The sequence below is a fragment of the Mesoplodon mirus genome (assembly GCF_964341445.2).
Source record: "Mesoplodon mirus genome assembly, chromosome: 3".
NCBI classification, from domain to species: Eukaryota; Metazoa; Chordata; class Mammalia; order Artiodactyla; family Ziphiidae; genus Mesoplodon; species Mesoplodon mirus.
Window position 1 is genome coordinate 115,940,007 of NC_138978.1, and position 60,948 is coordinate 116,000,954.

Here is a 60,948-nt window from a genome sequence, read left to right on the forward strand (position 1 = left end):
AACCAGTCTGCCTGGTAGGCTGATCTTTGCCACAATCAGAAAGCTGGGAGGCTATCAGGAGGTTACTGGAACTATCCAGTTCAAGAACACAATACTGGGAGTTCCTTGGTGGTCCAGTGGTTAGGACTTTGCACTTCCACTGCAGGGGGCACGGGTTCAATCCCTGGTTGGGAAACTAAGATCCCGCAAGCTGCACAGCATGGCCCCACAACCCCCCCCAAACACCATTTATTTAAAAAGAAAAAGAACACAATACTGCTCCATTGCAATTCAGTGGGGGAGAGGTTGGTCTTTTCAATAAGTGGTGAATATGCACTTGGGGGAAAAATGAACTTTGATCCTTACCTCACACCATATACAAACATTAATTCACAATACGTCACGCAGGGAGATCAACTCAATGCTTTGTGATGACCTAGGGGGTGGGAAAGGGAAGGTAGGAGGGAGGCTTAAGAGGGAGGGGATATGGGGATATATGTATACATATAACTGATTCACTTTGTTGTACACCAGAAACGAATACAACATTGCAAAGCAATTATACTCCAATAAAAACCAAAAATGTGATAACAAAAAATAAAACCCAAAAAACCAAAAAAGCAATAGGTCATAAACCTAAATGTGAAAAGTAAAACAAATAAGGCTTCTGGGGAAAAAAAAGTTTCTTGACCTTAACCAGGACATGAAAAACACTAACCTTAAGAGAAAGGTTGATAAATTGAGCTTTATTAAAATTAAAAATTTCTGGGAATTCCCTGGCAGTGGTTAGGACTCTGCGCTTTCACTGCAGCGGACGCGGGGTCCATCCCTGGTTGGGAAGCTAAGATCTCCCATGCCTGCCAGGCATGGCCCAAAATGACAACAATAACAAGAACAAAATTAAGAACTTCTTGGATGAACTTGGAAAACATTCTGCTAAGTGAAAGAAGCCAGACATAAAAGGTCATATATTGTAAGATTCCATTTGTATGAAATATCTAGATAGTTAAATCTATAGAAACAGAACAGAGGATGATGCTTGCCAAGGGCTGGGAGGCTGGGTAATGGGAACAACTGCTTAATGGGTATGGCGTGTCCTTCTGGGGTGATGAAAATGTTTTGGAACTAGATAGATGTGGTGGTTACACAACAATACGAATATGCTAAATGTTACTCAGTTGTTCACTTTAAAATGTTAGTTTTATATTATGTGAGTTTCACCACACCAAAAAAATTAAGAATTTATGTTCACCAAAAAACACCATTAAGAAAGCAGAAAGGCAAGCCACAGACTGGAAGAAAATATCTGGAATTAACATTCTTAACAAAGGACCTGTGTCAAGAATATATAAAAAACTACAAATCAATAAGCAAAACAAGATAAAACAAAAACAAACAAAAAAATGGACTTCCCTGGCTTTGTCTGGGGAAGTGGTTAAGACTCTGAGCTTCCACTGCAGGGGGGCACAGGGTCAATCTCTGGTTGGGGAACTAAGGTCTCGCATGCCTGCAAGGTGAGGCCAAACAACAACAACAAAGCAACAAAACAACAAAAAATCCTGGACAAAGCACTTTATAAAAGAGATGATACAAATGGCCAGTAAGAGTTATGAAAAGGTGCTTAACATCATTTTTCATCAGGGTAATACAAATGAAAACCACAATGAAATACCACAACATACACACCCAAATACCTAAAACTAAAAGGATTGACAATGCCAAGTGTTGGTGAAGATACTGTAGGACAACTGGAACACATAAATTGCTGGTGGGAGTATAAACTGGAATACTTAGGAAAGCTGGTACTACTTAGTCAAAGGAGACATACATATCTAGACTCACTATACTTGAGTATATACTCAGGAAAAATTAGTGCACCTGTCCATCAAAATAGAGATACAAAAATGTTCATAGTAGTTTTTACTTTTTGTTGTTGTTGGTTTTGACCACGCCACGCGGCTTGTGGGATCTTATTTTCCCGACCAGGGATAGAAGCTGCACTCCCTGCTGTGGAATCACAGAGCCTTAAGCACTGGACCACCGGGGAAGTCCCCATAGTAGTTTTATAGCCAAAAACTGGATACAATCAACAGTAGAATGGATAAATTGTGGTTTATTCATAAAATGAAATAATACGTAGCAATAAAAAGAGAAAAAAACTAATACTCTAACATGACTAGACCTCACAAACAAAATGTTGAAAGAAGCTAGATACACAAAAATTATATATTACAATTTCTTTTATAAGAAGTTCGAGAACAGGCAAAACAAGTCAATGGTGGTAGAAGCAGAATAGTAGTAACTATTGTGTGGGAAAAGCTAAGAAGGAAGCTTTGCGGAGCCAGGAATGCGCGCGCACACACGATTATACCACCCCCCTGCCACTCCTTGTTGCAGCCATCTACTGCCCTCACCCTACTCTGTCACTCTCTCCTACACAACTCCTGTTATAATTCTTGATTTCAATATCCTTGTAAATGAGGCTTCTAACCCCCTGGCTACTCGGTCTCCCAGTTCATTCCTCTCTCCTGAATGCCTATTTCCTACCTTCTCTCTCCTCAAATCTCTAGTTCCTTCATCATCCTCATGAGCTCTTAGGGGATGATCTTGTTTCTTTAGCTGTGACAATACCAGCTGTGACAATACTGAGAGACCTTCCACAGCTTCCTCACCATGTCCACTTACTCTGCCTTCTGTCCTTTATCAATGGGTGAACTATCCATGTTCCTCTATTTGTGAACTAGACCCCACCCTTCACCTTTTTAAGCACTTGGCTCCAGGAAATTTTCTGTCTCTTTACTGCAATGTCAGTTTTTCCTCTCTACAGGATATTTTCTACCAGTGTACTAACATACTGAGATTTCTTCATCTCAGTATGAAGTAGTCCTTTCCTGTCTTTTTCCTACAGTTACCACCCCATTTCTCACCTTCCCTCCTTTGAAAAAATTGTCTATAGTCATTGTCTCCTTTTTAAAAAAATTTTTTTGCAACCCCTACTCCATTCTTTTGAACCCACTACAGGCAAGTTTTTGTTGCCCTCAATCCACCTAATCTGTTCTTATCATGATCACCCATGACCTCCATTTGGCTTAATTCATTGGTCAGTTCTCAGGCTTCACCTTATTTGATCTTCTAGTGGCATCTGACAGGTCATTATTCTTTCCTCTTCCTTGAAACATTCTTTATTTGACTTCAAGGACACAACCCTCTCCTGGTTCCCTCCTTCCTCTTTGATCTTTCTCAGTCTTCTTTACTGATTCTGTTCACCTCCCTGACCTTTAAACTTTAGAGTTCCCCATGGCTCAGTCCTTGGACTTTTTCTCTACATTCCCTTGGTAATCTCATCCACTCTGACCCAGATTTTATTTTATTTTTTTATTAAAGTATGGTTGATTTACAATGTTGTGTTAGTTTCTGGTGTACAGCAAAGTGCTTCAGTTATATACATATATAGTATTTATATTATATATATATTCTTTTTCATATTCTTTTCCATTATGGTTTACTACAGGATACTGAATAAGTTTCCCTGTGCTATACAGTAAATTCTTGTTGTTTATCTACTTTGTATATAATAGTTTGTATCTTCTAATCCCAAACTCCAGATTTATCCCTCCCCCACTCCCTTTCCCCTTTGGTAACCATAACTTTGTTTTCTATGTCTGTGAGTCTGTTTCTGTTTTGTAAATAAGTTCATTTCTGTCATATTTTAGATTCCATATATAAGTGATATCATATGGTATTTGTCTTTCTCTTTTTGGCACTTCACTTAGTATGATAATCTCTAGGTCCATCCGTGTTGCTGCAAATGGCATTATTTCATTATATATATATATATATATATATATATATATATATACATATATACATATATATGTATATATATATATATACACACCACATCTTCGTTTTTTTAATATCACATCTTCTTTATCCATTTATCTCTCGATGGACATTTAGGTTGCTTCCATGTCTTGGCTATTTTAAATAGTGCTGCTATGAACCCTGGAGTGCATGTATCTTTTCAAATTATAGTTTTGTCTGGATATATGTATGGAAGTGAGATTGCTGGATCATATGGCAACTCTATTTTTAGATTTTTGAGGAACCTCCATACTGTTTTCCATAGTGGCTGCACCAATTTACATTCTGACCAACAGTGTAGGAGGGTTCCTTTTTTTTTGCACCCTCTCCATTTGTTATTTGTAAACATTTTTTAAATTTTTATTTATTTATTTTGGTTGTGCCAGGTCTTAGTCGTGAATCGCCAGCTCCTTAGTTGCAGCACATGGGCTCCTTCGTTGTGGCAGGCAGGCTCCTTAGTTGTGGCATGTGGGCTCCTTAGTTGTGGCATGCGAATTCTTAGTTGCGACATGCATGTGGGATCTAGTTCCCTGACCAGGGATCGAACCCGGGCCCGCTGCATTGGGAGCGTGGAATCTTATCTACTGTGCCACCAGGGAAGTCCCTGTAGACTTTTTAATGATAGCTATTCTGAGCAGTGTGAGGTGGTACCTCATTATAGCTTTGATTTGCATTTCTGTAATTAGCAATGCATCTTTTCAAGTGCCTGTTGGCCGTCTGTATGTTTTCTTTGGAGAAATGGCTATTTAGGTCTTCCGTCCATTTTTTGGATTGGGTTGTTTGTTTTTTTGTTATTGAGTTGTATGAGCTATTTGTATATTTTAGAAATTAAACCCTTGTCAGTTGCATCATTTGCAAATATTTACTCCCAGTCTGTAGGTTGTCTTTTCATTTTGTTTATGGTTTCCTTTGCTGTGCAAAAGCTTATAAATTTGATTAGGTCCCATTTGTTTATTTTTGCTTTTATTTCTACTGCCTTAGGAGACTGACCTAAGAAAACATTGGTAAGATTTATGACAGAGAATGTTTTGCCTCTGTTCTCTTCTAGGATTTTTATGGTGTCATGTCTTATATTTAAGTCTTTAAGCCATTTTGAGTTCATTTTTGTGTATGGTGTGAGGGTGTGTTCTAACTTCATTGATTTACATGCAGCTGTCCTGCTTTCCCAACACCACTTGTTGAAGAGAAGTTGTATACTCTTGCCTCCTTTGTGGAAGATTAATCGACCGTAGGTATGTGGGTTTATTGCTGGGCTCTCTATTCTGTTCCATTGATATATATGTCTGTTTTTGTGCCAATACCATGCTGTTTTGACTACTGTAACTTTGTAGTATTGTCTGAAATCTGGGAGGGTTATGCCTCCAGCTCTTTTCTTTTTCCTCAGGATTGCTTTGGCAATTCTGGATCTTTTATGTTTCCATATACATTTTAGGATTGTTTGCTCTAGTTCTGTGAAAAATGTTATGCTTAATTTGATAGGGATTGCATTAAATCTGTAGATTGCTTTGGGTAGTATGGCCATTTTAACAATATTAATTATTCCAATCAAGAGCATAGGATATCTTTCCATTTCTCTGAATCATCTTCAGTTTCCTTTATTAATGTTTTGTGGTTCTCAGCATATAAGTCTTTCACCTCCTTGGTCACGTTTATTCTTAAGTATTTTATTTTTTTGATGTGACTTTAAAAGGGATTTTTTTTTTTTACTTTCTGATATTTCATTGCTAGTGTAAAGACCCAGATTTTAAATACTTTCTAAAAGCTGATGACACTCAAATTTATATCTCTCAAGTATATATATATATACTTGAGATATATAAATATAAATATATAAATATATATAAATATATATATATATATAAATATATATATATATATATATCCCCCATATATATATATATATATATATATATATATATATATGTTGAGCTGCTGAACTTACCCCAGAACCTGCTTCTCCTGCAGTCTTCCCAGCTGAGGAAATGGTAACATCATTCTTCTACTTCCTCAGGCCCCAAATTTTTGAGTTTCTTTTTCTTGTACCCCACATCCTACCCTTTTAAAAGGTAAGTGAGGAGACTTCCCTGGTGGCGCAGTGGTTAAGAATCTGCCTGCCAATGAAGGGGACATGGGTTCCATCCCTGGTCCAGGAAGATCCCACATGCCACGGAGCAACTAAGCCCGTGTGACACAACTACTGAGCCTGCGCTCTGGAGCCCGCGAGCCGCAACTACTGAGCCTTCGTGCCACAACTGCTGAGCCCACATGCCTAGAGCCCTTGCTCTGCAACAGGAGAGGCCACTGCAATGAGAAGCCCGCGCACCGCACCGCAATGAAGTGTAGCCCCCGCTTGCCACAACTAGAGAGAGCCCGTGCAAAGCAACGAAGACCCAACACAGCCATAAATAAATAAATAAATAAATAAATTTATTTATTTATTAAAAATAAAAGGTCAGTCCACCATGTCATTTGTCACCTTCCCATCTTACTTTGAGAGAAAGCCAAAGTCCTTCCATTAACCCCCAAAGCATCCCATGATCTGATCCACTCCTCTTACCTCTCTGGAAAATGCTCCCACCTCAAAACCTTGTAGTTGTTCCCTCTTCCTGGTATGTTCTTGTCCCAGATACCCACATGGCTCATTCACAACTTTTCAGCCTTTACTTAAATGCCACCTTCTCAGAAAGGCCTTCACTGTCTACCCTATCTAAAATTGCACCCCTCCTCACATGTCTTGTCCTCCTTCCCTGCTTTGCTTTGACATTAAAAAAAAATTAATAGGCTTTATTTCTTAGAGCAGTTTTAGGTTATAGAAAAGTTGAGCAGAAATTACAGAGAGTTTCCATATGCTTCCTTTCCCCTAGTTTCTCCTGTTATTAACATCTTGTATTACTGGTACATTTGTTACAATTAATGAATCAATATTGGTACATTATTAACTAAAGTCCATATCTTACGCTAGGGCTTTTGACAAATGTATAATGTCATGTAACAACTATTACAGTGTCATAAAGAATAGGGTTTTTTTTAATTAATAATTTATTTTTGGCTGCCTTGGGTTTTTGCTGCTGCGCGCTTTTTCTAGTTATGAGTGGGGGCTACTCTTCATTGCGGTGCGCGGGCTTCTCATTGCAGTGGTTTCTCTTGTTGTGGACCATGGGCTCTAGGTGCACGGGCCCAGTAGTTGTGGCACATGGGCTTAGTTACTCCGTGGCATGTGGGATCTTCCTGGACCAGGGATGGAACCCGTGTACCCTGCATTGGCAGGTGGATTCTTAACCACTGCACCACCAGGGAAGTCCCAAGAATAGTTTTACTACACTAAAAATCCCCTATACTCCACCCATTCATCCCTCCCTCCATCCAAAACCTTAGCAACTACTGATCTGTTTATCGTTTCCATAGTTTTGCATTTTCCAGAATGTCACATAGTTGGAATCATACAGTATATAGCCCTTTCAGATTAGTTTCTTTCACTTAGCAATGTGCATTTAAAGTTCTTCCATGTGTTTTCATGGCTTGATAGCCCAGCTTTATTTTTCTCCTGGGCAATTTCTTACATGGTTCTGTATATTTTTCACTTATCATATTTATTGTCTTGTCCACAGGAATGTATGTATCACAAGGACAGGGATTCTTGTCTGTTCTGTTCACTGCTGTATCCCCAGTGCCCACAACAGTGTCTTATTGACGGTGCTCAAGAAGTATTAGTTGAACTAAAATATTTCTTAAATACAATTAGTGTATCTAATTGAAGAACAAACCTATCCAGAACCCTCCTGGCAAGGGAATATGTGAAAAAGTGTTTAGCTGTCTGCACTCTTAAGAATTTCAACTTCACTGCCTTCGACCTTGGGCAATTGACCTAACCGAACCTGTCTGTGCCAGTTTCCTGATCAGTAAAATGGAGCTAATAATAGCACTTCCCTCACAGGGTTTTGGTAACGATTAAATGAGTTACTATACATAAATTCTCATAATAGGTCCCACACATGGTGCGTGTATATGAGTAGTAATTATGGCTCCATACAGGAAGACTCAGAGAAGGAGATGAGAATGGAATGCCGGTTGGCTACATCCAGTATGCGATTCTAGTTAGTTGTTCAGAGGTGGACGAGGCGCCGTGAGCTGGGGCAATTGCAGGCAACCTTGAGAAAGACGGCGCCGGAATGGGGGGCACTAATCCCATTTGCCCATCGCTTTACAAAGCGCTTTTACATTCTAAACGCTTGAAATCCTCACAATCATGTCTGGTGGGCATTATGATCCCAATTTTATCCATGAAAAACCTGGTTCGGGGAGGTTGAACGACTTGCCCGATGGAACCATGTGATAAGTGGTGGCCCCAATATTCCCATCCAGAGGTTCTGATTCACACCTCAATACAGTCGCTATTACCCACGCAAACTCTCGGGGCGCGCCAGAGTGTCTGGGGCCCAGGGGTCCTGGACAGGGTAACAGAACCACCTTAATAACAACATCCAGGTTGTCAGCGGCTGTGGGCAAGGCAGGATGTGCAGGCTCGCCGGCCGGCTAGGGTGTGCGAGAGCTGGCACGCTGGACTTGCAGACGAATTCTGCAAGCGCTTGCGGATTAGAGAGTATCAAGGTAACTCAATTTCCTAGCATCTCCTCCCCTTCCCCGCCTCCAGGGGGCGTGGCAACAAAGCGCGGGAAAACCGGCCTCGACTCCACCCTCTACCCCCGTGCTGGGGGCGGGGAAAGGAGAACTCTTAAATGGGTAATGGACACGGGGGGGGGTTTCCCCCTCCCCCATCCCCGTGCTTAGGAAGCATTCCACAATGCCGCTTTAAGATCCCTTTGGAAATGGCCCAGGCCACGCCAGCACGCTAACGTCACCTCTCCCCTACTTCCGGTCTGCAAGCCCGTCCCAGGCTTCAGGTGCCGGTGCCTTCCACACTCCAAATCCCACCCCCGCTACAAGCCCTCCTGCAGAGGGAGGAGCAGTAGGTGACGCCATCGCCCAGGAGCTAACCCGTGCGAGGACCCCATCCATTCAGATTATATGACGATTTAGACAGTGGGAAAACTGCAAGGAAATGGTCAACCAGATGACGTGATGCTTTCGGTGACGTCCCATTCTGTGACTTCTGCACGGCACGACTGACATTGGGGTTTAGCTTGAGAAAACACCGCAAACGGATCACACATCCGGGCTCCACTCAGGGCCAACGCGGTTCTCTTTAACATGCCTTGCAACAAATAGAAGCAGAGAGTTCTCTAAATTTGCATAAGTGAACTGCAGGCTTCAGGGATCGCGGCCAATAGAGAGTGAGGGGGCGGAGACACACCTGGGATAGTCACCTCCTCCTGTAGGAAAGCAGGGAATCAGACTGGCTTCTTTTTAAACGACAGTGGCGGAGGCCAATCATTTTTGAGATGCCCAGATGGGGCAGTGGGCCCCGGCGCAACCAATGGGAAGAAGCATCTCCAGAAGGACTAGGCTTCTTGCCCAATGAGGCTGGGAAGCCTGTGCGGAGCTGTTTCCGAGCGGCGGTACTTAAGACCAACCCAGTACGGAGCTGGGCGGGGCGCAGTACTGAACGACGGGGGTCTTGACCAATGGCGAGTGCGAAAGCGGGCAGCCCAGACCTGGAACGCGAAGGGAGCTGAGGGAGGGGGAGGCTGAACGGGAGAGAAGCAGGAAGTAGCGGCGGTCGTGGGGAGGGCGGCGGCGGCGGCGGCAGCGACCGGAGCAGGGAAGAGACCGCCGGGTCTCGGCCCGCACTGGGAGCGGAACAAGTAAGCGTGCCTGGGGTAAATACCCGCCTTTGGCCCCGCCCCCTGGGGGGGCGGGTAAATACCCCCGCCCCTCCCCCACTTAGTCAACTACCCCCTCTCCGTGCCGCCCCCCGGGATGGCTTCTACCGGGGCCCCGACGTCGCCTCCATTCCTTGGGGCCCGTGGGCGAAACTCCTAGCCTGTTGAAAGCACAGCCCCTAGCAGGGTAAACGTGGAGGGGGGGTCGGGGTCTCCAACTCCTGGCGCCCCCAGCCCGAGAGGCGTCCGAAGCGCGGCCCGGGGACTGGAAGCTGCGGGATGTCGCGACCTAAAATGGTGTCCGTGTCCGGGGGTGGGGGCGGGGGAACTGGGCCAGGCCGGAGCGGAGCGTGCACCCCGACTGGGCACGGGTCAACGTCCGGGCCCGGACGGGACCCAGGCTCGTGCCCCAGGCCGCGGCGTGCCTTCCGATTCCTCCCCAGTCTCGAGAGAGCCTCGGGAGCCCTCGTGGGGAGGAGGCTGCGCTGCGCAGGGAGGGAGGGGAGGAGGTCGGAGTTGGGACGGACCCCGGCTGGAGAGCTGCGAGTCTGGCAAAAACTGTCCCCTCCCCACTACTCTCTTTCCACGCCTCCCCTGCTCCGGTGTAGTCTTGGGCCGGGAGGTGCTGCGCGGCAGCTCCCCGAGGGCCTGGCCTGGCCAAGGCCCGTCCTTCCCTTAGCACGCTGGTGAGAGCTAGAAAAGCGCGGCTCGCCTCAGTTTCCCCTCTGGCTTCTCCCATGTACACCCCGCCCCCTTTTCGTAACCCTGGACATGCTCCCCGCGCGGGCCCTCGGCAGATGGCAGGGGCTTAATTCCGGCCGCTGCCCAGCTTGGCGGCAGTCTAATCGCCCCCGGCCGCCGGCCCCTTGCCCTGCTCTGCACAGCAGGCCCCGGGCCAGGGAAAGGGACGCGGAGCCCCCACCCGACCCAGGCCAGTTCACCCTCTTCCTGTTCAGCCCTTTCCTTTGGCTTTTGGGGAAGAACAGAGGGAAGGAGGGGGGCTGGAGCCCAAGAGACAGGGCGCAGCAGCCGCAGAAAGGCCTGAGCCATGGGGCGGGGAAGCCTCTTCGGCCTTGAGCTCCGCTGCTTGATCTACTGTCTGCTCCTGGCTCTCCGATGACCTCTAAGTCACTTGGACGCCAAAGGGGGAGTTGCTTGTGGGAGGCAAGTTTGCAGATGTTTTCTCATAGTCCCCACTGATCTGTGCTCCACCAGCCCACTTTTCTGAGGGCCTGAGCGGAAGGTAGCTCTGGTCTCTTGGGGTCGGGAGGGAGCCGGCCAGGGGAGGGCCCTAGCGATCCAGCTGGGCAGAGGCAAGGGGCGGAGGGCTTTGTTTAAACCCAGATCCTGTAAATTAAGTAGACGGGGATGAGAGGAGCACTCCCATTTCGTTCTTCCTCTACTTGGTACCCTCTCCCTCCACCCCCATCTTGGTCCCAGCAATGCCAGCTGCCACCTGCTGGGACTATCTCCAGTTACAGTCTAAAGGCTGGAAAGAGGTGAGAGAATTGGCCCTGGGAAATGGCTTGCCTTGTGGGCAGGGAATGTGGAGGGAAAGAGACTTTTTCAGTTGCTCTTCCTAGGTATAGAAACACTTGTGGGGAGAAATGGGTAGGGAACACACCTGGGTCCCCCACAAGCTCTAGGCTGGCCTTCTTGTTGGTTTAGTGCCACATAAGTCTTGTGGGACCTTTTTTTTTTTTTTTTTTTTGTACTGGGACAGATGGGGGTTGGGTGAGACTTCCTGGGCCACTGTTGCCAAGGGAAAATGAAAAGGGTGAGGAGTGTGAGTTGGGGATAAACTGGGGTGAGGAGCTCAGAGCAGAAATGACAGGGGTGAGGGGCCTGGCTTTTCCCCGTTGAGGCAGCTGTGCTGGATAAGCTCATACCCTGGAGTTTTAGCCCTGAGAGAGCAAGATGGGGAAGGAGGGAAGGAGGGAAGGAGGAGGGGTTGGCTAGGAGAGGGCCAGGCACTCTTGGGAAGGTAGGTGAGCAAGCAGCAGGTGTTTGTGACAGGAGAGGCCTAGGCTGGGGCCCTTGTGACCAGACTGCTGTTATGGTTTTCCCGTTTCTTCTCTTTGTCTCTTTCTGTTCCTGTGTCTTATTCTTTCCATCTTGGTCTCTTGGGTAACTTCCCTGAGCCCACTTCTCCCTGTTAACCAAGCTAGATCTCCAGGTGCCAGTAATGACCCCAAGTGGCCCAGACTTGAGCTTACATGACCCCTGACTCTTGTCTCTGACCCCAGCCCTAGATTTCCAGTGCTTATTCCCTCCCAGCTCCTTTTCGGCCTGGCATATCCTTGTTGTCCTAGCTGTGATAATAAATCATACTCTGGGTTCTGGCTCTCATGTTTATGATTCATATCATGCTCAGAACAACCCTATGATATATAGATTACTTGTCCCCTCTTTCAGACAGCAAAAGTAAGGCGGTGGAGTAACTTGCTTATACAGCAGGCCATTGATAAGGCTGGAACTAGAATCAATTCTTACATCTTGTCTTAAGTCACATGCCCCTTTGTACACATGGCCTTTCAGATCTCTGTGGACCCCCAGAAGATCCATGAAGAATATGAATGGATCCCATGCTGCCATGAATGAGCCCTTAAACCTAGAGCATCATGTACATCCTCCTCCTTAATAGTAGTATTGATTAATTGATTCTGTGCTGGGCACAGGAGGGGTTGAAGTGGTTTCAGCTAAGATGCTCACTGAACTCCCTCCGTCTCTACTCCCTTATCTTATCTGTATTTTTTTTTTTAAGATTTACTTATTATTTATTTTATTTATTTTTGGCTGCGTCAGGTCTTAGTTGCGGCATGCGGAATCTTCGTTGAGGCATGTAGTATCTTTCGTTGCGGTGTGTGGGCTTCTCTCTAGTTGTGGCACGCAGGCTCCAGGGTGCATGGGCTCTGTAGTTGTGGTGCATGGGTTCCAGAAAACGTGGGCTCTGCAGTGCGGCCTGCAGGCTCTCTAGTTGAGGTGTACAAGCTCAGTATTTGTGGCGCGCGGGCTTAGTTGCCCCCACAGCATGTGAGATCTTAGTTCCCTGATCAGGGATCAAACCTGCGTCCCCTGCGTTGGAAGGTGGATTCTTTACCACTGGACCACCAGGGAAGTCCCTTTTATCTGTATTTCTGAGAAGTCTCTTTTCCTTTGCTTTCTCTGGATTTTGGTGTCCTCCCTGGAATGCGCATACTACATTCCTTTCAATTTTAGGGTTTGGCAAAACAGGTGCCTCCACCAGCTCTCTAGGATTTGCGCTATGGTGGAGGTGTACCCAGGTCAGAGTGTGCGTGGGTTCTGAGAGCGGATGAATTTGGAGATCTTGAGGGAGGAGGTCCAGTGCTCCTGCTTCCAGAGGTCTCAGTTTCTCTCTCTTCTTCCTGTTTTCCTCAGGTCTGGGACCTGTTGCCATGGGGGACATGAAGACCCCTGATTTTGATGACCTCCTTGCTGCCTTTGACATCCCCGACATTGATGCAAATGAAGCCATACACTCTGGGCCAGAAGAAAATGAGGGGCCAGGAGGCCCAGGGAAGCCAGAACCCAGTGTAGGAGGTGAATCTGGAGAAGCAACAGCAGCAGCTGCCGGGGATGGCCCTGGCTTGCCCGCCCAGGCCTCTGACCATGGCCTGCCACCGCCAGACGTCTCAGCAGTCAGCGTCATTGTCAAGAACACTGTGTGTCCTGAGCAGTCAGAGTCCCTGGGTGGGAGTTCAGGAGGGGAAGGGGCCCGGGCTGGGGGAGTGACTAAGGAAGGGTCTATGGGACCTCGTCTGATGCAAAATGGTTTTGGGGGCCCTGAGCCATCCCTTCCAGGAACCCCGCACTCTCCAGCTCCTCCCAGTGGGGGTACCTGGAAAGAAAAATCCATGGAAGGGAAAGCTCCCCTGGACCTCTTTGCTCATTTTGGGCCTGAGCCAGGGGAGCATCCCGATCCCCTTCCTCCCTCTGCGCCCTCCCCACCTCGGGAAGGGGCCATGACCCCACCTGCCTTCTCCTCTCCCTTTGAGCTGGCCCGGGAGAACGGCCCAGCCCTGCTGCCCCCTGGTTCTCCCCCACTGCTGGGGGCCTTGAAGCAGGAAAGCTGCAGCCCTCTTCATCCCCAGAGCCTACCAGGCTCAGGCTCAGGCTCTAGCCCTGAGGCCACGGGCGTCCCTGCCAGTGTCTCCCCTTCCCGGGTTGCAGGGGTGTCCTTCTTCAAGAAGTCTCCAGGGCACCAGAGCCCTCTTGCCTCCCCTAAAGTGCCCAGCTGTCAGCCCCTAAAGGAAGAAGAGGATGAGGGACCAGTGGACAAGTCTCCCCCAGGAAGTCCCCAGAGTCCCTCTAGTGGAGCCGAGGCTGCAGATGAGGACAGCAATGACTCCCCTGCCTCCTCCACCTCCTCTAGGCCCCTCAAGGTACGGATTAAGACCATTAAAACATCCTGCGGGAATATCACAAGGACTGTAACCCGGGTCCCCTCAGACCCTGATCCCCCTGCCCCCTTGCCTGAAGGGGGCTTCCTGGCAGAGGCTAGCCTCCTGAAGCTGTCCCCTGCAACCCCGACCCCTGAGGGTCCAAAGGTGGTGAGTGTCCAGCTGGGTGATGGCACGAGGCTAAAGGGCACCGTGCTGCCCGTGGCCACCATCCAGAACGCAAGCACTGCCATGCTGATGGCAGCCAGTGTGGCCCGCAAAGCCGTGGTTTTGCCTGGAGGCACTGCCCCCAGCCCTAAGACGATGGCTAAGAATGTGCTGGGTCTGGTGCCCCAAGCGCTGCCCAAGGCTGAGGGGAGGGCAGGGCTGGGGGGCGGGGGGCAGAAGGTGAACGGTGCCTCGGTGGTGATGGTGCAGCCCTCTAAGCCGGCCACCGGGCCGGGGGCAGGGGGTGGCACGGTGATCTCACGGACCCAGTCCAGCCTGGTGGAGGCCTTCAACAAGATCCTCAACAGCAAGAACCTGCTGCCTGCCTACCGGCCAAACCTGAGTCCACCAGCTGAGGCCGGGCTGGCCCTGCCTCCCACGGGCTACCGCTGCCTCGAGTGTGGGGACGCCTTCTCATTGGAGAAGAGCCTGGCGCGACACTATGACCGCCGGAGCATGCGCATCGAGGTCACCTGCAACCACTGCGCCCGCCGCCTAGTCTTCTTCAACAAGTGCAGCCTGCTGCTGCATGCCCGTGAGCACAAGGACAAGGGGCTCGTCATGCAGTGCTCGCACCTGGTCATGAGGCCGGTGGCCCTGGACCAGATGGTGGGGCAGCCGGACATCACTCCCCTGCTGGCTGTCCCACCTGCCCTCGGACCTCCAGCCTTGCCTGCCTTGGGCAAGGGTGACGGGGCCGTCACCTCCTCCGCCGTTACCGCAGTTGCCGCTGAGGCCCCTGTGCTGCCACTCTCAGCCGAGCCGCCTGCCGCCCCTGCCACCTCTGCTTACACCTGCTTCCGCTGCCTGGAGTGCAAGGAGCAGTGCCGGGACAAGGCCGGCATGGCTGCCCACTTCCAGCAGCTCGGGCCCCCCGCTCCAGGCGCCACCAGCAACGTGAGTTACTTTTCCCAGCCCCTCCCTGGGACAGGGACAGCCAGATGCCACGGGGACAGGATCTAGGAAGGTGTGGGGACTCGGTTAGGAGAAGGAATGGGGGACAGGCCACTCCTCACAGACTCACCTGGTTTCAACCCCCTTGACAGGTGTGCCCAACCTGCCCCATGATGCTCCCCAATCGCTGCAGCTTCAGCGCCCACCAGCGCATGCATAAGAACCGACCTCCCCACGTCTGCCCTGAGTGTGGGGGCAACTTTCTGCAAGCCAATTTTCAGACCCACCTCCGGGAGGCCTGTCTGCATTTCTCTCGCCGCGTGGGATACAGGTGCCTCCCACCTCTCCTCCCCATAGTCCCTCAACACTTTTCCTCCTGTACTTGGTGGTCTCGTGGCTCCTGGAACCAGCCTTTCAGATGGCCTCTCACGGAGGCGAGCCCCATCTCTCCTGTTGAATCACTCAGCCCCGGTGTGTTAGCAAATGCAGCCAGAGCGCTCTCTGCCTTCCCCGCGTTCCCCACGGAGAGGCAGCAGGCGGGGCCCCCTCCGGAGCATCAGCTCTGCCTCTCTGCCCCTCAGGCTTCCCTCGGGGAGCTGGGTGCTGCAGCTCCCTCCGTCCTCCACTTGCCCGTGTTCCCCCGCTGATGAACTCCTTAGAGTCCACCCAGTCCCCGAGAATGAGTGTGGGGTTGGAGGTGGCTGTGGAGATGCCCGCAGCTCACCACGGCGCCTCCTACTTACTCCCCAAGGTGCCCCAGCTGTGCAGTGGTGTTTGGGGGTGTGAACTCCATCAAGTCCCACATCCAGACGTCACACTGCGAGGTTTTCCACAAGTGCCCCATCTGCCCCATGGCCTTCAAGTCTGCACCCAGCGCCCACGCCCACCTCTACACCCAGCATCCTAGCTTCCACACGCAGCAGGCCAAGTGAGACCTGGGGAGGGAGCGTGAGGAGGGGCGGGTGTAGGGGGCTGGGCCTCGATGGGGCAGGATGTCTGCACTGTCTTCTCCACCCGCCCAGGATGATCTACAAGTGCGCCATGTGTGACACAGTCTTCACTCACAAACCCCTCCTCTCCTCGCACTTCGACCAGCACTTGCTGCCCCAGCGTGTCAGCGTCTTTAAGTGCCCATCTTGTCCTCTGCTTTTTGCCCAAAAAAGGACCATGCTGGAACATCTCAAGGTACAGGGGTCGAGGGATGGAGGCGGGGTGCTCAGCTGTGTTGACCGGGGACCCCTCCGGAAGTGGGAGCAGGGGAGGAGCCGGGACTCTGGCAAAGCCAGGCCCTCCCCCACACCAGCCATCCCCCCTTGTCTCCCTCTCACAGAACACCCATCAGTCTGGGCGCTCGGGGGAGGAGACTCCTGGGAAAGGGGCCGGGGGTGCCCTTCTGACCCCCAAGACTGAGCCTGAGGAGCTGGCTGTGTCTCGGGGAGGAGCAGCTGCCCCTACCGAGGAGTCTTCTTCATCCTCAGAAGAGGAAGAACTGCCCAGCTCCCCTGAGCCTCCTCGCCCAACCAAACGGCCCCGGCGAGAACTGGGGAGCAAAGGCGTCAAGGGCGGGGGTGGGGGCCCTGGAGGCTGGACCTGTGGCCTTTGTCACTCCTGGTTCCCTGAGCGTGATGAGTATGTGGGTCACATGAAGAAGGAGCATGGCAAGGTGAGTGGGGTGCCCCCGGGGAGCAAGATGAGCTAGAGGGGCAGCATTGGGATTGACCTGTGTGGCAGTGGAGATGGGGTGCTGCATGGAGCCTGGCTGAGACCCCCAACCCCTGCTCTCCTAGTCAGTGAAGAAGTTTCCCTGCCGCCTGTGTGAGCGTTCCTTCTGCTCCGCCCCCAGCCTGAGGCGCCACGTCAGGGTCAATCATGAGGGTATCAAGCGAGTTTACCCATGCAGGTAACCCTTACCCCCTGGCCCCCTTCCTCTTTTCTGTCCAGCAGGGTGCCCCCAACCCTGGTTCCCCAAAGTACCTTCCCACCTGCCTCTTAGGTCTGAGTGGACTGATGGTTGAGGCCTCCTTCTACTCAAGCCATGAACCTTGGTCTTTGGGCTGTGCCGCTGGAGCCCACCCCGCCCGCTCTCCCCTTTAGGTATTGCACAGAGGGAAAACGCACCTTCAGCAGCCGCCTGATCCTGGAGAAACACGTCCAGGTGCGGCACGGCTTGCCGCTCGGGGCCCAGTCCCCTGGCCGGGGGAGCGCCCTGGCTCGGGGCCCTGGTGCCAGAGCCCAGGTAGGCGGAGGCCCACCCTGCTGCATGAGGGCTGTGGGAGCGGGAGCCTGCACGGTTATAGCCCAGGCCTCAGGAAGCTGGGCAGGGGTGCCAGGGACGGTGGGGGTTGGTGACAGGGAGGCCCAGTTTCTTTACTCTCTTCTCCAGGGGCCGGGACGGAAACGCCGTCAGTCCTCTGACTCTTGCAGTGAGGAGCCTGACAGCACGACACCTCCAGCCAAGTCCCCCAGGGGTGGCCCCGGGGTGGGAGGCCACGGCCCCCTGCGCTACCGGAGCAGCAGCTCAGTGGAGCAGGGCCTCGTGGCGGGGCTGAGAGTGGAGGGCGGTACCCAGCAGTGCCTCGACTGCGGCCTGTGCTTCGCCTCCCCTGGCTCCCTGAGCCGGCACCGTTTCATCAGCCACAAGAAGAAACGGGGTGTGGGGAGTGCCAGTGCCCTGGGCCTGGGGGATGCGGAGGAAGAAGCGCCCCCTCCTTCCAGGTCTGACCCAGAGGGGGGAGATTCACCCTTGCCAGCTTCTGGAGGCCCACTGACATGTAAGGTCTGTGGCAAGAGCTGCGACAGCCCTCTCAACCTCAAGACCCATTTCCGCACACACGGCATGGCGTTCATCAGGGCTCGGCAAGGGGGCAGTGGGGACAACTAGGGCCCAGGCCTGGACTCACTAGCCCCCTCCCTCTTCCTTGGGAGCCTGGGTCACTGCTGCTGCCTGGTCCCTGGGCTGGGGAGTTCCATTAGAATTCATGTTTTGTTCAACTCCTCTCCCGCTAACCCCCAAGGACAAGCTTTTGAGAATGGTAGTTATTTGAGGTTCCTGCCTTGGGTTTGGCCCTGGGGTCCTAGTAGAGTGGGTCCTCCATTCCTTCTTTCTGAGCCCAACACTAATTATTTTCTTGCTGCAGCCCCCCATGTGGGACGGGGGGGTTGGAGGACGGGAAGGCCCAATGCTGGGGTGGTCAGGGGCACGCTCCTCAACCCCTGTGGGCACAGATGGCAGCCCTGGCCTTGCCCTAGTGCCCCCCTCAGACTCCCTGGCACTCAAGCCCTCCACCCCTGCAGTGCCTTTCACTTTTTTTTTTTCCCCCAGAAATCCGGGGTTGGGGGGGGGGTTGGTGGAGACGAGTCCTGTCAAGGGGGTCCCAGGGAGAGGAGGGGACAGGCTCTCAGGAATCCTTTATTCTTGTAGTAATAATAATACTAACAGTGGGGGAAATGGGAAGGAGAAAACCAGACCATTAAAACTGCTCGTGGTTTAATCCCCATTCAAGCTCCTCTTTTTGTGACTTAGACAATGTGGATGTGTCTGGGAGGGGGGTGAGTGACAAAGCTGGGAAGGCCCTTCTTCAGGGAAGAGGTGGTATTGGCCGAGACAGGCAGGGAAAAAGCAATCTTCCTCCACCTCGTTCTGTGTGGTGCCTTTTGTATCCTGGACACTGAGGCATCTGTTCACTCCCTACCCCTGAAAAAAAAATACAACTCAGAAATGACACAGATGGCTAACTAAGGACTTTATTTCAAACAAAAATTAAAAATAAAAAATTGAGAGCTATTTCCCTGGGTGTGGAGAAGGGATAAGGGCAAGGAATTCCCCACGGCTAGGCCAATACCCTCAGACCGGAGGGGCTGCGATCATTCCCTTCCTCACTCCTGGGATGGGGAACCTCAGCAAGTGCAGGACCCTATGCCAAAGCCCACCTACCAAGGGGAACTCGGGCTAGGGGGCAGTCCCTGGGAGGTGACAGAGTCGGGCAGCAGCATGGCCAAAGGCCAACCACAGGATCAAGCCCTTAGTACCAAGAACCTACTCTTTTCTCCTTCCTGGGACCCAGGACACATTAAGAGGATGGCCTGCGGAAAGAACCTCTCGAATCCTAGTGAGAAGAAAGGCCCCAGTGTCCCTCACATTTATCACTTCTGTTCTCTGGAGGGCAGTGAGCCCTGGAGTCTGCCAGGTGGTAATACTGACACAGCTGGTGGGGGGCGGTAGGGAAGCCCCAGCAAGTCTGGACCCCACAGCTGGTTCTCCCAACCCCCCTGGCAAGCTCTACAGTTACCACATGATCCTCTGTATTTCTTGCCTTCCATTTCCCTTGGTGGATGGCTGGGTGGGTGGGGCTTCCTGGTTTAGGGTTTCTCTGACAAGGGCCTTCCCAGGGAGGGTCCCCTGAATCCCCCACTGCTCCGGGGCCTGAGAAGGAGGATGTCACATGATGCCGTTGGTGAGGTACTGGAAGCCATCGTAGAGTTTGGTGGTGATCGACCGCATGCTGCCGTCCACCATCTGCTCCACCAGCAGCTGGAGCTGCTCCTCAGTCATGCTCATGTGGAACCTCTCCTTGAGGTTGCGGATGGTACTGGAGCCATGGAAGCAAGGAAGCTGAGAACCTGGGGGCAGCAGCAAGCAAACAGGGTCACGGATGGAAAGGAGGGAGCAGCAAGGTAACAGCCGCCACAGCCAGTGCAGAGCCGGGCTATCTAAGGTGCCCCTTCCCTCCCACCTCAGAGAGATCCCTGACACTGTGGATGCAGTTCTGCTTGGGCACAGAAGGGAGAATTGGCAGGAGGCCCTTCTTGAGCCCTTTATCCCACAATCCTAAGCCCCTCTAGGTGAGGGCACGAGGGCAGAGGGCCAACACATCTCCCCCAGTAAGGGTGGAGGGAGCAGCCTTAGGACCCAGAGGGAGGGCTGGGAAGCGTCTAGGGAATGGGCCCTGAACTGGGCACTCATCTGCTTGCAGGCCTCTGCCTATGCTACGTCTGACACTCACAGATGACCTGGGCCACCGTCATCACGGGGCCAGACGGGGATGCTCCTGAGCAACAGCGACAGCCTGTGGGGTGGGGGCAGGGATGGGGAGGAGGAGACTGGCAGCTCAGACCGGGTGGACACCACAGCCTTGAGGGAGGGGGGACGAGGGCCCAGGGATCCTGGACAAAAGACTGTAGATGGCAAGGCCGTGAGGAAACAGCAGTGAAAGAAGATAAAGATGAGAGAGGAACCCGTCTCGGCTCAGAGCAGAAGGGCTGAGTGTCAGGACAGGGAAGGGGTCTGAGGAGAGGGCAATCAGAGGTCAAAGGCCAATGACTGCAAACACCTGAGTTGGTGAAGAGCCGAGCGATGGAAGTTACACGAGGGGTGGGGAGATGAGAAGGGACCAGGAGGCTGGAGACGGGACTGTCCTTTCTCTGAATGCACCTGGGAGGTAGTTTTCTGCTGCCTTGCCCTCCCACCCCCAGGACTAGCTCTGTCAGGAATCGGGAGGAATGTGCGGAAGGAGAAACAGGGCACCGGACCAGAGCTGGAAACCCTCTGGGAGGCCCCACCCCCAGTCTTGAGGTGTAGTAATCAACTTTCTGGAGGTTCCATGCCCCAGGGCCCCAACGTAAGTGGGAATCCCAGGGCACTATGGGTACCGCCCTATCGCCAAATGCCTGGCTTCTCCCCAGCCCCACCTTGCTGCATGATCTCCACGATCTGCACCACTTTATCCATGTGTTTCCGAGCAGCAATCAGCCCCTGCAGCATCAGCATCTTGTAGTAGTTGAACATGTCGCCATCCAGGCCGCCCATCACCTGGGAGGAGAGGAGAGAGCTGTGTGCGCAAAGGGGCTCAGCGTCAGAACTTCCTCCCTTGGGCCAACGTGCCAAATTCCGTTACTTCCCCAACTCTTATCAGGCAGGAAGCCTCCCAGGACATCCAACCTCACCCTGACTTATTGCCATTTCTGTTCTGTTTGTCCCCATTTGGGGGGAGCCCGTCAGCTCCCCATCCCACGACAGAAAGAACACAGTGAGGCACCTCTCCTTCCTGACTCACGTCTACAAACTCTGTGGTCAGCTTAAAGGCTGATGTCTCAAAGCCCAGGTTTCGGGGTGAGCTGGACAGGATGAAGCCAAAGTCGATGTGGATGATGTGGCCTTCTGCGTCCAACAGGATGTTCCCATTGTGTCTGAGGAGGGGGCGGAGCAGAGGGAGAGGCAGCAGTAAGTCCCACTGAGGTGGGAGCTTCCAGCTGCAACACACTGGCCACAGGGCACCAGGCAAGGGCCCCGCCACGTTTCCCGCTGCCTGTAACTCTGGGTCCGACCTCCTAGAACCCAAAGCTAGCAGTGAGAAGAAAGGAAATCAGAAAAGGAAACTGCTAACAAAGCCTGTGGGGTCTCACTTGCTATCATTAACAGCTTAATAAAATAGGTTAAGATGATCCAAATTTCCCGGTAATTGTGATTCTAAGCACCCAAGCCAATCCCAATCTAGCAGAGAACTGGGAAGCTAGGAAAGAAGGCCTCGGCGCGCCAACCAGCTGTTACAGAGGCCAAGCACTTGGCTTAGGGGGAGGCCTCCAGTCACAACCTAATTACCTGTGTTCTGTTTGTAATTCCTATCGGCCCATTGCAGATCAGAAGCCCCACCCCACCGGAAGGGAGCAGAGATCCCAGGCTGAGTGGAGTTTAAATGTGAAATAGTCTGGGGCTTCGAGGAGTCAGTTTTAACTATCTGGTAAAACCACTTATGTAAAAAAATTCTCAGGAGGCAATTCCTACAGGCTAGCTGCTGGAAGAACAGTTAAAGGGAGATAAATCCTAGGTCTCTGTGATTCCCACATGAATGGCCAGTCGAAAGAGGAACAATTAACATGCAAAGCATGTGAGGCCTGGCCCATAATGGACCTCCTCAGTGTCAACAGAGGCTTTGTTAGGCTAAGTGCTCACGGTCTGAGGCCACCTTCTCTGGGGTTGGTCTGACTGGCCAAAAGACGGGACAGAGGGAGAACCCAGTCCCACCCGAGTCCTTCCCCCTCCGGGAAAGCATGACAAGTTTAGCAACACACACAATCTTGAAAGCCAGAAAGTTCTAGATGTCCTAGTCCAGCCTCTCATTTTACAGGTGAGAGGTGAGGAAACAGAGGCCATGAGAGGAAAACTGACTGACTTGTCCAAGGTCCCAGGCCAGTGAGAGGCAGTTTCGCTCTCTCCTTAAGTGCTGGAGTTGGCTCCAGCCGCAAAGCTACGGGGAACTCATTCTGAAGCAGTTAAGGAGACCTTCAACTGCTTCCCGCTTGGGGCCCCCTTCACCGCTGCCACTTCTCTCCAGTGGATGAGTCCATTCATGACTTGACTATATCTACTCTTTTTTGAGTTATGAAAGGTTAACCAGCTGCCTGCTCCCCTCTCCCCCTTTTAAAGGATGGACTCCCATCCATCTTCCAAATATATTAGTCTCCTAAGGAAAAGCCCAGAGGCCTGACTACCACCTGCTTCCCTGCCTCCACTTACTCAACCCAGGGGTTCAGGCTCCAGGCTCTCTGGGCCCTGGGTTCCAAATGCTGACTCTTTAGGGATAGTCTAAAGCTTGCAACCAGATTCCTTATAAATAATGACATTTCCCCTCAGTCCTCAAATGCAAAGCCTCTGCTGGCTTTACCTGTAAGGCTGGCAGGGTGGAAGGAGCACAGGTTCTGAAAGTTCCCTGACCCTTATTTCCCTCCTGAGGAAACACCTGTCTGACAGCATTTTCATCTGGTTTCAATATAAGAATGTCAGGCCAAACAGGCCTGTGAAAAGATGCTTAACATTGCTAATTATTAGAGAAATGCAAGTCAAAACCAAAATGAGGTAACACCTCATACCAGTCAGAATGGCCATCATCAAAAAGTCTACAAATAATAAATGCTGGAGAGGGTGTGGAGAAAAGGGAATGTAAATTGGTGGAGCCACTATGGAAAACAGTATGGAGGTTCCTTAAAAAACTAAAATTAGGACTTCCCTGGTGGCACAGTGGTTAAGAATCCGCCTGCCAAAGCAGGGGACACGGGTTCAATCCCTGGTCCAGGAAGATCCCACATGCCGTGGAGCAACTAAGCCCGTGTGCCACAACTACTGACCCTGCATGCCACAACTACTGAGCCTGTGTGCCACAACTACTGAAGTCCGCACACCCTAGAGCCCGTGTTCCACAACAAAGAGAAGCCACCGCAATGAGAAGCCCACGCACCGCAACGAAGAGTAGCCCCCACTCGCAGCAACTAGAGAAAGCCCACGCTCAGCAACGAAGGCCCAACGCAGCCAAAAATAAATAAATTAATTTAAAAAAAAGATACATGCACCTCAATGTTCACTGCAGCATTATTTACAATAGCCAAGGCAAGGAAGCAACCTAAATGTCCATCAACAGATCAATGGATAAATAAGATGTGGTGTGTATGTACACACACACACACACACACACACACACACACACACACACACACACACACACACACACACACTGGAATATTACTCAGCCACAAAAAAGAATGAAATAATGCCATCTGCAGCAACAGGGATGGACCTAGAGATCATCATACTAAATGAAGTAAGTCAGAAAGACAAATATTATGTGGTATCACTTCTATGTGGAATCTAAAAAACTAATACAAATGAACTTATTCACAGAACAGAAACAGACTCATAGACACAGAAAACAAACTTATGATTACCAAAGGGGAAGGGGGCAATAAATTAGGAGTATGAGATTAACAGATACACACTACCATACATAAAATAAACAAGGGCTTTCCTGGTGGTGCAGTGGTTAAGAATCCGCCTGCCAATGCAGGGGATACGTGTTCGAGCCCTGGTCTGGGAAGATCCCACATGCCACAGAAGCAACTAAGCCCATGCGCCACAACTACTGAGCCTGCGCTCTAGAGCCTGCCTGCCACAACTACTGAGCCCGGGTGCCAGAACTACTGAAGCCCATGCACCTAGAGCCCATGCTCTGCAACAAGAGAAGCCACCACAATGAGAAGCCCACACACCTAGAGCCCGTGCCCTGCAACAAGAGAAGCCACCACATTGAGAAGCCCACACACCGAAGTGAAGAGTAGCCCCTGCTCGCTGCAACTAAAAGAAAGCCTGCAGGCAGCAATGAGGACCCAATGCAGCCAAATAAAATAAATTAATTTAAAAAAATAAAATAAACAACAAGGATTTACTGTATAGCACAAGGAAGTGTAGTCAATATCTTGTATAAAACTATAATGGAAAAGAATCTGAAAAAGAATGTGTGTGTGTATGTGTGTGTGTGTATACCTGAATCACTTTGCTATACACCTGAAACTAACACAATATTGCAAATCAACTATACTTCAATTAAAAAAAAAAAAGAATGTTAGGCCATCATAGGCACTTAATAGATGCTAGATTTCTGATAAGTGGCTCTGTTTAGCTGATCTTAATGTGCTGCCGTAACACTGGAAGCACAGGCCACTGAATGAGTGCTTTCCCAGGACAGCTGCCCTATGCCCTCGGAGAGGCACAACTCACAGGAGCATTCTAGGTATTGACCCTGAGTCACTGTCTGGAGACAGTCTTAAAAAGCAGAGCCTCAAGGGTGTAATTATCTTTGTATGGTATGTTGTTCATCTACATGCGAAGTTGAGCTTCATAAAGGTCACATGATATCGAGAGAAATGACAGCTCTGGGCAAAACAACAGATACGTAAGAGTTTTGGAAATCATATGTTGGAACGAGGAGGAGCGTGTAGGGCTGGGAGTTTCAACTCTGTGTCCACCGTGTCTCACAACCATCTGCGCCTTTCTGCTGTCAGTCACCACCACTGCCCTCAGGCCAGGCCTCACTACCTCTAGCTTCATTGCAAAGGCCCACTTACATCCAACATCACCCACGGTGCCAAAGGGCGCATTCACTCAACACAGACTGGATCACGGCACTCCCTCTGCCTGCAGAATAAAACTCCTCAGCCTCATAATGAAGGCCCCACTAATCTGGCCTCAACTTATCTGACATCACTGCTACTACTGTGCCATGCAGTGTGGCCCAAGCTTTAATCACCTCGAGCAGTTTCCTCTGCCTGGGACATCCTTCCCCCACAGCTTTCTCTGTCCTCATTCTCATTCGTCCTTCAAGACCCTGCTTGCTCAAACCCTTGCTCCTCCCATGAATCCTTCACTTCTTTGGCCCTTACCCTGATACTTGTCAGTCTGCCTCCTAGCCTTAATGGCACATGAACGTGTCTGTCTCTGCTTAAAATATGTTGTTTCACCTTTACATTTTGGCAATGGAAGGTCGTGATGAATAAATGAAGGGCCAGAGGGAACCCTGAAGGAAAGGTTAGGACGAGGGACAGGAATTCACCTACCTGTCTTTGACTTGCAGCAGGTAGCAGACCAAGCAGTAGCCAGCACAACTCTGCACAAAATTGCGCTGAGCACTGAGGAATGCCTCAGTAGTGTAACTGCCATGCTCCTGCAGGAAGTAATCGAGCAAGGAGAGCTGTGACTGTTTCTTCACCTGGTGGATAGACACAGCATTGACCACTGGTTCAATCATGCCACTGTCGGCCGAAATCACAAGAATCTTGTATGGCTTGATCCACAGGGGTACTCGCTCCTGTTCCCAAATGGACTGTGAGGAAACACAGAGGCATTGTGACTCTCTCTAAATGGGGGGAGGAGGCTAAAATCCCCTCTGTCCCCAACCTTGGACAGTTCCCATCCTTAGTGGCCTTGAATTCTAGGCCACCAAATGAGTAAAACCCCCTGATCCCACTGAGAACCAGGAAGTTTTGAAAGGAAGTCCAGGGTCTGACAAGACACAGGGTGGCATGTGAGAAAAGGTATCTCATAGAGAGATATCCAAAAAAGGGAGGGAGAAGAGGAAACGTTGCTGTCACCTCCCAAGCTGGGTGAGTGGGAGTAACCCAAGTTGAAAGAACAGGGAAAAAGACCAAAAAGGATTTAGGGCCAGAGAAAAGTTTCTCCAGAAAATGAAAATATTTATATAAAGAACTGATTAAACAGGTGAAGTTGCTTGTAGGCAACTAACCTGGGGGTCAGGGATTGACATCTCAGCCCACTGCAACCCACTTGCTGCAAATCAGTTGGGAGTTCCGATCAGTGATCAGAACAGGTGCCAGTCACAAAAGGGCCACAAGAGGTCGCTGTGGAGCCGCTCCCGGGGCTGTACTTCCTGGTAGGAGCACCAGCTTAGCTTAACATAAATCCAACTTAGACCTGCGCAGGAAGATGGTCCCCAGCAGAGCTCCCTGCAGAAGGACCTGCATGATCACCTCAGGTGGGCTGCAGATGGGCTGAGCTTCCTTTCTTTCTCCCTCCCTTCTCTTACCTGCAGTTGCTTCAACACCTGGAAGGCCAGCAGCTCCTGCCGAAGGTCATCCCCACACTTGACAATGACTGACAGGAGCCGCCAGTTGGGGAGATGGCCATAGGGGGAGCCCTCTCTAATGCGCCTGTGAAGAGAAGCAAAAAGGTATCAAAGGGTGATGCCAGGTTGAGGACAGAGACATGGCTTCTATCAAAAATCCAAATCAAACTCCTCACAAGGTAAGGACTCAGACCTCCGCCTGGGGGCCTGATGGATTTTGCCGGCGGGTGGTGAGCTGAGAGACAGTATGGATGGTGGACCCCACCCAACTCACCGCACTTTCTCCTGCCAGGGCTCTTTGAGAGCAACTGCAGAAGGGTCTTCTGGGTCTCGTTTGAAGGCTGTGGGGGTGTGAGCCAGCTGCTCCGAAAGGCGCCGTCTAGCAGGAAGAAACTATATCATTTGCTTGGAGGAGTTACCCCAGATCCTCATGTCCCTGTCTATGCCAGCATTTCCTGCACTGATTCCTTGATTCTGGGCACACAGAGATAGAAACCTGGGCTGAGAAAGACTCACGGAAGGAAACACACCACTGATATCTTTTTGCTAATCTGGTGGTTTGTAATCATGTTCAATGCAGATTACCAGGCCCTGCCCATTCTCCTACCAAGATTCTGCATTCAGAACAGGTGTGGCTCCCGCATCTGCATTTCCAACAAGATCTCCTCCCTCTCCCTGGATTCTGACACGTGTGTCCTCAGACCCACTCTGGGAAATGCCGTTGTAATTCCTTCCTCTGGTGCTTTCATTCCTTTGGAGTCCTTTTAAAATTTAACTTCTTTCTGTAGTAGTCCACTAATTTCTCAACCCACACCTTCAATGCCTCAAGTTTGGTGGCCTCAGGACAAGGACAGAGTAAGGAGAGAGAAGAGGGAAAGACACAGGCTGACAGAGAGGAAGCGGACAGAGAGAAAGGCAGTGCCTAAGAGAGGGATGAATGACGGGCAACATGGTCTGGCCATACCGGATGTCGCCTGCTGCAATGAACACAGGCTCCTTGCTCTCCTGGCTGGTGATGCTGTCCACGGAGAACTGGGAGATGTTGTCACAGCTGTTGGTGTGCACTTCAGGGAGCTGGGGAGAGCAGGGGACTGCAGGTCAGAAGCGCTGAGCACAGGGCTTGCCTCTTTCACCTCCTCCTCAGATCACCCTGCGTGCTGCCATGTCCACGACACGATCAGCGCTCCCTTCCAAACCCTGCTCCAAAAAGCCTCCCCTGGTTACGCACCATCCTGACCACTTGGACCCCAAACTGCCTAGCCACCCCCCGCACAGATCCTCTAGCAGTGTTTTTCAATGTGTCAACTACCTGCATCAGAATTACCTGGAATGCTGCTAAAACGTAGATCCCAAACCTCACCATCAATCTGAATTAGAATTACTGGGAATAGGATCTGGAAGTCTGAATTTCTAACGAGTTCTCCAGAAGACTTCTAACACACTCAAGTTTGCAAACCACTGCCATGACCATCACAGAAAGCTGAACTTTCAGGCTTATATTGAGAGCTCCCCAAGGCCAGGGATGCATTCTCCCTTAGGGTCCAGAAAAGACCCTCTCCAGGCTAGGTTCCTCTGAGCAATTTCTTCAACTTAAATCATTCAGTCTTATCTCCCCATCTCTCTCTAACTATATTCTACCAGACCCCATGGTCCATATCAAGTCCCTTCTTTACTCTTTCCTTTGTACAAGTGCATTTCTCCTTAACCCCATTGATCACTTACTGCACATTGCCTTGTTGTGTATCTTATACACAGATTTTTTTCTTAAATGTCTGCATCCAGTCTCCCCATTTGGACTGTAAGCTCAAGTACAGAGTCTGCCTTTTCACAAAGTGAAATCTGGTTGTGCTACAGCTCTAATAAAATCCTGCTCTGGATCCCTATAACCCCAGAACAAAATCCAAGTTTCTTTCCACAGCTTACAGGATCCTTCTTACAATCTGGCCCATGACGGCCTCTCCAGCCTCATTCTTCACCACCTCCTCATCTCACGACCACACATCACAGCCACACAAAATTTCTTTCTATTCTTAAAATGGGCCAAGCTCTCTCATGTCTTCCAGTCTTTGCACTTGCTGTCTCCTCTGCCTGGAATACTCTGTACAGCTAATTCCTACCTACCTTCAGGCCTCAGCTGAGATATTATTTCCTCCAGGAAATCTTTTGGGGCATGTCCAACCCCAAGTCTGGAATAAGTGCTACCTCCACCCTCAGGTGCTCCCATGACACCCCATCCTCTCCAGCACAACCTGGATCACACCTCACTACACCTACCTGCTGACTGGCCTCGTTCCCTCTCCTATTAGGTCATAAGCCCCTTGCAGGCAGGGGCCAAGCCTTGTTTACTAGCACACAGCACTCAGGGCTGGCACAAAGGCCCTCCATAAACATTCCTTGAATGAATGAATGTATGACTGATTCTTCTCCGCGTTCCTAAGACAACTTTATATCGTAGGTGTTCAATATATATTTTGATTAAATTTTTCACACTCCCCTGGGCTTAGAAGTTCCTTCTTACAGTAAGCCCAAATTCTTCTTGCAGGAAAACGAGCTCCACTTGAATCTGTTCCAGACCAGAGCTGTTCAGAGCTGTCCCCTCTCACACCTGTCACTACCTATGGCACTCATTTGGGTACTTGCTTCAGCCTGCCTCAGGGTGTGTTGGGTTGTCTCAAATACATTGAAAGTTCCAGAATAGGTGCTGTGCCCTTGGAGCTCCCTCACCTCCACCTGCAGCTCGCCTATGTCATCCACCGACCAGGCCTCATCATCGTTGTCATAGTTGGGCACAGTGCTGAAGCTGCCTGCCCGCTGCTCGTGGGTGATGCCACATTCGGGCAGGTTCTCTACAGACCGGGTGCTACGAATTCGGTTCTCTGGGATCCGGGCGGGGACGTTGGTGGTGTCGAAGTTTTCACATTCGAGGACTTCCACGTAGATCAGGTAGGGAGCCTGCAGGTAAGTGAGAACAGTATTTGCAACTTACCTCCACCACTGTTCCCCCCAACCCTCAACTCTGCTAACACGGTTCTTCCTGCTGCCCACTCCTGCTCCAACCTGAATCCATCGGTCCCCTGACACCAGGAATGCCATATTTAGGGTAGGAACTTATCTTATGGGTGCTGCTACTTTGTGAGCTCCAATTCTTAACATCTTTCAGTTCTCTCCTTAATTAAAAACATACCTGAGGTGTTTCCCTCTTCAGCCATGGTTAAAATACTAATGTTTTCCCCTGAAGTAGTGCTTCTTAAATGTTGGTTTGCATGAGAACCACCTGGGGTGCATGTTGAAAACTGACTTACTTGGGGCCCAACCCAAATCTAGTAACTCAGTCTGGGGCTGGAGCCCAGGAATCTGCATTTTTAAAAAGGCATCCACCTTCCCCAGGTGTTTCTACTACAAGAGGTGTCCCCCAAACTGAACAGGACACAGTCTTGTAAAGCAGTGGTCCACACGCTATTCTGCTTATGTACTTCCTAGAAGTATTTTGAAAAATCATGTATCCCCTCAGTTTTAAGTTGACAGCTAAAAGTTTTCATGGGAAGTTAGTTGCCAAAGTATATACTTTCTGGTGTCATGCAAATATTGATATTTTAAAATAAAACTGTTACATCACTGTCTTAAAAAAAAAAAAGAATTTGGCTGAGAGAGTACGCAGGTCTTTAAAATGTTTCAGCTCAGCTTCAAAATGTATAGATGATGCACCCGGGCAAAACCATTCCAAACCATCAATTACCACCCATTCAGAGAGGCCTGAATGCCCCTGTGGGCTTGTCCTAAAAACAGACAAAACGAGTGGGAAAAAGTTGGGCATCGTTCCAAGCAGGATTCTAATCTTCAATGCGTCTTCTGGGAAAAAAATCTGAACCATTAGTGCTCATTTCAACCAGCAGACTAATTTAGCTAATTCTCTCCTTCTCCCTGCCCACTGTGATCAGAAAAGGTCTTAGAAACAAAGATTTCTCTACTCTCATTGTTGCTGTACCTGGAAAGCCTAAGAGTTATAGAAGGGCTGGAGAAGAGCTACCAAAAGGACTGTGAGGAGCAGAGAAGAGCGGCTCTCTCCTGAGACATGGCAAGAGGCAAGCTGAAAAGACCAGGCCTCTTTGATCCAGAAAAACAAAGCCCAAGAAGGGAGACAGGAGGGCCCTCGGAATCACAACAGTACTCAGGTGAAGTCAAGGCTGACACGTGCACGTGAGCTACGGAGGGAGTCTAGGATGCTGGTGGGGCACCCCTGGGCACATACACACACCCTGGACAACGACAGGAGTAGTCAGATGAGGGGTATGGTTTGGGCCAGAGCCCACCTACCTTGTCCTTAGAGTTGAGGACAACAGCCTGGGTGTGGGGCACGCGGACCACGTGGTGGTCAAAACCAGCAGTGGGCAGCCAGACTCGGGCAGGGAGCTTATGGTTGAGCAGGGAGAGCTCTGAGATCAGCCGCTGTGTTTTCTGTTCCTTGGTGGGGAGCGTGGCCAGCCGCTTGCCAATCGCCATCAGGGACTTGATGAATTCTCGCTCGGGAGCCAGTCTGACGGGCTACAGGGGGTTGGGGTGAAGTAGAAGATGGTGAAGAAACCATAGAAAAAAGTGGCCCAGTCACTCCTGGCCATGCAGGGCAGGAGTCTCAGTGTCTCTAGAACTCCAGGGAAGGAGCTACCTTTAGGCCCTTGTAGGAGATCCCGCCCACCCCTGTCAACTTGAATTGGGAACAGGTGGAAAAGCCAGCACAGTCCTTCTCCACAGGCTATTTCTTGAGGGTAAGGGGGTGATGTGTGAATCCAGGTCACCAGGTGCACCCCTCTTCTCTTGGACTTGAGTTTCTGAGGAACTGTCCCAAGGCTTCCAGATGGGTGGGGGGATGACATCCAAGGAGGTTAGCCAGGGACCCAGAGAGAAATGCTGCTTACACCTGAAGTGCTTCACCCATCTCAAGAATGAGGCTGTCCCTCTCCCCACCTGGATGCTTGGGCTGGGTGTCCGCCAGGGCCCACAAGGCTAAGGAGGGGAACGGCGAGTCAGTATCTCCCCTTTCAAAGGAGGACTCAATCTATAAGTGACTTTTGTTGCTTTCCACGGCATCCCCCTGTCCACCCCACAATCTCTCACAAAGGGCCAATGCACATGCAGGGGATGAGGGAAGGATGAGCTGACTTTGCACTAATGAGGGAACAATCAGTGGGAAAAGAAAAAGCAGATGGAGGGAGGTAGGGGTGGGCAGGTGGGTGGAGAAAACAACAGCTCCTTTCAGCCCCTGATGATGGCCCTGAAGACCTGTCTTTTTCAGTGAATCCTCCTTGGATCCTCTTCCCCTACCTCTCAGGGACTAGGCTCCCCATATTAGCTCCCTCCTGTGAGCTTGGCTGCTCACGCTGGGCACTTCATTCTCAGAAAGGGCAAAGTCAGTCTGGGGAGTAAGGCGGGGGTGGGGAAAAAGATGGACTCAGCTAGACAGGAAGAAGGGCTCTTTTCCCAGCCTAAGTCCTTCTACCGTAAGGGGCATTTTATCAGGATAGCCACCCCGTTCCATCTCTCCTCACCTAGATAAGAACAGTATCTCTTCCTCTTATAGAAACAGTAGTATTTCACTCAGCAGGCTTCTCTCCCTGTGTGTCTTGCTTAGTTTCCTGAGTGAGAATTTCTACCCTCATTCCCTCACACTGCAAAAAAGAACTTTTGAAAGCTGGGCAGTACCATGCCCACCTCTGCATGTGTACAGAGCCAGGGTTCAAAGGGACAGCTCATCTCTCAGCCTCTACCCCACAGGGGGCTGGCTCAGGTCCCCATACAATAATGAAAAACAGGGAGTCTGAATCAGTCAGGAATGCTTTGGGAGGCACAGTTGAACAGAGATAAAGACAGTAAGACAATAGAACCAGACCTCTGTGGTCCCTGGAAATATCCCAGTGGTTTAATAGAGAAAGAGAAAGAAAGGAAAAGGAAATTTGGAGACTCACTCCTTTGTTCATCCTTATCCCCTAATCCATCCACTCAGGTGGCAAATGGTCATGGTCCCAAGGACCCTCCACCCCAAACAATTCATAATTATCTCAGATTAGAAACAACAGAATTCCTTCCCATCCTCAATTCAGCATTTGGGTCGGGGGCCCCTAAGTTACGTCAGCATGTTGGAAATATGACCCCAGGCCTCGAGAGAGAGGCACTGCCACATGGGAGGAGATAGGAATCATGACTGAAAGGGGATCAGCACAGAACAAACTGATTGTGTAGACAAATCAAAAATAAAGTGTAATAAAATCATCCAAACTCCCAGAGGGTCCAGCATTTCCTCTCACGTCTCTGCCCAGCAACAAGGTCCGAGACCCTGTGGGACCAGAGGGTCAGGGGTTAGTTCAGAGGGAACAAGAAAGGAGAATGAGGATTAAGGAACATCGTGGGCCGTGAGCTGGGAAAGGGAAGAACTCAGACCTGGAAGAAATGTGGTTGAAGTTAAAAAGAAAACTGGCTGTGGGGAAGCAAAACTTTCCTTCAGGCCAAATCCTGTTTGCTTTTCGGGTCAGCTCACCCAGCACAGGGCCTAGCATTTGGAAGACACTGAATAAGTATTTGATGGTCTGATGGCAGAAGCCGTGGGGAAAGGGTTCTGGGTGGGAGAAACAGGATCCTCAGGGTTTCCTGCCAAGCAGTTTTTGGCTCCAATCCAGGGATAAATTCTACCTCTCTCCCAGCTGTTTGCTCTAGAGACCCAGGAGCTGGGGGCTGAGTTGCACTGCATCCCAGCTGTCTCTGGGAGAAGGATCAGCTGAGCCCCACTCAGCCTGGGCTCAGAGCACTGGCAATAAACAGCAGGGGGCTCCTCCAGGTCTGGGAGGCCTGGGAGGGAGGAGCTGATGTCCCAGGAAGAAAAGGCACCTTTTAACTCCAGCCTTGGCCTGGGGACTCAGAAGACCTGGGGACGGAGAGGAAATGCGGCCATGGGGGGAGCCTGCCACCCAGTCCCAGCCTGGCCCCACTTACGGAACTGAATGAAATATCAATACTCTCGGTGCTGGAGGAGAGCTCCTGGGAAAGGGCCAAAGGGCAAAGGGGAGAAGGAGGGGGCGGAGAGGGAAGGGAGAGAGACAAAGGCAAAGAATTTAGCTCCAACTTGGATCATAACTGCTTCTCTTGTGTAGCTCTACCTTTCTGCTTTAATGAAAGAAAGTCAACCCACAAATGCCACTTGCCCAGAATCTTGACACTTGTGGAAGATGCTGGAAAGCTAGTGCAAACCTTGAGGTCAGAAGGGTTGAAGAGACAACTGTCCTCTGCTTTCCACTTTCTTCCCTTCTATTCTTGCCTGCACAAGTCTTCCTTCTGGGACAAATCCTAAAGCTGGATCCCTCAGGGAGGTAACCGCGCTGCCAAGCTTCCCTGCTTTCTCTTCATCCACTCACATGCTCTCAACCAACCCCTTCTCCATGGAGACCACCATCGAGAGACTTAACAAGCTTCAGGGCCCCCACGCTGGAAATGCCATGTTCCTCCAGCTTCTTGGAAGCGTCGAGGAGGAAGCAGAAGAGCTCAGCTCTCAGTGCCGGGTGCCTCTCCTCTCGAATCAGCCTCATTATCACCCTGGGAAACCTAATCCCAACCTTCAATCATGTGACAAGGGATACCATGGACCCATGAGCATGAAACTTCTGGGCTGGATGCTGCTGGGAGTTAAGGATGAATAACTTTCTTACCTACCAAACTTCTGTAGGCTTCCTATCAGGGTATTTCACATGATACTCAATAAATTACATTTTTTTTGATGTAAGTTGGGGAGCCAGGTACCAGCTGAATCCATCTGAGAAAGCTGAGCAGCAGCAGCTGTCCTAGCCCCAGCCCAGGGGATTTAGCTAAACCTCACCCCATTCCTATGTCTTACTGGTGTCTGTAAGAAAAACAGGGGAAAGGGCCGGTACTGAAGCTCATTCAGCAGCTCTGCTGCAGCTCGTGCACAGGCCCATCCTGGGTTCTGTCCACCAGGGTCTCCCAGAGCAGGAAGAAGGGGCAATATGTGTGCACAAATGTGCAGCAAGGGAGGGGCCTGGACTTGAGAGACAAAGTCCCGGGAACTCCCAGGGCAGGAGGGCAGTGGTCACTGAGCTACTCTGCAATCCGCGTTTGAAGCAACTACTTAATTCAATTCCACGGTTTAAGTTCTATTCTAGCTGAAGGTCCTCTAGTCAGGTCTTTCTTTGAAGAACCTAGGGAGAGGGGCACTTTGAGGGAGAAGTGAAGCTGAACACTCTCCCAAGGCAACAACTGCTTTGGGCAGGGGTGGGAGGGAGAATTGAGGTAGCGAGGATGCTAGAGGCTATGGTGACTTACTGGTTCAATTTTTACTCATGAGCTGGGTGGGGAAGGAACAGCAGGCAGGATATTGGTTCCATGAGCCACGCTCCAGCTGACTCTCCTACAGACAGGACTGTCCTGACTCATTAACAGCTTTGGGGGAAGGGAGGTATATCATGACCTGCTCCTCTCTCCTACTCTGTAGGCTTGAGTCACTCAAACTGAGTCAGCTCCAAGGAGAAAAGCTTGAGGCCAAGAAGCTGACATCACACTCTATTAGGCTGAAAGGCCTGCTGCAGCTTACAGTGTGATATGCAGCATATTTCTCTGTACAAAGGTTATAGCCCTGAGAAGACAAAGCTGATCTACAAGTGTCATTATGTGCAGTGTGGGGCTAGCAGCTAAATTACTGCCCCCTGCACCCCCAATCCTATGCCAGAATATTTACCATTTGGTTACAACTGCAAAACTGCCTGAACAGAGCTCCCTGACTAGGCTGATAGAAACTGCTTTGAAGGAGTGGGCTTGGAAGGGTGGAGAATGGTGGGAGATGGAAGGAATCAGCGCTAGAGCCCTCTGAATGTAGGGGAGAGTGTAAAGGATTCCTCATTAAAAGAAAACAACCTTCTGTGAGATCTGGGCAGAGAAGAACTCTGTAGGGATACCCCAGGCAGGAAGAGACTTGTATGAGCACCTGGGCCTTTTCTTTGAGGCCTCTCTTCACCCTCCTGAGCTTCCCTACTGGTGGCAGGAGGGTAGGATTAAACTCCGAACCCACAGGAAAGTGAGAGATGGGGAGCGGTGTGTCTCTCCTTCTGGAATCTCTGCTCAGACCTGAGATAATTATGTTTTGTTTTAGGAAGCTGTATACTTCCTCCTCATATGCAGGAATCAACATTTCAAGAGTCACCAGCTCCACCAAGAAAACTGTTAGAACTAATAAATTCAGTAAATTTTCAGGATACAAAATCAAGAGCCACAAAGTGAACAATTTCCTAGTTAATGCGATCTCCATACAACCTTGTAAGTTCCTGGAGTGAAGGACAGCATTTTACCCTTCATCCTCCACTGCCTCTAGTGCAGGGCTCCACACAGTATACAAGCTCAAGAGCTATATGTTGAGTGAATAAATGTTGCATGATGGGGAGAAGGAGTATTAGAAAGAAAGAAAAACAATTCCCTTGGTATTTGGGAGACAAAGGCCTTGAAAGATGTATTCTCAAAATGCCAAAGGGGTTTGGAGAGACCTCTGTGCTGAAGACTCCAATGCTCAGACTCCTGGTGACTCTCACTCTCACATTTCCTGAGGAGCCACAGTGGATTCAGGTGTCTCTTTCTGCCAGCATCAGATAACTTGGAAGTGCCTGGGGACGTGGTATCTCCTTCCTTTCCTGGATCTATTGACCCAAGATAAAGGAGCCAGGTTGGGAAGAATGGCAGCTGGAGAAGCCAACCTAGAGGATTTAAGCACTCACAGAATACCTGTGTCTCAGCATCACCCCAACTCCCATCCTAGGCAGGAGTCAGATGCAAGGAAGAGGGACTGAGGACCAACACAGAGTAAGAAAAGCCAGAGGCCTGTTTTTCTGGTCCTAAGATGAGAACTACAAAATGCCTGCAGAGAAAAGCCAAGAGGCACCAAGGGATTCACTTGCAGCTGCTCCCACTCATACTGATACAGGCTCCCTCTGATACCCCAAGAGGAGGAGCTCCCAAACACTTCACGACCTTAGTCCCACCGGCTCTGGATGACTCTTCTTGCTGTGCAACAGCCTCCCTTCATGACCCTAGGCTGCCCTGCCAAGCTCAACCAGAAATGAAAATGGTCTATTCTGGTTCTGAGAACACTTGGGCTCTGCCTGTGCATGGATGTGGAAACCGTCATGGCTAAGGCTTAGGCTCTTCTTCCCCATATGGACTCCGACAGCTGAGGCCTGGTCTGATATGCACTGGTTGAGAGACCTGGGGCAAATCATCTAACCGCTCTAAGCTGTTTCCTCAATGGTAAAATAATACCTGTCTCTTAGGGTTGTTGTGAGGATTAAATGTAAAGTATTTGACATGATGCTTGGCACGTAGTAAGTGCTCGATAAATGTTAGTTCCTTTAGCTTCACTATTATTCTCACAATAAAATACCGAATTTCCAGAGAGACCAGGCTCTGTAGTCTCCCCTGCTCTTGCCTTTTCCCTTCCCTAGTCACTCTGACCTCTCTCTAGTTGAAAGAAGTCCCATTGTATCAAAAACGTGAGTGGGTTATGTGCCCCACAGAGGCAGATGCCAGCACAACTATATGCATTTTCCAACAACGCAAATTCCTCGTTCTTTTCTCGGTTAGGCTGGCAGCCAGGATGGGAGCGTGGCTGGTGGTGAGTTAGGGGTGGGGTGGGGACGGGGGCACCATTGTCTGGCTGGGACATCAGGTCACTGATACTACTGGTTGTCCACCGAGCAACTTCCCCTGCTGTCTGTCCAGATATGGAATGAAAGGTGGGTATAACCTACTGATGTGCTTATCTCATCCCTGCTCTATATCCTAAATGGGATACCCTGACTGCTGCTTTCTCTTCTTTAGGTTTCAGATCCTTGACTAGACACTGGGTATGCCCAAGATTTACTCTATTACCAGGACTGCTTCCCTCTTCCTTTTGTGCTTCTCCCAAATGATATGGGAAAAAAACAAGCAAGACATCCTTTCCCCCAAGGAAAGGCGGGCGGGAGGGTATTCTGCAGATGCCTCAATGATAGGGAATGAACCTTACTCTTATGTCAACAAACAGCAGGATCTTCAGGGAGTGGGGGAGAGGGATTATGAGGAGTGGCTAGGAGGATGAAGCTGAGGTTCCACTTAACATCTCCCCTCCCGCAGCACACACAAAATTCACACACAGGGTCCCTTCTCCTCCCCCATGGTTGCTGCTCTGAGAGGTCCTGGTAGATATCCCAGGTTTCAAGTCAGGCTGGGGAGGGTCTCTGCCACAGTTCTCAGTAAGAGAATGGAAGTGCAGTTTAGGAAAAACACATTGGACAGGGTCAGGAGTATCAGCCTTGCTGTTAGCTATATGACCTGAGGAAAGTCACTTTATCTCTCTGGGTCTCCAAGTTCTTCCTTTGTAAAATGAGGCAGCTGGAATACATGAATTCTAAAGTCTTTTTCCATTCTAACATTCCATGCTTTTATCGATGAAATGAAACAGAGGGACGGAGAGAAAAGGACAGAGTAACCCTATGTCAGACATCCTGTCTCCATGCCACCTTGCTTACCCCTGTCCCTCCCGGGAATTTTACCTCATCCTCATTCTCCACTTTAGGATTGCTGGCTGTTCGTTTCAGGTTGCTGCTGAGACTTATGCTGGCGGTGGCATCTGACTTAGAGCGCTGGTGAGTCCTTTTAGAGGGAGACAGCCCTGTGTCAGGGGCTGGGCTCAAGGAGGGCAGCTCCCTCTTTCGGTGAGCTGGCTTCAGCTCATCTGAGAGGATCAGCTTCCGTAGCTTGGTCCCGCGGGAGTGTCGTTGAGTGGAAATGTGCATGTCTGAAGAGTAGGCCCCCAGCAACAGGGCACACTGGAGAGAAAAGTTAATGCTCTGGCGGCAACGGTGGACGATATAGGGCTTGATGGCATCACCCACGTCCTCATCCATGTGAATGTACATGTTAAGCAACTGGGGCAAATAGAAGTCCACATCCTCATTACGAAAGCAGAAGAGCCGGTTGCCGATGTACGCTTGCACTCCGGGCTCCTTGGAGTTATACAGGTATGAAATGGCCATGGAGATGTCAAATAGTTTCGACTCAAACAGCCTCAGCAGCCAAGACTGTTTGGCTGAGTTGTTCTGCCGCCGCCTTCTTGCTCCCTTGGCTGTGCCCGAGGCCACCGTGGCCCCCATCTCATCTTCCTCCTCCCTTATCTGGGAGGGTGGATCGTCCAGGCAACGGATCTCACTGTCCACACCATCCCCATTGACCAACTCCAGTGGGGTGCCTCTGCTAGAGATGGCCACACCTCCATGCAAAAGCTTGACTTTCTCCAGCACCTCCTGGCAGGCCTTCTGGGCCACCTCAGGGTCTATCACTGATAGTTCCCCGACCCCCTCCGTGATGACGCTTAGCAAGGAGCCCCCATTGTTCCCTGATGGGCCAGGAGTGGGCTCAGAAGTTGGCTTCAGCAGGGCAGGCTCCACTACCGTGTCTCCCATGGCCACAGCCAGACTTCGAGCTTCCAGGCTACGGAAGGAAGGAGGGAGGGAGAAAGGAACAGAAAGGGAGACACGTACACACACTGGTTAGTGGTGCCATCCTCAGGTCTTCCCTTCATCATGAAACCTTCCCTAGCACCTCCCTTCTTTATGTCTTCCTGGACTCATTCAAAATCAGATGAAAAGACCTCTCCTCCCAGGAAGCTTTCCCTGACTACCTCCCTCCACTTCTGATTGCTACATTACTCTTCATTCCTTCTGCACTTAGTTACTCAGCTTAGCCTCTATTCTTAACTTGTATTTGCAGAATGCTGCTTTACATGTGTTTTGTTCATATAGGTTTACAAATTCAGGTAGACTGGGAAGCAATTCTGGTTTTAATTCCCTTGTCCCCAACTCTTCAAATGCTTTTCTATCTCCATATCTCCCTTTAAATGCCTGCCAATAACCTTTTCCTTTTCCTCTTTGAACTGTATTTTCTTACTCATATAACACTCCATACACTGGTCCTGAACATCTCACCTTTATTTAGGGTTAAAATCTTGATGTATTTTTCTAGTTACAGATACTTTCTTACCTTCCCTTTAGACTCAAAGTTCCCAAGAAATAAGGGCCAGCAAATATCACACGCGGCTTCACTGAGAAGAAAAAGCTCTAAAACAACCATCATCCCTGCTGAAGTGTGCCATTTCTCTGTTCGTCTGACTTCATGACATCATTCTCCCTTTCTCAAGTGCTGTGGCAGCTGAAGGATAGTGGAAAAACTCCTGAACTTGGAGTCAAATAGGCTGAGGTTCAGAATCCTGGCTCTGCCATTATGAGGATGTGTAAACTTATACAAACCACATATCTTCTGAGTTTCAGTTTCCTCAACTGCAAAATGGGAAAAACATATCTACTTCTTATTGTTGCTGTGTAGAATAAATAACTTTATGTGTGTAAAAGGATCTAACACAGTCCCTGGCCCACAGTAGTACTTAACAAATGCTAGTTGAATCCTAATCACCTAAAAGGTTAGTACACGATGCGTGTGCACACACACGTGTTGTTTATAAGGGAAGTGAACTGCAGTTAGAGCTCGTTACCTGACACTCTTCCAAAACAATTATCCCAACACTACTTTCCCCATTCTCATACACACACTCCAAGAACTGGAGGGGCTGTGAGAAGGCAAAAAGATATCAGGCTGGAACTCATGTGTCTAGAATGTCCAAAGAACAGGGAGGGGCAGGAATCACATAACCAAGAATCCCTCTCTGGAGGGGCTCGCAGAAGGAAAGTCAGTGAGAGAACACTGTTGATAAAAGCCATTGCCTTTCTAGAATGATTCTTCAGAGCCTCACCAAATCCAAATCAGGAGAATCAGTGCAGAACAGGAGGAAATTTCAAAGCAAGGACTGGGAGAGGCACACTGTTAATGTCAGACCAACCCAGCTCTGGAGCCTGGCTGTACTCAGCAATGGACTCAGAGGCCTCTTCACAAAAATACAAATAGAGTGCATCTAAGACACACTCAAGAGCATGAGCAAGAGGAAGGCAGAAGCAACTGTGGAGCTGGAATGCAGGTAATTTCCAACTGACAGTGACATCAGCTTTGACACTAGTGAACCTGGGTGCATATACTTTGGGTAAGTGGAAGGAGGCTCAAGATACAGATTCTCTAGTCACTCTGCAAAGCCCCGGTTTCCACTGCCACTCTTCCAGTGCCTCTTCTTGCACCTCTGAAATGTTAAGACTCAAGGTTACCTCCATTTGCCCAACATTATATAGTACAGCTCCCTGACTCCCAGCAGTCAACCAGTAAAGTTTTGCAGGAAGACAGATGGGGAACTCAGGTTCTCAGAAAGCATCAAAAATGGCTGCTTTGGCTTATCTTTCTCCCAACTCTGTCAAGCAAGAAGTTCATTCCCAAATTTAGTTTCTCTGATGCAGTTTTGAGCTTGGGATCAGCAAAAAGGTGGCAACTCTTTCACTATGCTCTCTCCCAAATTAGGCAGTGCCCTCTGAGCAGCAGAACCAGCATGGCTGCCCGTGCAGATCTGTCTCTACTCGCAACTATGGGTTGCACAGGAATAACAAGAAGGAAGCTTTAGTCATTCCCTGCCGCACCTTTGTAGGACACTCTGCACCAGAGGGTCACTCAAATTCAACTGGGACCACTACCTTTTAGGTCTGCTTAGAAACTCACACAACAGCCTCAATCACTTTATACAGCCAACTCTTTTTTCTCAATCTCTCTCTGCTTGGCACATTTTTCTCTTTCCCTCTACTCCAGAGACTTCCAAGTCACCAAAAGCTCCTAAAAATCCACTTTTCAAAACTTGCAAGGGAAATGAAGTTCAGACATTCTCCACAAACAGCATCTCAGACTTCACTAGGAAACACAGAAGATTTGGAAATGGTCACAATTGGGATTATTACTGGCACCAGGAAGAAAGGAAAGGAGACCATCATTTCTTTTATTCCAGGGCTCAGTTAGAAATCCCACATCACAGTGTTCAGGGGACTTCCTGCTGAATAGAACAGGTCCCCAGTTTGGCAGCCTCTACTCTCCAGGGAACAGACAATGTCAAGAGAAGGAGGAAAACCAAACTCCTCTCCGGTATAGGCAGCTCTGCCACTAGAAACTACCAAACTGGAGCTAGGCCTCCCTCCTGGCCTTTCTGAGCCTCAGGAACTGCCTGCATCTGAAGCAAGTCATGGGGAAAAGGAGGAGTTGAAGGAAATTTAGGTTGTTTTGGCAATTTAGGCAATAAGAAATAAGAAATGGATTCTCCCAAACCTAAATGCAGAGATGGTCTTCAACATCAATTCATTCATTTTCAAATGCAAAGAAAACATAGCTTTGATAAGTAACTATTCTAAAGAGAGTGAAAGGACTAGAAAGCGAAAAAGGAAGAAACAGTTTCTGTATTCACCACCCTTCTCCTTATAAGTCAGAGAACAAGAAAAACACGAGAGAAGGAAATCCAAACCTTTAGGATCAAATGACTCCTATGGCTCTCAAGGACATTCAGACAACTGAGGCTCCACATTTCACGCTGGGAGCCTAAACTGGCCTTCCAGGGAGACTGGAAGGGAACTGAAGAGGCCGACCCGCCCCAGACTAGCAGCTGGCCTCTAGGAAAGGGGTGTGTGTGTGTGGGGGTGGGGGGCATGTTGAAAACCGACTGGCTCCACACGTTATGTCTGGGCAATGCAGGGAATCTTCAGCTGAGCATCAGAGGGTTGTTCAGGGCAAAGCAGAGAACAGCAGCAGTGAAAGAGGACAGAGAGGGTACATATGCATGTGTTCTGTGACTGAGCATTTAAGTAAATGTCTGCAGAAGACTCTGGTGGGGAGGGAATGCTATCACTTAACATGGCTTCCCGCCTCTCATCACCTCAAAAGATTTTAGGCAAACAACCCTCCATGGCCTCCGTTAAAGGACCTGGTGGGTTGTTCTCTGGTAGGACAGGATATAAAGAGCCCCAAATCAATTTCCTCACTCAGTTAATCACCATTCCCTTCTTAAAATCTTTTTCCATGAACTAGATAAATACAGTTGCTTCAGATCAATCCTCACGTTTTTATGTGTTTCTGTGTTTTCATAGATGACCCGTAAGAGATCATCTAATTTAGTGTTCTGCCTCCAAGCGGATACGTGAGCTCAATTTTCTTCCACTTCCTTTTAAAAGATCCCTTTGGGAAAAAAAAAAAAAAAAAAAAAAAGACCCCTTTGAGATGGATCATGTGAATTGGAAAAAAGAGCAGTGGAGCCAATATCTTCATCCTACAAGGTAGATAGTTAAGAGAGGCTATTAAAAGTTAAGGGAAAGATCAGAAGATTCAAATATGTTATTTAAAGTTACACAGGGGACTTCCCTGGTGGTGCAGTGGTTAAGAATCCGCCTGCCAATGCAGGGACACGGGTTCGAGCCCTGGTCCGGGAAGATCCCACATGCTGCGGAGCAACTATGCCTGTGCGCCACAACTACTGAGCCTGCGCTCTAGAGCCCATGAACCACAACTACTTACTGAGCCTAAGCGCCACAACTACTGAAGCTTGCACACCTAGAGCCCGTGCTCCGCAACAAGAGAAGCCACCGTGATGAGAAGCCTGCGCACCGCAAGAAGAGTAGCCCCCGCTCACTGCAACTAGAGAAAGCCTGAGCGCAGCAACGAAGACCCAACGCAGCCAAAAAAAAAAAAAAAAAAAGTTACACAGGCTTCCAGTAGAAATAAAAATGACAATATATAAGCAAGAGGTGTGAATCTTCTAAAGTGCAATCTTCTTTTGTAACAATTAATAAACCAAGAAACAAAGGCACAAGCATTTTATGTAAGGCTATGGCAATAACTGTCAGAGAGAAACACTGAAATAATAAAGATGTTAACTCTAGGAGTAGGGATGAAGGGAAAGGGAGTATAGATTTTCATCATAAACTCTTTAAGTACAACTGGATTTGTTCAAATGCATGTATGCCTTTAGTAGTAATTTTTAAAAGAAGTTGCTCTTCTAAAGAGACTCCTAATCATCCTAAGCTGCCTGTTCTGTGGTTGAGAATTTCCTCCTCACGTCTCAAGGTTTAACTCAAACCTTTCTTTAAGGAGGTCTGAGCTCATCTTTCCCCCTTAACCTTAACGGTAAAAATGGAGATTGAGTACAACCTTCTCCTTGTAGAAACAAAGAGTCGAGCAGTCAAACAGGCTCAAGCCCTACAAGGAACCAGGTAAACACTTACCCAAGGCCCCAAGGCAGGGTGGCATCAGGGGAGAGGGCATTCTCAAGCTACCAACAGGAGGGTAGGGAGAGCAGTGGTCTCTGGGTAGTTAAGTCAATATTGAATCAGGCTGAGAATTCTGTTCAGGGCTATAGAGCTGGTATAAGCAGATTCTAGCCAGACAGCCCAAGCCAGCTCTGGGAGCCCCTGCTGTAACAGACAGATGGCAAAGAAAGCAACCTGTACACTCACCTCTCTCTGAATTGTTCCTTCCTGCTGCAAGCTCCAAATGCACTTGAACTAGGCCCTCTCTTGTCTCATGCCAGTTACTGAGAGGTCCCTCTCAAACTTCTTCCCCAAATCAAAGAATCTCAATTTGCTGCTTTAGATGGCATTCACCAAACATGTTCTTGTGCAGTGTGGACCCAGCTCTGAGAAGGAAGCAGGGAAACTAAGGGAAATATGACTTCTCTTTGGGGGCGCTTCCAAGGAGTGAAGCTGCTCCTAAAAAGGGGAATTATGAGATTGGACACTGGCTAACGAGGAGGGAGACAAAGGGAGAAGTGGGATGAGGCAGCACGATTACTTTCAAACAGGCGTAGAGTAGGAAGATGAATGGAACTTCATATGCTCTCTTCGCTATCGCAGGCCAAGAGACATGGCATACAAGGAAGCAACTAGTTTCCTAAGGCCTAACTCACTCCAAGGTTTCTTTTCCAGCCAGTTTCTTCAAAGGACTTTCCCACAAACATACTTTCCATCTACAGAATCTGGAGTTATGGCTCAAGTACAAGAGGAACAGCAAAGGTGGTCAGCAACTTACAGCAGTGGGGGAAAAAAGCAAGGCAGATGAAAGAAGATGGCTTGGAGCTTGTCTTTCAAACTGATTTACTCCCATGGTTTTAAGACTAGAAAGGCCCAACAGAGAGACCAGAATGAAAGAAGATTCTCAGAACAACTAAATCACTACTCATAAATACTTTGTGTCTGAGGAACCCAGAATGTTTTGTAAACAGATAATTAAGTCTCATTTTTCCCCCCAACCCACATCCTGCTATAAGCCTATTACTGCACTGATGCCTATAGAGTGGGCCATTTTCCCAACAAAAGTCACTCTAAAGGTCAAGTGAGGAAGTCACATGCTGAACTCAGGAGTACTGATTCTGAATATACAAGCTCTTTCCATTGTCTCATGTTCCTTTTCCCAGTTACCCCCTGACCAACCCCACTCCAGGCCTAAACTCTTAAGGAATCAACCAAAACCATTCTAGTGAAGCCACAGACAGTAAACTGATTCCTCTTAGGAGTGGGAGGAGACTCTATTCTGTGATCCCTTTAAGACAAGCCTAAAATTAAATAATCCAAAACAAAACTTCTCACAACCTCATTCAGTTCCCATGCAGGACTGTTCGTTCTCCAACAAAGTGTAATCTGATAGGAACTTCTTTTAAACTTGCTCCATCCTTCAGAAACACCCTTCTGTCCAGAGAAAAGCCTGAGACAGCTGAGGCTCCCCCTCCTCCCAACACATTTTCTTCTTAGCTCAAGGTTTAGCTGATCCCGAAATAAGTGGTATGTAAAGGTAGAGTATGACAGAGAACACGTAAAGACCATAGGGAAAACAAAACCAAGTGTCACAAGGATCAGCAAAACCCTTGAAACTCGAGGGAGGTGTCGAAGTTGGAAATCCTGAATGGGAAGGGGCACTGTCAGATCTCTCTTCTACAGGAACAAATCTCCAGAGGTTGGGGGAATTGAGGAAGGGTAGAGGGAAGTTAAAGAAAGTTACAGGAATCATAAAGCACTCCAGAGAAGAAGGGTAAGGCGTAAGGTCAAAGGAGAATGTAAGTAGTACTTTGGGAATGATGGTGAGAGCCTAGATCCCTTCAGGAGAAGGGAATAGACAATTCTTGGAAGCCAGGAGCTGGGTGGGTGGGTGGCAGTGAGGTAACGGAATCAGAAGCAGCAGAGGAAGAGAGGGCCACAATCTTCAGATCAGGGAAAAGGGAACCCAGTGCTGGGGTGGCATAGAGACATCGGAGGAAAGGGACAAAATAGGAAAAGGGGTAAAGGCGGAGGCCATGGGAAAGATCCGGGGCTGGAGCACAGACAACGAGGAAAGACAAACAAGGATGGACATTATAAAAGGAGTCGTGATGTGGAAAGGGTTGACGACTTAAAATAATTCGGGACGGAGGCAACAGGGATAAGAGTGAGGGAGGGGGGAATCCCCGGGCAGAGGGAGGAGCTAAACAGAAGAGGAAGCCAAAAAGCAGAGGAGGACCCCAGGCTTGGGAAGAAAGGGTGGAGAAGGAACCCAGGGTGCAGCTGCCACCGGGAGGGCAGTTTTGTAGTCAAACCCAGGTGTGGGGGCGGGGGACGCTGTGCGGGACAGGGTGGGAGAGGGACCCCTTCACACACAGGGCAGGGGGCACTCACGGGGTAGGAGGAGCTCACCTCCGGGGGACCCCGGCGGAGGGGGTGCGGGCGGTCGGGGTCGGGCTGCCGACACCGCCGCCTCAGCAGCAGCAGCGGCTCCCGGGTTCCATTGGCTGCCTGCGCTTCCCTGACAGCGGCCGCGGCGGCTGCACCAGGCCCCGGCTGCCGGGGCTGCCCTCGGCGCCGCCTGAGGGGGCCTTCGCGCTGCCTCACTTTCGACCGGGCCTCACAACTTTCTCTTCCTCCCTCGCACAACCAAGACCAAAAAAAAAAAAAAAAAAAATCCCCAGCAGATCTCGATTTTCTTCTGAGTTCAGGCCCTTCTTCGTGGGCTATGCTTTCTTGCTTCTCCGACGCTCAGGACCCTACCGATCCCATAGTAATCTAGGGAGTCGGGTAAGCTGCCTGGAACATGCCTGTTCAGAAATAGAGAAGGGGGCGGGGAAGAGATATTTGGCAGCTGGGGAGGGAGGAGAAGACGGGGGGAGGAGCTTACGGGTGGGAGGAGGGGCCAATCTTTGGGAGGCGGACCTAAGAGGCAGCGTTTGCGAGGCTAAGGAAGCCGAAAGGGAAGTAAAATTTGCTGGATAAGGGGAAGGGGCTCCCGGGCTAGAGCAGAGAGCGGCAGTGTGGCAGGCGGGCGTGGGTGCCCTGTTAGAGGAGTGCAGACTTATCGCGTACTTCAGAAAGCACAGGAACATGCAAATTAGATGTAAATGAGCCCGTTCGGCTTAGCAACCGAGTTAACGTAATTGCAATCAATGGCTTTCCCCCTCCGTTATTCCACACGACTTCCTTAGTAAATCAGGTCAGGGGATGGACGCTGGGGATCCAGCTGGACAGCAGAAAGACAAAGGGCAGGCGGGGAATATAGTCACCTTTACTAACCTTTTCCTACTCATCTTTAAGGACGATGCCAAGATTACACCTCTTATCGCTTGGGGGGAATGGCGCGGTCCAACCGCGTCAGTCTTTCGCCGTTAGCGGCGCGACTCGAGGCGGCGGTTCTGCCTCCGAGGTCACCACCTGCCTGGGCAGCCTTTGGCCTCCAGCCTCCGGACCTCGATCCAGCCAGGGAGGGGCTGGACAGGGCCAGGTCGGAAGAGGTGAGTGAAATGACAAAAGCTTGGAGGGCATAATCACTCCTTCCAAACGAAACAAAACCATATAAAACTAAACAAATAAAAAATACGCCCCACAAATGGACTTCTGGTGTTGGTTTTGTGTATTTATCAGATAGCTTTATTGACTAGGAACCCTTTACGTCAGAACCTCTGTCCCAACCCTCATAGGGCCTTACTTAATATTCTACACTGGGGCTAGTTGTTTGAGCCCAGATCCTGGATGCCACCTTCCCTGCCACTTAAAGGCTGTTTGATTTGGAATGACTGATTTAACCTCTGTGAACCTCCGTTTCTGTGTCTGCAAAGTGGATCCAAGAATATTAACACTTTACAGGATTTTGTGAGGATTAAAAGAGAGTACAGGTTACCACTATACATAGTACTATATTACTATTATTGGGACAATAATATAGAATAGATGACAAAAGGAAAGAGGGTCAGTGCTTCAGTGTTCGGGAGGCAGAACAAAGATTAATAGCTTGAAAATACCTATGTAAAACGTGCAGTATGTACAAAAGTAGAACAAATGGGGTACCTGATTGCTGAAGGAACATATTGTTAATTAATACAAAAGGCCACTCTGTATATGATGAATGAATGAATGAATGAAAGGTTTCTCAGAAATACTGTGAGCCAGCTCAAAGAAGAGTTGCTAGAAATGATCCAGCCAAAGAAAAAAGAGGAGAGCATCCTGAAGGGAATTTGCTCATATCATGGGAGGGCAAGTTGATAAGCTAGGTTAAATCAGGAGTACAGTAATGAAAGATGAACAGAGAAAGAGGCCAAGAGTGCCAAAGATAGTTTAAATTTGTCACCGCTTGTCTGGAGTGGGGAATCACCAGTCCATCTGTCAGGCCTAGCAGCTCTTGGCCAGCTCCCAGTCAGCTGTCTGGCAAGTATGGAGAGGTGATGACCCTGGTTTACCCTAGAGTTTAAAATGTCACACATCCGGGCTTCCCTAGTGGCGCAGTGGTTGGGATTCCGCCTGCCGATGCAGGGGACACGGGTTCGTGCCCCGGTCCGGGAAGGTCCCACATGCCACGGAGCGGCTAGGCCCGTGAGCCATGGCCGCTGAGCCTGCGCGTCCGGAGCCTGTGCTCTGCAACCGGAGAGGCCACAACAGTGAGAGGCCCACGTACCGCAAAAAAAAAAAAATGTCACACATCCATCCCATCAAGGGATAGGGATCCCAAGGGCTGTAAGATGGCTTTTTGAAACATTGTAAAAAGAGATGTGACAAGCTTACTTTATATAGTAGGAAGTTTTTTATTTTCCAGTAACATCTCTGTTCAAACTAAGTAGGAACTTTTTGTAGCTACAGCAGTTATAAGTCCTTTATTAACTGAGACCCACTCCCACCCCATACACACACACAGACAGTATTATTAGGTACAAGATTTTGTTTCAAGTTTTCTGTGTTCATAGCTCTAAGGGCTCTTATGTGTAAATTTCTGTGCATCTCTTTGTGACTTTGTCTTTCTGCCTTCTTTTGGAATTTTCTTTGTTTCCCTCTATTTCTGGGTCTCCAACCTCCTCTAGTCTGAGCTCCTCAAGGCAGGAAAGGATTTATCTTTGTATCCTAGCTGTATCCTTAGTTTCTACCACAGGAAAAAATGTTTATATTTGTTGATACAGCAACAGATTGAATGCAGAAGCAGATACGAGAATCCAGTCAAGCATTAGATTTCCAAAAATGCACAACAGGGCCAATTGTCTGATTGTTTGTTGTCGTAGTTGTTCTGGAAAAATAGTTATCTTTCTTAAACGAATTAATAAAATAAGAATATTTACAAACAAATGTTTTGACTAAATTATTCCCCTCCCTTCCTGTTTGCTTTTCTTTTCTCCTGTCTCCTTAATTGTCAGATTATAAAACTGAATGCTATTCTGTTTCCCATATTTAATTTAAAGGCATAACATTTATAATATTCTCTAAAATTCCTCACCACACTGAAACTATTTTTTAGATTCTCTTTTGATAGAAAAAAACACCACTTACCTCTATCTTAGGTCCCAGGGAGCTGGTACAGGTATACAACCATGTATGGTTGTACATGGATGACTCATGTACATGGTGACTCTATAGGAACCCCATACTGTCCTGTATGCACGTGAAGCCTCTTACTTTGGTGGGAAAGCATGTACGCATGTGGCACCTTGGGGTGTGAGGGCAGGAAAGTACCAACAGGGTCAAGTAATGTCATTTATTTATTTAAATGTCATCAAACTGGGGAAAGAAGTTGACTTCATCAAAAGTTGGTAAAACTAGAGGACCCAGGTCATAATACAGCTCCAGTTATATTTTAAACACCCCTATGATTAAAGCAATAATAAAGAGTAATTTTTCTCCTGAACCATAGATATTATGGGCTTTTTTTCAGAGAAAAGAAAAAGAAGCTACTAGCAGTTATTGCTTGTGGGCTCCTACTGTGTATGCATACAAACATTACCTCATTTATTCCTTACTACAACCCTGTGAAAGAGATTTTATTTTATGGAGACTGAGCTTCAGAATGGTTAAGTCATCATTTTTTGAAACTGTTTTACTTCAACCCACAGTAAGAAATAGATTTTATAATCAGGACCATTGAAGAGCACATAGACATGTCTTCACTGAAATAAAGGTTTCATGAAATAATACTTACCCTTACTATAGTCAATGCATGCTGATATTTTCTATTTTATTTCACTCTTTAAAAACACTGGTTTGCATCCTGCTAAATCAGTTTCACAACCCACAAATGAGTTGCGATCTATTTTTGATTCCAGTTTGAAAAAATTGGACTAAGTGTTCAGAATCATTTGGAAACTGGTAAAGCTAAGATTTGAACTGAATTCATGCTCTTTCCAGTAAGCAAATGCCTCTTCATGAACATTTCTTAAGAAATACTGCATTTTATATATATATATATATATATGTTAAGATTAGCTTTACCTCATAGGATGCAGCCAGCAGGATGATCCTAGACAAAGGACTTAGGCCTACTGATGAACCACAACATGAGACAAAACACTTAGACAAATATATAATGACATTAATTCCTCCGTTTAGCATGTGGTATTTGCTTTGATTTTATTAAGAAAATTGTTACCCACAAAAATAAACAATAAATTCATTTATTTGAGGCCATAGACTAAACATATTGAGTTTGACTTGGTTTAATCGCAAAAGATTATTTCAAATTTTAGTAAATTATAAATTACCTCTAACAATTTACGATACGGCTAAAATGAAAAAAGACAACAATGGGAGTGGGCAACAGGGTATTGAGGAGAGAATAGGGAATGGTAGAGAGGAAGCAGTAGGCAGTCCCCAAAACCTTAGTTTAGCCCTTCATCTAATAAACTGAAGATTGCCTGAACTACAGAAGATTTACTTGTTTCATGTTAGATTTTTAAAATAAGGTAAAGATTTAAAATAGGCTACTTAAAAGCCCCCTAATATTCATGTAAATCTTAAAATCATCCAGTGGTCTTGAATCCCAAAGTGAATGGATACATCCTCAAACCCAATCATGGTGAGGACAATATTTCCTTGGATGCTTCTATCTATTCTAACACCAGTGGTTTATTTTTGCATATGCCTATGATCTCTAACATGTCAGCAGCCTGGTCCAGTCCCTCATTTCCACCCAGGTGGATAATGGCAACAGCTGCCTGGCTGGTTCTATTTGACTTCAGTTCCTCCATCCTCTAATGCAAACTTCATACCTTTCATTCATTCATTCATTCAATCAACAGGTAACTTTCAACCATTCATTCAATGGTTGTGTGTTCTTCTTCCAGTTTATTTCTCTCTTGTTCACACACATCCCTTCTGCCAGGTCTCTTTACTGGGTTGTACTGCCATGTCTTTGCTCACGTCCCTTATCCCCAAACCCGTGCTTTTCCTGGAATACCCTCCCCTTTTTTACCTATTTAAGCTCTACTTACCTTAAAGGCTTAACTCAAGCCTACCTTTTCCATGAAGCCTTCCCAAATTACTCAATCTCTTTGAATTTACACCTCTTATGCAGCAGAATGAGTATCATGATTTAGTTCTTTTTACCATATGTCTTGTTGTTCTGTCCTTGCTTTATGAATTAGACTTGTCCTACCCACCTTTACTAGGAAGTCATTTCTGATCTATATGCTATTCCTCTGGGCTCCCATAGCTCTCTGTGCTTACTGCTAACATAACTCACACTGTGCTATGATCACTATTGACTTGAAGACAGTGCCTAAGTCAACTAGCTTCCAACAAGTGCCTAGGTCTTAAAAAACAAGAAGGGAAATGTCAAAACCACAGTAATGGACTCCTACTTCTGGCAGCACGGAGAAGAAAAAGGGCTCTCCCATTAGAATACAACTGGATCCTGGATAAATTACAGCAAACATAATGTTTAGCACATCGCTGGCCTCATCAGAAAGTAGAAGAGATCACTAGAGGAAGGAAAAATAACATTGAGCTGAAACCTTATGAAGGATGAGTAACGTGCAGTAGGAGAAGCTGGCTTGCCCTGCGGACAAATGCCAGTATCATTATTGTGAACAGAGGTTAAGCCCTGGGCCTGGCCAAAGCAGGGGAGAAAACCTGGGACTCCTGAATTAAATCGGGACCCTTTTTTTTTTTAAAGATAGATTTTATTTATTTTTGGCTGCATTGGGTATCCGTTGCTGCGTGTAGGCTTTCTCTAGTTGCGGCGAGTGGGGGCTACTCTTCGTTGTGGTGTGCAGGCTTCTTATCGCGGTGGCTTCTCTTGTTGCGGAGCTCAGGCTCTAGGCGTGCGGGTTTCAGTAGCTGTGGCACGCGGGCTCAGTAGTTGTGGCTGGCGGGCTTAGTTGTTCCGCAGCACGTGGGATCTTCCCGGACCAGGGCTTGAACCTGTGTCCCCTGCATTGGCAGGCAAATTCTTAACCACTGCACCACGAGGGAAGCCCAAATCAGGACTCTTGAAGGGGCTAACACAGTCCCAGGTAAGGAGCACCCTTTGTCTCGTGGCAGAAACAAATGCATATCCTCTCTGGAGGAAAGTACACTCAATTTAGGCCTACTGGATTTCCGTAGATTAAGGAATCTTAATCTAAGATTAAGAGCTCAAAATAGGAGCTCAAAATACTAAAATACAAAATATACAAGGAAATAAGCTGCCATGGGCAGGAGTCAGCAGAAAACAAAACAACAGATTTAGACATCCAAGATAAGTTACAGAATATAAAATAACACTCCCAACAAACTTCAAAGAATTGGTATCATAGAGACCACATTTTCTAAGCACAAATGATTAAACTGAAAATCAGTATCAAAAAGATAAAAATTTAAATATCCAGATTTTGGAAATTTATAAAACTTTTCTAAATCATGAATCAAAAAAGTTATAAAGGTAATTTAAACATTCTTAGAACTAAGTAATAATTTAAATACTTTAAACAGAAAAATTTGGAGAATATAGGGAAGTGGGTCTTTTAAAACTTACAATAGAAAAAAGACAGCTTGAAAATTAATTAGATAAAAATTAAGATTCAAATTAAGATGTTGTAAAAGAACCTAAAATCTAAAGAAAGCAGAAGGAAATACTATAGATAAGATCCATAATTAATGAAGTGGAAAACAAATATATAAGGCAGAGGATCAACAAAGCCCAAAGTGGCAGCTAAAATCAGACAAGTAAAATAAATTTCTGGTGTAGTTGGTCAAGGGGAGAAAAAAGAAGGCGCAAGTAAACAGAAGAAATTAAAAGGAGGACACAACTACCCAGGGAGCAGAAGCAAAAAGGAACATGGAATAAATTTCATTTTAAAAAAATGACATAAAATGCACAAAATTCTAGAAAAACATTTTACCTAAATTGACTCAAGAAGAAATAGAAAGCCCAAATAGCCTATAATTATTAAAGAAATTAAATCAATAGTTAAAATATTTCCCACAAAGAAATGCCAGGTTCAGAGGGATTAGCAAGTAAGTTTTATCAAAATTTCAAGGGACAGTTCATTTCAATCTGATGTAAACCCTTTTAGAGAATGAGACAAGAGGGAAGAGTCTCCAACTCAGAGGGTGTACAGACCAAAGGAACCATCTTAGAAATCTTACTAAAAACAAAGGCACTGGGACTTCCCTGGTGGCACAGTGGTTAAGAATCTGCCTGCCAATGCAGGGGACACAGGTTTGACCCCTGGTCCAGGAAGATCCCACTTGCCGTGGAGCAACTAAGCCTGTGCGCCACAACTACTGAGACTGTGCTCTAGAGCCCATGAGCCACAACTACTGAGGCCGCGTGCCACAACTACTGAAGCCCACGTGCCTAGAGCCCGTGCTCAACGCCACCGCAATGAGAAGTCCGTGCACTGCAACGAAGAGTAGCCCCTGCTCACCACAACTAGAGGAAGCCTGCGTGCAGCAATGAAGACCCAACATGGCCAATAAATAAATAAATAAATAGAAATAAAAACAAAGGCACTAACCTGTACAAGAATGTTAGTAGCAGCATCATTTGTAACAGCAAAAAACTGGGAACAACAAATGTCCACTGATAGGTGGATGGGTAAATTGTGGTTTATGCACTTGAAATATTATATGGATAAAAATGAACAAATAATAGCTATCTACAACAACATGGATGAATCTTAGAAATAATGTTAAGTGAAATAAAAAAGCAAACCACAGGGGAGTATTAGGGAATAAAATGTTGTAAAGCTAAAAAGCAAAACTGAACAATACATTTTTAAAGAATATATACATATATGGAAGCGCTATATATATGTATATATATATATACATATATATGGCAGTTAATTAATAAACACGGAATTAAGGATAGTGGTTACCTCTAGGGAGAAGCAGAAGGATAGGACAGGGGAAGAACACAAGGAATTCAATGGTATTTCTAATGTTTTAATGTACAAATTGGGTGATGGGTCATTTAATTATTATGCTTCATAACTTATCCATTTTAAATATATTCTTTATAGATATCAAACATTACATATTATAATTTTTAAAGATCTGCAATGGTGGAAATAAATGAACAAATTAATGAAGGCTCCCTGAAAGAAAACTGAGAATCCCTGACAGAAGCTACCCTATGCAGAAGACACAGTAGGTCCTCAAGTAATATCAGCTGGTTTACTGCTTTTTCCAAATACACACCTGGATTCCCTTCCTACTGGTGCTCCCTGATATGCGCAGCTACCCCCTTCCATACACATAGCCTAAGCCCCACAATCCTGGCTAAGTCCTGACACATACATGACAAGAGACTGACACCTGGTGGATACAGAATGAATTTAATAAAACAACTAGGGAGTAAATCTTTCACTCTACATGGTGAAAGAGGCAGTAGGGTGGGGGACGGGGAAGCAGGAATGAGGAGAAACCTAAAATTTGGAAACAGGAAAAGGAAGGATATCCATCTCTGAGATGTAAAGAAAGGGGACTGTCATCTAAATGAGACTAAAGAGATAGTCCCTAAAGAAGAATGATTTCCCTCTTATTCCTTCTGAGACTGGAACAAGAGGAAAGAGATTATACCTGCAGTAAGGAAAATGCAAGACTATTTGGAAAAGAGGAAGCAGGTATAGCTGATCTCAGCAAGCTAAAACCACAGGTACTTCATAGCAGTGGCTAGGTGTCAGCTGTCTCCCCAGGAACTCCCCACTCCCAGTTTCCATTTAGGAATCTATGTGATTCTACGGAGGCTGATCCTGCCCTTTTTTCGAAAGGTACAGTCCATGATGTAGAATAAATAAGCAAACTAGCATTTACCAAACTCCTGGCCACAGTGATTGGTATGGGGCAGGCATGTGACCCACGCTGGCCTAACCAGAGTGAATCTTAGGGCTTTTGCTAGGGTTCCTGGCACAAAGATGCCCTCTCTTTCTGGCTGGCCATAAATGAGGAAAACATGTAATCCTAGGAGTGCTGGCAGCCATGAGGTGGACCAGGCTTGATCCTACAGAAGGTAGAACAGTAGGGGAAGAAAATCAATCAGGTATTTAGAGACATACTGAGCCACTGGATCAGCTTTACCTGGAGCCAGCACTACCTCTGGACTTTCCAGTCACATGAGCCAATAAATTTTTATTTTTAAGCCAGTTTGAGTTAGGTTTTCTATGATTTAAAATTGAAAGATGCCTAACCTATACATTCATCATACTCCATCCCTATATTTCCACAGGATAGCACAGGGATCCAGGTAAGATGGTCAGTACAGATTTATTAGTGACTCTAAAGCCAAGGGTATTGAGCTGGAAAGGTAAGAGGCAAGAACCAGGCACTATGCAAGACAGGGTGCCTCAGCTGTCTATACAGAAGAGAATGAAGAGCCAAGCGAGAAGCAAGTGCAAAGAAGGGCCTCTACTAGGCAGACAGGTAGAGTTAACATAGCACTCTTCCCCACATACCTATCATTGGGGTGTTGCTTTGGGGTCTTTCACTCATGCGGTAAGGAGCTTTGAAGCACATGCCCCTTTAAGTCTTTATTACCCTGTGCTGCAGTGTCTACCTCTCCCTTGACCAAATGAAGAGCCTCCTTTTGGCTTCTACTGCCCTTGATGACACTCACTTTTGGGGTGACAGGAGGAATTTTATCTTCTGCTTCTTTGGCATGCCGGGAACTGGGGCCCCTTCCTCCTCTGGAAACAGCACCATCCACCTGATCTTGGGCAAGCATCTCCTTCTCAGCCTCTCCCATTGGCCCTGGCCTCTCTGACCCTCCAGCTGAGTTGCCTTCCCCTCCAGAGGCCCACGTCTCCAGTGGTAACCTTGAGGACTGGGCAGAGTCCATGGCAGCTGCTGACTTGTCAGGGGTAGAATTCCTTTCCCTACTTCCACCTGATTTTTTTCTAGGGCGCCCCCGTTTTCTTTTGGCATCACTTCCTGTATCCTCTATATCCTGCTTTCTTGCTTTAGCTGGTGGGTCCTGCCCACTGGCCTCACTCACAGGTACTTCAGCTGTCCTCTTCACACCCTTATCATGGGGTCCCAGGTCACCACCTATGCCCACTTCCCTGTTCTCTGTGCCCCTCGGCTGAGTGAGCCCCCCAGGTGGAGCTTGCCCAGGCCCAGGCCCAGGCCCAGGCCCAGGTCCAGGTCCAGGCAAAGCAGGAACAGTTGGTAAGATCATGTTAATGATGGGCACAGCTGCTTGGGGTCCCCCAGCTCTAGGGGGCAGAGGCAGTGTAGCCATTTTCAGAGTGCTTGAAGAAAGCTTGGGGGCCAGGACGGGTGGAGAGACTCGGATTGGTGGAATAAGTGAGCGAGGGGCCCGAGGGAGAAGCAGAGGCAGCCGGGCCACTAGGGCATTAACCTGTGGGTTATTGGCTGCTGGCGCTGGGCTCTCCACTACACCCTTCTTTCGCTCTCCGCGTGCTGGGGGGCCAGCCCCAGCCCGGGGATCCAGCTCCTTAGGAGGCTAAAAAGTAAAGAGAAGAACACAAAAAGTGGGAAGACTGGACAGCGGAGGAAATACAGACACAGGAGGTGAAAAAGTACTGGACCCACTGGGGGAAGGATATACTAAACCCCCAACCCAGGGGAGCAAGGTCAAGGGCATCAACTTCCTTACCTGGGCCTGTCTCTCTTGTCTCTTATGGGCTCCGCCCTCCAGATTCTCTACACCATTCTTGGATTTAGATGACCGTTCCCGAGGGGCATGTTCATCCTCTTCTGCAGAGGTTCCAGAAAAGGTAACAAGGTGAGGAGGAAACAGAGTGGAGGAGGGAGGCGATTCTGACTGACTGACTGGTAGAGGCAGGGGAAAGAAGGTGGTCTAAGGTATGTCCTAGAAGGCTCTCTAGGAATAGAAGGTGTCTCTATCCTAGGATGTGGGAGGGCCTTTGAGGTTGAAAGTGGCTGAGGGTTTCTCAGAACATAAGAGGGGGTCCACTCACCAGCAAGCCCCATAGCCTTGAGCACATTGGCGTGTGCAGATCGGGCAGAGATGAGATGCTGCTGTAGCAGGAAGCGGGCGACCTCAACGATGGAACTGAAGGACCGTTTCAGGATTCGCTCTGCCCAGTCACAGGTCAGGGCACAGGCTGCTTCAACCAGTTCATCCCGAGGTGCTGGGGTTACTTCTGGGCCCATTTCTGGCTGCAGGGGGGAAGGACACGCCCAATCACACTCTGAACAAAGGACCCTCCACCCCTCTGAGAGACAGTGTTGACCATAAGTAAGACCAGACTAGAGATGGGAGTAGCCTCTATCAACCCATCCCAGAAACCCACAAATTCTCTCCCTCCTCTGCCTCAGCCGTAGGGTAGGCAGAAGGGCATGTCCTATATACCCAGAAACTGTGTGCAGAATGACCTAGGCTGTGTCAGGCTTCAAAACATCTCCCAAAGTCCTCTGACTTCTACCTTGGAGAGAAGAGTGCAGTCGGAGGGTTGTTACTTACACTCTCAGAGCCCTTTAGGTCAAGTCCGGGCAAGGGCGGCATAGATACCAAGGTCTTTCTTCGTATGCCACTGTAGCAATATCTGACGTTTAAGTTAAGGGGCAACCAACACATGGGGGTCTCCAAGCCCCTTAGGAAGGTTGGGCTGTTTCCAGTCCTGTCCCTTCACGTACTAAGTTTTCCTCCCCAGGTCCTCTAGCACAACCTCCCCAGTCAAGGATACTTGGACTGGCCCCGGCCACCAAGCCTTCGGGCTTTGATGTCAGGGAAGATCTCTCTGATGATTTTGCCAAAGTTGGCTGTGCTGAGTGGGCGGCAACAGGCGAGACTCTCACAGTACTTCCTGAGTGCGTGGGGGACAGAGTGGGAAGATACTCAGAGAAGGAGGTTTGGGAGTGGGTTCAGAGGGTCCCTGAGGATGAAGGTTGGGAAACCCTTTAAGAAGTCAGGCTCTGTCAAGGCAGGGAGCTCTCCAGGGATGAGGGGGTAGTCCTGTGCCCACCATCCCACCCACCCCTCATCCACCCACCGATAGGCATCATAAACACTTTGTTTTGGCAGGCAGGTGTCAGTATGCTCCTCTAGGTGGTTGCGGATCCACCTATAAGCGTACATGTACTCCTCGTTGCTGAGTGTACTTGGCTCTGAGCTGCAAGAGAAGTAAAAGAGACAAGTATTACTAACATCCCAACAGCTGCCCTGGTTGTATCCAGATTATCACCCCAGTAGTGCTGGACTGAATCAGTTCATCCAGAATCCACCTTTCCCTGGTAAACCAAGGCAGGTCAGGGACTTTTCTTCCCCACTAAGGATACTGTTATGAGGATTCCTATTCACCCTGCCCCCTTTTAGGGAGCCTTTCTTTAACAATCAGAACCTCTGGGCTTCCCTGGTGGCGCAGTAGTTGAGAGTCCGCCTGCCAATGCAGGGGACATGGTTCATGCCTCGGTCCGGGAAGATCCCACATGCTGCGGAGCGGCTGGGCCTGTGAGCCATGGCCTCTGAGCCTGCGCGTCCGGAGCCTGTGCTCCGCAACGGGAGAGGCCACAACAGTGAGAGGCCCACATACCGCAAAAAAAAAAAAAAATCAGAATCTCTGATATCTAAAATTCTAGCACCAAACCTACCTTTTGTCTCCAGTACTGGGCCCTGAGGGGAGCTGAAGGTAGAGATACAGCTTGTCGTTGTCTGAGAATTTCTGTACATCTTGCTGAGGTAGGGAGGAACAGAGGGAGGAGAAATAATAAGGCCAAGAAGGACCCAAGGTAGGACCCTCTGATCCTCACTAAAAAGTCCAGCTGACTTAGTGACTGGCAGGCTGACAAAGGACCTCAGAAATGATTTGAGGCTGTGCGTTCACTGTGCCCTGAGGAGCCCTTAGGGGCTACCAAGGAGAGAAGGGGAGCGGAGGGGATCACCTCTGATTTTATTTCTATTGGGCTTCTACACAAGAGGTCACAGAGGTAAAGTGAGATGCTCAAGGTCAAAGTGATAGCAAGTTACGAGGCCAATTATCTTCTGATAGAGTAGACAACACTGACTAGCATAAACCTTTCTTACCCATATCCTCACCATCCTCATCTCCCACCAATTCTATCTCCCTGTTGCCCTCTTCCCCAGAATACTCACCAGGATTCCCTCTACTTTGTTCTGCACGGCCTTGCTGTGGAGAAGAGGAGAAAGCTGGAGGTCACACACAAGATTTTTCCCCATCCCTATGTCTGACTGCCAGGGAGAGGAAGAGGTCTGAAAAGCCTAGCAGGTGCTCAAGAACTGCTACCATGATGAAGACTCTTCCCTGGTCAGATGCACTTGCTTGGGAGGGGGAGATCATCTACAGAGGAAGTGAAGTGCTACAGGGATCTATCCCCAGGTCCGGAATGAGGTTTAGAGGTGGTGATGAGTACTTACGAAATGGTACCTCGGAGCCTCTGAAGGAGGGTGGTGGGTTCCCCTGCCTCAGCACTACCTGAGGGGGCCCTTCCCCCAGTCTTTGGGCTCTTAGCATCAGGTTCATCTTCTGCCATCCCGGCATGAGGGCTGGAGTTGGGAGAAGACAGGACAAGAAGATTTAACTTCCCTCCCCCACACCCCCCCCCGGAGGCCCCAGGGCACTCCTCACCTCTCTACCCAGAAAGATAGAAAAACAGAAAGAAAGCCTCCAAATTTCCCCAGTGGTCTTTTTCTAAAACTCGCCTCCTCCAAAAATTAGAAATTATTCCATTACTTCTCCAGGGCCATATATACCCAGAGATCTTTGCCATCTCCATTCTATCTGCCCCACCTTTCTGCAGTCTCCTAAATGTGGAAAACTGTAAAGGAAGAGATAGGGGCGATTGGGAATCCACATTAGAAAGAAAATTTCATTTCTGCCTCTGACCCCATACTGCCCTCCTTCCCCTCAAAAACAACAATAACAACCACAAGACAAAGTTGTTTAATTCTCTAATATGCTCCTCACCACTGAATTTGCCTGGGAGGTCAGAAAGGATACGAACATTTTCTGCCCTTCCAGGCTTGGAAAAAACTGGGCCCAAGTTCTCATTACTTAATCTCGCCACGGCTTCCCCCGCAGCTCCCCTCCCCACGTCGCCGGCCCCTACGTCATCTCCCTCAACATCCCATCCTGATGCGCGCCCCCACCTCCCTCCCTTCCCCCTCCATTCAATCCCGCGTTGCTTCAAAGTGAGGGGTTCAGGGTAGCGGAACTCCTGGGCTGGGCGCAGGAAACCCGGTTTGGGGGAATGGGGTCCCAGATTCGGGGCACGTGCACATGGGTGAAGAAGCAGTTGAAAATACAGCCAAAATCTTTTTCTGCTCTCCTCCCAACTCATATTGCGCCCTCCCTACCTTTGAATAGTCGCCTTCCAACACAAGCAACAATAAAGGTAAGGGAGAAAGAGAAACTACCTCGCAGCCACCTTCACTCCAGCCCAGCCCCACGGTCCTGGCCCAGCGGGCTCGTGCGTTGCTTTATTTTCTTTTTTCTGAATGGCTGGAACAGCCCCGATCTGCCTAGATACTCGGACGGCCTGTTCTACCATTGGTTGTTGCTGCCACCCGGAGACAGAAAGCGCCGGGCTCGCACCGGCGGCAGCTAAAGTCTGCCTGGTAACAGAATCTGATTGGTCAATAGGGGAGGGAAAATCCAAAGTTGGTATTATTTGAGTCAAGAGGGGGAAGTCCGGGTTAGGTTTCGGTTAAAACTGGGGTCGGTTGGGACTGCCGGTCCCAAGAGGTTCTTCTCTTAAAGGGACCGCAGGACGAAAGACCGGG

General features: G+C 48.7%; 3 protein-coding genes across 11 annotated transcripts; 1 reads left to right on the forward strand and 2 right to left on the reverse strand.

Annotated features, from left to right (window-relative positions):
• The first annotated feature begins 9,487 nt into the window (after positions 1–9,487).
• On the forward strand, positions 9,488–18,793 carry ZNF687 (zinc finger protein 687). 4 transcript variants are annotated; one of them, XM_082613163.1, is made up of 9 exons: positions 9,488–9,605; positions 13,023–15,148; positions 15,298–15,476; positions 15,897–16,073; positions 16,168–16,330; positions 16,476–16,808; positions 16,933–17,045; positions 17,240–17,381; positions 17,529–18,793. In XM_082613163.1, the coding sequence occupies exons 2-9, from the start codon at positions 13,040–13,042 to the stop codon at positions 18,024–18,026; spliced, it is 3,714 nt and encodes a 1,237-aa protein (XP_082469289.1). In that variant the 5' UTR covers positions 9,488–9,605; positions 13,023–13,039; the 3' UTR covers positions 18,027–18,793. The 4 variants fall into 4 exon arrangements, with proteins under 4 accessions (XP_082469289.1, XP_082469292.1, XP_082469290.1 ...); XM_082613164.1 differs by having other exon boundaries at positions 9,495–9,620; XM_082613165.1 differs by lacking the exon at positions 9,488–9,605 and adding an exon at positions 11,032–11,122.
• Positions 18,794–18,873: 80 nt separating this feature from the next.
• PI4KB (phosphatidylinositol 4-kinase beta) lies at positions 18,874–46,581 on the reverse strand. Of its 6 annotated transcripts, XM_082613168.1 has the most exons (13): positions 46,194–46,581; positions 43,989–44,167; positions 38,124–39,060; positions 33,532–33,576; positions 30,865–31,092; positions 29,275–29,502; positions 27,515–27,624; positions 26,825–26,929; positions 26,512–26,635; positions 25,526–25,791; positions 21,199–21,331; positions 20,834–20,954; positions 18,874–19,765 (listed from the first exon to the last, which is right to left on the reverse strand). In XM_082613168.1, exons 3-13 carry the CDS (start codon positions 39,030–39,032, stop codon positions 19,584–19,586), a joined length of 2,451 nt encoding a protein of 816 aa, XP_082469294.1. In that variant the 5' UTR covers positions 39,033–39,060; positions 43,989–44,167; positions 46,194–46,581; the 3' UTR covers positions 18,874–19,583. The 6 variants fall into 6 exon arrangements, with proteins under 6 accessions (XP_082469294.1, XP_082469293.1, XP_082469296.1 ...); XM_082613167.1 differs by lacking the exon at positions 43,989–44,167; XM_082613170.1 differs by lacking the exon at positions 43,989–44,167 and having other exon boundaries at positions 46,176–46,581.
• Positions 46,582–55,108: 8,527 nt separating this feature from the next.
• Positions 55,109–60,725, reverse strand: RFX5 (regulatory factor X5). The gene is given in 11 exon segments (XM_082613173.1): positions 55,109–55,710; positions 55,713–56,688; positions 56,842–56,942; positions 57,167–57,368; positions 57,673–57,754; positions 57,896–58,015; positions 58,202–58,321; positions 58,800–58,882; positions 59,302–59,335; positions 59,584–59,712; positions 60,583–60,725. Coding segments are annotated over 11 exon segments (2,010 nt in total). The 5' UTR covers positions 60,717–60,725; the 3' UTR covers positions 55,109–55,681.
• Between the last annotated feature and the right edge of the window lie 223 nt (positions 60,726–60,948).

Bases quoted from the DNA above. Each gene is read 5' to 3' on its own strand.
- PI4KB (XM_082613167.1), bottom strand. From the start codon at position 39,032: ATGGGAGACACGGTAGTGGAGCCTGCCCTGCTGAAGCCAACTTCTGAG. The intron at 27,625-29,274 runs GTGAGGGAGCTC...TGCTCTCCCCAG, and splicing joins TAGGCGAGCTGCAGGTGGAG to CTCCCTGAAGTGCACACCAA. The intron at 26,930-27,514 runs GTATGGCCAGAC...TCTTCCTGCTAG, and splicing joins ATTGCAGCAGGCGACATCCG to ACGGCGCCTTTCGGAGCAGC.
- ZNF687 (XM_082613163.1), top strand. From the start codon at position 13,040: ATGGGGGACATGAAGACCCCTGATTTTGATGACCTCCTTGCTGCCTTT. The intron at 15,149-15,297 runs GTGAGTTACTTT...CCCCCTTGACAG, and splicing joins CTCCAGGCGCCACCAGCAAC to GTGTGCCCAACCTGCCCCAT. The intron at 16,074-16,167 runs GTGAGACCTGGG...CCACCCGCCCAG, and splicing joins TTCCACACGCAGCAGGCCAA to GATGATCTACAAGTGCGCCA.